The 72,089-nt window shown below is 32.2% G+C and overlaps 2 protein-coding genes across 8 annotated transcripts; one reads left to right on the top strand and one right to left on the bottom strand.

The window, feature by feature from the left end:
- Window positions 1–6,924: 6,924 nt before the first annotated feature.
- On the bottom strand, window positions 6,925–8,286 carry LOC139489933 (craniofacial development protein 2-like). The gene has a single exon (XM_071276779.1). The coding sequence runs from the start codon at window positions 8,284–8,286 to the stop codon at window positions 6,925–6,927; it is 1,362 nt and encodes a 453-aa protein (XP_071132880.1).
- A 23,793-nt stretch (window positions 8,287–32,079) lies between these two features.
- LOC139488210 (protein phosphatase 3 catalytic subunit alpha-like) lies at window positions 32,080–64,885 on the top strand. Of its 7 annotated transcripts, none has more exons than XM_071273670.1 (14): window positions 32,090–32,285; window positions 35,460–35,660; window positions 44,730–44,854; window positions 46,248–46,359; window positions 48,198–48,343; window positions 49,665–49,804; window positions 50,079–50,156; window positions 50,889–50,983; window positions 51,804–51,929; window positions 53,177–53,254; window positions 56,706–56,750; window positions 58,192–58,276; window positions 60,492–60,589; window positions 60,924–64,885. In XM_071273670.1, the coding sequence occupies exons 1-14, from the start codon at window positions 32,237–32,239 to the stop codon at window positions 61,046–61,048; spliced, it is 1,503 nt and encodes a 500-aa protein (XP_071129771.1). In that variant the 5' UTR covers window positions 32,090–32,236; the 3' UTR covers window positions 61,049–64,885. The 7 variants fall into 7 exon arrangements, with proteins under 7 accessions (XP_071129777.1, XP_071129771.1, XP_071129772.1 ...); XM_071273671.1 differs by lacking the exon at window positions 58,192–58,276 and adding an exon at window positions 58,053–58,137; XM_071273673.1 differs by lacking the exon at window positions 56,706–56,750 and adding an exon at window positions 56,530–56,541.
- Window positions 64,886–72,089: the final 7,204 nt, after the last annotated feature.

Genomic DNA, 72,089 nt, shown 5'->3' with positions numbered 1-72,089 from the left:
TGATTTAAACATTTCGTGACTACAAAAGAGCTGCTAGTTTATAAATATAGCATCAAATCGATATATGACATTGAAAATGGTTAAACTTAATGTTAATGGAAATTATAACAATAAAATGGGGGGGGGGGGGGGGGGGGGAAGATAGGAATTATCTAAAAGTCTACTTACTTTGGTCCAAGTCATTTTATCAGCACGAATCGACATATATAGAAGAGTTTTAAAAAGAAGCAAGGTTATAATGGTACATATAATATCGACTTTTTTATCTTTACTACAGATAAGATGTAAACTCATCAAATCAAGCTTTTCTTTTGATACATTGTAATATGAATATGACTTTTAGTTAATTCCTATATTTTTTTCTTCATTTCCATTAACATTGTGAGTGATAAATAAGTTTTAACATTGTAATATGCATAATTAGCTTTTACACCACCACTCAAACATTTCTACCGAGACATCTTACATGGTGGCAATCAAAATATTACTGCAATTTCTAATATGCACGGCCAAATAATCAGAAACGAAAATTACCATCAACATCAGATCCTAAAAAGGGTTAAAAGAAGCATCAATACCAACTGATATGTTTCAGAATGGTTAATGACACGATCGGGAGTCGAAAGGAAATATTCATGACGTGCTTACCGCAAGGATGATGTAAACGTCATCAATTGAAATCAAATATGTTCATATACAGAAAAATTCTGCTGTACACAAAGGTATCGGACAATCACCGAATACAAATGATAGAAGCTGTGTAATAGTCGGTTAAAAAAATTTCCGCACCACGTGGTAACATATAATTTCTTTACAATAATTTACCATCACATTTACAGATTTGTTAAGAAGTATATTTAATGAGTTTTAATATCAATATTTTAGTAATGGTTTTATTTCTCTAATCAGGTAATTGACATTTAAACTTCAGTTCCTATGTACCAATCGTATTTTAAATTTGAATAAATATATATACATATTATACAATTTAAGCCTTATATCTAGTTTCACTTCTTGCTGCTTAAATTACATATAAACAAGAACGATAGTGTGCCACTTTTTGCTGGTTAGGATAAAGGTTAATCAAATGTGTCCATATACAGAACAATTCTGCTGTACACTATCTATACTATCGAACGATCACCGAGTGCAAATGATAGAAAAACTTAAATCTGTGCAATAGTCGGTGACAAAGCTCCGCACCACGTGGTAACATGTAATTTTAATACAATCATTTTCCATCACGTTTACATATTTGTTAAGAGGTATATGTAATGAGATTTAATATCAATATTTTATTAATGATCTCATTACTCTAATCAGGTAATTGGCATTTAAACTTCAGTTCCTATGTACCAATCGTATTTCAATTTTCAATAAATATCTATACATATACTAGTACATTGTTTAAGCCTAATGCCTTAATTCCCTTCTGTTGGCTGAAATATATATACAAGAACGATACCGGTATGAGGTGTCATCTAGATGCATTTAAGACAAGAATTACCCCGTCCTCAGCCTAGTCGTGGTAAATAAAGGCAACAGTAGTATACCGCTGTTCAAACTCAAAAATCCATGGACAAAAAACAAAATCGGGGTAACAAACTAAAACTGAGGGAAACGCATAAATATAAGAGGAGAACAACGACACAACACTACAGTGTAACACACACAGAAACGGACCAAGCATCAGACAAAATTCCACGAGAATAACAAATATAACATCAAAACCAAATACATGAATTTGGGATAGACAAGTACCGTGACACGTCTTATCGCAATGTCAATTTACACTAAAAAATAAGAAAAAACAAACGACGCAACGTTAAATTGTAACACACACAAAAACGAACTATTATATAACAATGGCCATATTCCTGACTTGGAAAAAATGATGGGTTGAACCTGGTTTTGTGGCATGCCTTGTCATCACAGTGATATATTACCTTAAGTGTATTTGGCTAAACCTGTCGAAATTAAGGGTTCTCAGAGCTCTTCATCTTCGTTCTTGATTTGGCCTTCAACTTTTTTTATTTGAGCACACAAATGAGTCTGTTTTGTAAACGAAACGCTACGTATATGGTACACAATTATTTTCCAAGTAAATAAACTCATCATAGATACCAGGACTAAATTTAGTATATACGCCAGACGCGCGTTTCGTCTACAAAAGACTCATCAGTGACGCTCGAATCCAAAAAAGTTAAAAAAAAAAAAAAAAAAAAAAAAAAAAAAGCCAAATAAAGTACGAAGTTTAAGAGCATTGAGAACCAAAATTGCTAAAAGTTTTTCCAAATACAGCTAAGGTCATCTATGCCTGTATCCATTAGACAACAGAGGCAATAACCTAATTGTTTTCGAATAATGATGTAAACATTTCGTGACTACAAAAGAGTTTCCCATTTATAAATATAGCATCAAATCGATATATTACTTCAAATGGTTAAACTAAATGTCTATGAAAATGATAACAGTAAAAATAAAAAAAAGATATCTTCTACCAAAAGTCAACTATCTTTGGTCCAAGTAATTTTATCAGGATCATTGTTCCAAAGTATACATAGCTGAGAAAAAACAGATAAGCTTTAATGGAACATACATATATAAGATCTTTTATATTGCCTTTATAACAGGAAATGAAGTTGATAATGTAAAATATTTAATTGAATGTATCTTTTAAGTTTATCTTTTGACACATTGCAATTCAAATAATTAGCTATTAAACCACCTATTAGACTTTTCTACCGAGAAATAAGTCGAATTATATTTTTTTCAAGAGTATCCTTAAATCAATATATGAATAACACATAGCTGAGAGGGTGATAGAGCAAATGTTTACCCCGAAAAGACATAGTAAACTGAGGCCAAATTCGGTTTCAATTCCATCTAGCAAATTTGACCTCATGTGGATTTTGACTATTTTTTGCCCTTTCTTGTCATTTGGCTCTTCAACTGTTTTGGATCGTATATCGATGGCTTTCAAATATTTGTCTATGAGGCTTTATGCGGTTTGAATTCGTTCAAATTAATCAGACATGACGTAATTGAAAAACAATTCCGACATGTACCCTAACTGTTTGTTGTTCTGATTTTGTGAGAGAGACGAAGGAGTAAAATGTGAGCGGAAACTTAACTAAGATGGAGAATAATTGTGAATTACACCATATAACTGTAATTGATGATAGTATTATATAATCTTTGAACTGGCTAAGTATTTCTTAATTTAAGCCAACTTAATTCAATCATACAGAATTAGTAATATGTTATCACAAGACAATCTCTCCATTAAGACAATCGATTTACACAGTAGTGTATTCTGGAGGAATGTAGAAGTTAATGTCACAAGATGGAAATATTCTCTTTAAAGTTGTACGACGATCCTACTTTTACTGTATAAATCTTATAAATGAAAACTTAAATCTTTCTTAATATAAACGTTTTCTTAACAAATATTAAAAAACTTCAAATTTATTCAGTTTGGGTGGAACGATGCAGACAAAAAACACAAAAAATAATTATTTATCAAAATAGAATAATAAAAATTGTCAGAAATATAAATATTAAAATGAGCACAAATTAAAAGCTTTATTTAGATAAAGAACTTAATGACCCTTACATTAAATAAATATAACATTAACAGCAATAGTTGTTATTTTCTAGATTTGGATGTTTTTTCAACGCCAAAATAAATTTAACAAAAATACAACAGACAATTTTTGTTCCTGTTATTCTGTTTTGTAAGGGATTTCGTAGCAATAAATTACTTAAAACATTTACTAAGTGTTTTCATATCTTCAAAAGTTCAAAAACATGTTATCACACCCATTTGTAAAAAATGAGACGGTATTATGTTAAACTGCTCTAAAAGTATCACAATGAGATTTCTAAATAATACGGTATTGTATTGAACTCTACATTCAATTAAGTCATACATTTTGAGCAGTTTACCAAATAAATTGCTACATACATCTGCTGTTTGGTCGTATCTGAAAAAGAATGAGTGTGTTACTTAATATTTATTATTCATTTATGAAAAAGGTGAAATAAAAAAAAAAACCAGCTGCAATTCAAATTTAAAAAAAAAATGTCCCTTATCAAAACGGCATAATCAAAACTTCAAACTTTCTTGCATGTATGGAACAATCTAAAAACAAAAAAAGTGTTTGCAAATAATAGATTTCCCCTTTTTTAGCTTGATAATGATCTATTGTTTGATAGATTATTCCATACCTAGTTACCATGCCAATTAGTGAATATGAAAACCCTAATGAGATAGACATAATGAAAATCAGTCACTTGATTTAATTGTTTACGACATTAATCCATTTGTCGGCCTTGCAAATTCCACATTGGAAATCGTTATTATTTTCCATATTTTATATATTAAGAGCTTCCATGTGAAGTAAGCATGCTTAGTTAGATACACTAGAACACATTAATTTTATTGGCCGTCCTAGTTTATTAGTATAAGTGTTGCATAAAGTATATTGCAGCTAATAACTTGAGCACATTAATCTAATGGAACAAGATACAACATTATCATGCTATCGCTTGTCAGTTTTATATATCATATGGAAAACAATAAACTTTGTTTTCAAGGATAAAACATTCTATCGAGGTAATTGATCAATTGTAGATTTGTAAGAAAAAGCATGTTGGTGAAGTATATGCACCTGTATTCAAGTACATGCATTAGAAAGGAATATGTTTATAATACAAATGATCAGCTTTTCTGTAAAGTTATCATATCAGTATAAACACTGTGGATATTTTAATTCCGGTGGAACAAAACTTGCTTAAAATCGAAGAACCAATTTGAGCAAAAGAAAAAGAGTACAAATACATGCCTGCTCGTTTTGTATGCAGACTTGTTGTCAGTGAATGTGATGTTATGTGACTGTCATGCAAGTAAGGGGTGAAGCTAGATATAACAACAGGTTTAATGCGCCATTTCTTCATAAAGAAATGCCTGTACACCCCAAGTCATGAATATAATAGCTGTTTTCTATTCGTTTGATAAGTTTCTGCTTTTGATTTTGCTATTTCTGAAGGGACTTTCCAATTTGAATTTTCCATGGAGTTCAGTATTTCTGTAATCTAACTTTTCACATGCACTGGATTGATATTGATATTTTAAGGTTGAAATGAATACGATACAATTGACAATACTATCAACTGCTCAAAATGATAAATGAACAATGAGACAGACGACTTCGAGTTTTACAATTTTTAAAAACATAAAAAGACAGGTTTTTTTTTTAAGAAAACAGCCCTCAAAACTCAATATCAATTAAACGTCATACTTACTTACTTACTTAATCCTCTTCATGTTCTTGAACACATAAGGCATCAACAAGGGACCTCCAACTCGTTCTATCTTTCGCGATTTTTTCTATTTGATTCCAGGTGTAACCATGTCTTTTTATCTCTGCTGCTACATCTCTTCTCCATGTGCCTTTCGGTCTTCCAGGCTTTCTTGTCCCTTGTGGTGTCCATGTCAATACCTTTTTCACATGCCGGTTGTTATCCATTCGCAGTATATGTCCAATATATTTCCACCTCCTTCTGATGGTCTCGTTCACTATATTCTTCACACCTGTTCTTTCTGATAGTTCACTGTTTGAAATTACATTTGGCCATCTGATGTTAATTATTCGTCTCAAACAGCGTCCTTCGAATCCTCTAATTCGACTTTCTATTTTTTTGGTTGTTCTCCATGTTTCTGAACCGTACAACAGAACTGATCTAACATTGCTCACATACAATCTGATCTTTGTCTTCCTGGATATTTTGTTGTTTTTCCATATGTTATTCAGGTTTTTGAATGCAGAAGCTGCTTTGCCAATACGGATGTTAACTTCTTCAATATTTCCTTCTGCATTTACTCTACTACCAAGATATTTGAATGAGTTTACTTGTTCCAGTTCTTTTCCGTTCACTGTTATTGCTTTATTGTTCTTTGTACCTATCTTCATCACCTTACTTTTCTTTGCATTTATCTTCAGTCCTACTTCGCTGCCTCTGATGTAACTTTATCTGTCTTTTTCTGCATGTGTTCATGTGTATGAAAAAAGAGGCTGATATCATCAGCAAAGTCCATGTCCTCTAAAAATGTTGCTAGTCCCCACTGTATACCATGATTTTCAGTTGTTGTCTTCTTCATTACCCAGTCAACCATCAATATAAAGAGAAAAGGAGATATTGTGCATCCCTGTCTTACTCCAGATGTTATTAAAAACCAATCTGATAGTTTTCCATCATGTCTGACTGCACATCTAAAACCATCATACATTTCCATAATGATGTTAATTATTTTCTGTGGAATTCCATACATACTCATGATGTACCAAAGTGACCCTCTATGGACGCTATCAAAGACTTTTTCAAAATCCACATAATTTATATATATGGGTGACCTCCATCCTAGTGCCTGTTCTATAATATTTCTCAGTATGAGGATGTTATCTATACATGCACGGTTTGTTCTAAATCCACTTTGTTCTTCCCGTAGAATGGAATCGATTTTGTCTTTGATTCGTTCTTAAATTATTCTACAAAGTATCTTACCAGGCACTAATAGTAAAGTAATTCCACGCCAGTTGTTACAATCTGTAAGGTTACTTTCTTTGGTAGTTTTATGATGATACCATCTTTCCACTGAGTAGGTAGTATTTCTTTTTCCCATATTTCATTCAGCAAATCACATAGGATGTTCACATTGAGATTTATGTCTGATTTTAGTACTTCTGCTGGTATGCCATCTACCCCAGGAGCTTTGTTGTTTTTAAGTTTTTTAATGGCTGCTTTGATCTCATCATCTGTTATAGGTCCCATTTCTATTTCTATTGGTGGTGGAGCTTCCTCTGTCCTGTCAACTGAGATTTCTGGTTCAGGCCTATTCAACACCTTCTCAAAATGCTCTTTCTATCTTTCAAGTTGTTTCTCAAATTTGCATATTGTCTGACCATCTTTATCTTTGATGTTAGTACTGTTGGTATTTACTCTGCCACTAAGCTGTTTTGTAATATTATATAGCTTTCTCATATCTCCAACTTTAGATGCATTTTCAGCCTCTTCTGCAATCTTATCTATGTATGCCTTTTTGTCTGCCTTTGCATTCTTTTTCACTTCTTTTTCCTTACTATTATATAGATCTTTCATTACCTCTTGTTGTTCTCTTGTTGCTTGGTTGGTTTTTGATTTTAACACTTTTCTTTCCATAATTAGAGCCCAGGTTTTTTCAGATATCCATTCCTTTCTTTCTTTATTCATGTAACCTAAGATGTCTTCTCTTGTTTTTAAACAAATTTCACTCATATGTTGCCATTTAGAGTTTATGTCAAACTCATTTTCTTCAAGTTGTAAGACCTCAAATCTGTTCTTCAGTTCTATATTGAAGTTTTGTTGTATTTCAGGTTGTTTAAGTTTTCCACAGTCTATGATCTTGCTTGGTGTTTTGCATTTATTTTTTCTTAATTTTAGTCTGATAGGGTGATGATCGCTGTATACATCTGCACCTCTTTTCACTTTCACATCTAATAATGATGACCTCCATTTCTTATTAATCAGTATGTGATCGATCTGGTTTTTCACTTTCCCATTTGGAGACACCCATGTGGCTTTATGTATGTTTTTATGTTCAAAGATTGTTCCCCCAATTACCAGATTGTTCATTGTACACATCTCTACTAATCTTTCACCATTGTTGTTAATTTCTCCAAGCCCATGTTTTCCCATCACTTCTTCTGAACCTATGTTAGTTGAACCTACTTTTGTATTAAAATCTCCAATGATGGTAAGTACATCATGCTTTGGTGTATCCATTATGATCTGATTTAATTTATCATAAAAATTCTCTTTCTCATTATCTGTATAATCATTTGTTGGGGCATAGCATTGGATAACGGTCATGTGCCCATAACTGGTGGTCTTCATTCGTATTTGTATTATTCTTTCATGTATTGCTATCCATTCTACAACAGACTTGCTTGCTCTCTTACTCAATAGAATAGCTACTCCTTCCTGGTGTCTACCATCTGTACGTCCTGAATAATAAATGTCTGTACCTGAATTATATTTTCCTGAATCAGTCCATCTGCTTTCACTAACACCCAATATATCAAGCTTGAATCTCTTCATTTCCTTAATTGTCTGAGCAGTTCTGCTTGTTTCGTTCATAGTTCTAACATTCCAACAACCAAATTTTAACGTTTGTTTAGGAGACAGAATAGAGTTTCTCAGAGTCTTGTCGCTCGTCATAGGCTGCATTCCTGCAGAGGTTTCCATCTGTCTACACTAATTGATTTTCCTTTGTTCTGTTTCTGTAGCATAAGTTTCTTTCCGTGGCTGATTAGCTAGCCCAGCGCACAATCCCCTTACCAGGAGGGCCAGGGATTTATTCATCAAGGTTTCCTTCCTCTAGATGAGTTGCTAGCCAAAGCTTATGACTCCCATCTTGCCATTGGTTTTATATCAAGTTTTCCTTCTCTTAGATGAACTGCTTTAACAGAGCTATGATCTTCATCTGACCAACTATTTACCCATAGCTGGGGCAAGGTTGATGAGTGCTAGGGCATGTCCACACGCCGGTGGGCCTACACACTGCATCTCTGGGGCCCTTGCTGCTCCCAGATCCTCTGCAATAATGCCTAGGATGCTATATCCTAGTTACCGTGTGCTGTCGCTAGGAGGCATTGTAGAAGTCTTGAATAATGCAGAGGCTATGTACTGGCAAAAAGACTTACTCACTCGGGTTTCTCTTCACCTACAAAAACAGGCTAGCCAGCGGTGATAGAGAACCTATGGTTCTAACCACACTAGACGCATGCACAATCCTGTGGACAAACCACCAACACAATTAAAACGTCATAAGACACTCTTATTGTCAATTTTCGGTAATAATTGTATGCCTTCAAACGTCTTATGTATAATATACAATTTCGTGTTTCTCAAACTGAACTTTGAACGTTCCGAATTTAACTGAAGACAAGACCATTATCATAGTTTGTCAATGGTATTATTAGTTACATAGTGTGCTAGTGACCTAATACGGTATATATGGGGTCAGTAAATTCCATATGGGGTGAGAGCGAAGCTCGAATCCCCATATGGAATTTACTGACCCCATTTATACCGTATTACGTCACTAGCACACTATGTAACGAATTTATCTTACCGACTATCTTAACGTGTGAAATTAAGACTAGTGATTCTCAAAATTCTCAAATACTGTTAGCGCTAAGAAAATACTTCCATTGATCCTACAAAAACAGATGCCAACAATAACGACTTGTAGGGTTTAAATGTGTTTTATGAATTTGTTTCAATCTTAATGTCCTTGATCATCAATTTCTTCGTCTGTTGGAACTTTTAAGATTTTTTCTCAGTACCGTTTTGTTTTTTACAAAGGGACATAACACCATTACTAACCGTGTATGAAGTAAGCCCCGCCCCCTTTTTACCTAATAAGGAATATAAAGGGACGTAACTCCACTACTAACCGTGTATGAGATAAGCCCCGCCTCCCTACTAACCTAATATCAAATATACACGGTTTGCACGCGGACGCTTTTAACCAATCATATTCCTGGAAATGTATGGAGGTAAGATAAATATAATTATCTGAATGTATATTGTGCAAGTTCATATCAGAGGTTTGACATAGTGCATATACATATATAGGTAACAAGAAAAACCACAAAATTCCCAAAGACTGTGTTTGAAATGGACGAACAAAAAAATAAATAAATACCTAATCACAGTGATGTTAATATAAATTTCAAAATTAAAAAAGCAGAAGAAAAATTAAAATCACAGACATATATTAGATTAGATTGTCGGTCCTATGTGAGTTTGGTTGTGCTTCGCACCAATGCGATGAATCAAATCATTTCCAACCGGGTTTATATTACAGTATATTTTTAATTTTGTCATAACATTCATGTCGAGTATGGGTTGAGTCTCCACAAACATGTTTATCCTCGTAACATTTTCGTTGGTTTATGTCTCATACTTGTTAATCATGTCTTAACATAAACTGCTGTTTTTTTATCATTTGAATTCTTTCCCATTTTGTCTTCTCTATGACTTTTATTTTCAAATTTTCAAATTGTGTTGAAGACCCATTGGTAGCCGTATGCTGTTTTCTGCTCTTTGGTCATTTTTTTCTCTTTGACACATTCTCCGTTTTCATTCTCCATAATATATAAACTCAAGTTTAAAAAAAAAAATCAATTTTTAACTTATGCTTCCATTCGCACTTCTCATTATTGTCGTGTTGGCAGGTCTTATTTATTTGGGCGACCCATTTTGTCGATGCAATAATTGTCATTGTACATCAACTAGGCAACAATCAATTGATCATGATTTAACAATAATTTGTTTTTCGATACATGTTGTCTTTTTATAGTTTATACGGTTTTGGTTTTGCTCCTTGTTAAAGACACGCCTATATATATTGAATTGTTGCTTACATTCACGTTATGTTTGGACTCTGTTGGATAGTTGGCATTCAAACACCATTTTCTTTTATATATCTATATAGAAAAAGGAAGATGTGGTATGATTTCCAATGAAACAGCCCACATAAGAAACCCAATGACACAGAACTTAACAAATATATGTCACCGTACGGCCTTCAACAATGATCAAAGCACATGCCACATAGTCAAATATAAAAAGCCCCGAAATGACAAATGTAGAACAAGAACTAACGTATATATTGACATTAATAAGCAATGAATTGATACTCTATAATGCAACACTTTGTATCTGAATATTCCAGCTATAATCTACATGGTGAACTATCTTGTACATTTTTATTAACTTGACGTAATCAGTACCAAAAAGACACGCAAAAAACAACAAACGGACATTCAAGCTCATAAGTCGAAAATGAACCGGCAACGCCATGGCAAAAAAAATACCAGAAAGACAAAAAACCCAACTTCGAAACTAAAGACTTAGAAACACGATTCCCACCAAAAAAACGGGGTTGATCTCAGGCGCTCCAGAAAGGTAAGCAGATCTCGCTCCACAATCAATAATCTCTTCTCCCTCCTACTTCTTAATGATCAGTTTCACAAAAACCTTACAAGAACAAAATAATCTTAGTCATGAATATATCAGTTAGTCCATGGAGGTATTATATTGTCAATGTAATACTTTCATGGTCTAACTAGCGATCAAGTTTGTATTGTACATGCGTTTGTGAAACGAGCCGAAGGTTATTGGACAATTTACGTATTGCGGTACGAAATGTGTACGTTTAAACAGGTTTCGACAGAATCATGTTACATTTACTGAATAAACAGTTTTTGGATAATATTTTAAGGAAGCTTTTGACTGAGATATATACCATAAACACTGTTTGCATGAGAGATTTTATAAACATCAAATGAGAAATATTAACCTAAAACAATCAGAATTTACACATTTTTTTATTTTTTTTTAATGTTCGACAAATTTTCCTGCTTCCCGTTTTCAGAGAGTTCATGATAAAAATCTTAGTTTTTCCTCAATGTAGGAATTGTCTGATATTGAGATGTTGTCAGTTTCCGTAAAAATCAGGTTTATTATGTTTCAAATAGAGTTAAAAAAATATCCGGTTTTCTATTTTCTGAGAATTATGATAGAATCTAAGTTTTTGTCTCAAAGTACTAATTTCCGGTCATAAAATTTAGTCAGTTTCCTTATACAATCATGTTTGTGAGGTTTTGAATCAATTCGTATTGAAAAAATATATGTTACCCTTTTGACATAAACTTAGAAATATCCCTGTTTTTCACTAATTGCTTATTAATGATAATACAATTTTAACCCTAATAGTTATCAAAGGTACCAGGATTATAACTTAATACGCCAGACGCGCGTTTCGTCTACATAAGACTCATCAGTGACACTCAAATCAAAATAGTTGTAAAGCCAAACAAGTACAAAGTTGAAGAGCATCGAGGACCCAAAATATCAAAAAGTTTTTTCCAAATACGGCAAAGGTAATCTATTCCTGGGATAAGAAAATCCTTAGTTTTTCGAAAAATTCAGAGTTTTGTAACAGAAATTTATAAAAATGACCATAACTTACAAAACCTTTGAATAGACTTATTAAGAAGGGGTATAATTACGATACTGTTGTCAAGTCATTAAAGATTGCATATTTTGGCGTTAATATGGAGTCACTGATAAGGTCTTTGCATCGGAACTAAACACATTTATTCTAAAAACAGTTGTTGGCATGACACGGGTTATGTTCTTCTCATATATGTTATGATGGTATGAAACTAAACCCCTAACGGGAAGGATTGTGCCTGATGTTCATATGATGAAATCATAATCTTTCAGTCAGTTTAATTGAAGTCTGGAGCTGGCATGTCAGTTAACTGCTAGTAGTCTGTTGTTATTTATGTATTATTGTCATTTTGTTTATTTTCTTTGGTTACATCTTCTGACATCAGACTCGGACTTCTCTTGAACTGAATTTTAATGTGCGTATTGTTATGCGTTTACTTTTCTACATTGGTTAAAGGTATAGGGGGAGGGTTGTGATCTCACAAACATGTTTAACCCCGCCGCATTTTTGCGCCTGTCCCAAGTCAGGAGCCTCTGGCCTTTGTTAGTCTTGTATTATTTTAATTTTAGTTTCTTGTGTACAATTTGGAAATTAGTATGGCGTTCATTATCACTGGACTAGTATATATTTGTTATGGGACCAGCTGAAGGACGCCTTCGGGTGCGGGAATTTTTCGCTACATTGAAGACCTGTTGGTGACCCTCTGCTGTTGTTTTTTATTTGGTCGGGTTGTTGTCTCTTTGACACATTCCCCATTTCCATTCTCAATTTTATATAATTGATATTCATGTAAACACCGAATTGCTGACTTCTGGGCTGGTGATACCCTCGGGGACGAAACGTCCACCAGCAGTGGCATCTACCCAGTGGTGTACATTGTTATCAAAGGTACCAGGATTATAATTTAATACGCCAGACGCGTGTTTCGTCTACATAAGACTGATCAGTGACGCTCAGATCAAAATAGTTGTAAAGCCAAACAAGTACAAAGTTGAAGAGCATTGAGGCCCCAAAATTTCAAAAGGTTGTGCCAAATACGGCTAAGGTAATATCTATTCCTGGGATAAGAAAATCATTAGTTTTTCGAAAAATTTAGAGTTTTGTAACAGGAAATTTATAAAAATTACCATATAATTGATATTCATGTCAAGATCGAAGTGCTGACTACTAAATCATCAATTTCCCGCCACTGATTGATATAGAACCCCTTTAGTTTATCAAAAATGCTGAAATTCTCGACACAAAAGCACATAAGTAACCTAGTTTACCAACATTGAAAGATTAAAATCGGTGTTGCTTCCGTTGATGCAATATATTTGTTAACAATTAGTCTGTGTACTGTACTAAGCAGTCCATCTCTGAAATGAAAACACCTGACACACCAATAACGTAAAATTTGCATTTTTTAAATTTGGTTCACAGTTTATATGTTTCGGAGTTTAGAGTGACGTCCATTTTCGCGGTTTCCGGGTGCGGGATTTTCAAACTGTGTTGAAGACCCATTAGTGGCCGTGTTCTGTTTTCTGCTCTTTAGTCAGTTTTTTGTCTCTTTGACACACTCCCCGTTTCCATTTTCAATAATGTATATACTCAAACCTTGAAAAAAAGTCTTTTTTCAATTTTTAACAAATATACTCAAGCCTTGAAAAAAAGGTTTTTTTCAATTTTTTAACTAAATGCTCCCGTTCGCACTTCTCCTTTTCGACGTATTGGCAGGCCTTATTTATATGAGCGATAATTGTCATTGTACCTTAACAAGGCAACAATCAATTGATCATGATTTAACAATAATTTGTTTTCCTTGTATGTTCTTTTTGTCTGAACTTCCTAACGGCACCCTTGTCTACGAGAGAATGAAGAAAGGGAGATGTGGGGTTTTCGTCAATAAAACGGTATTTAATTAGAATTGTCATATAAGCGGGAGGTTTGTTTAGCCATAAAACAAGGTTAAAGTCACCATTCTTTCTTAAAATGTCCTGTACCAAGTCAAGAATATGGCAGTTGTTAACAAACTGTTCGTTTGGTTTTGTTTTTTTGCACTTCAGTGTTCTTGTTGTTTCTCGATTTTCCTCTTACAGTTGATGTGTGTCCTTCGGTTTAAGTTTATAACCCGGGTTGGTTTTCTCTCAATCGATTTATGAACACCGATTTACTACTTTTACCTTCATTTAATTAGATATGCAGTCTCAGTTTTAAAAAAAAACATTGCAAAAATCTATTTCTATTGTAATATTGTCAATATTCTTTTTACTCAGTACGTTAATTCTTTGGTGTGTTTTTTTCTTCTTGTCCTATGACGTAGTTTTACTGTATTATTGTTTCGTTTTGTGCTTTGTACTTTATTGTTTTGTTTTGCATATATTTCCCCAACCAATTATGCATCGATATATCAAGTTGTCAGTTCTATTTTTCTGAGGCTACTGCTTCATATGCACAGGTAAACGTATATCTTTGTTAATTTCTTATTTCCTCCCTTTAATCATATTTTTAAAGCATATTAATTTTATATTGATTTCCCGTCTGTCGCTTTTAGGTATGTAAATTCTCGTTTCTTTTTTTTTGTCGTAAACAAGTTTGCAATTTAAATTTAATGACACCACGTTATTGTACAACATTCCTCATTGTGTCAATACCAGCCAAATCAATACTAGAAATCGTTTACATTCACTTTCAAGTAAGTATCAACAATGCCCTAGAGGTTTACAAAAAGAAAGAGGGAATATTTTATGAGATTTCACATGAAATGCATACTTGCCACATAGTTATCGTGTTTACTTATTACTGAAAATTACATTTATATACGAAGTGTCATATTTACATGTTCCAGTTAATCCAGTTGTTTTCTTGATTGTCATCTTTATAAATGTATTTATAATGTATCTTTCATGTCATTCCCTCTATAATTTACCATCACGACATTCTCCTGAAGTCTAACAAATTCTTCATTACTTAACCCTCATCCGAAGCATAGAAATATGGTTGTGCAATTTTCGCAAATCCAACATCAAATCCTTGCAAAAGAATGACATCCTCTTGGCTTTGTGGGATATATAACTATTCGTCGCGATGTCCAGTGGCAATAGGGGCTTGATAAAGATGCCTTATGTGCTGCGGTATCTGCATGTTATGGAATATTTACAATAACTTTTTGAGGATTTTATATGTGACATGTTACCAGGCAAAATTTCTTACCATACACATGTGTATAGTAGCAGTCCTCAGTTTTTGAACGATCCTTTTTGTCTAACTTACATATTTTAGTAATTGTTCATTTGTCCAGCATTTGCATGAAATATTAACCATTGGACATTAAGTAGGCTACAATCAATTAATCATGATGTACCTTTTATTTGCTTTTATTATTGAGTGTTTTCTTTCTCTGAACATTACCAAAATATAAGTTTATATTCGTGTAATTATCTGTTCATAACGACACCGTTGTCTACAAGAGACCAGTATGAATACACAGGGTAGCGGCTAAAATTGAATTCTGATGAAGACCCAAACTGAAAGGAGGGGTTTCACATTATTTTAGTATAAAGTTTAAAACTCTTTGAAGTTCGGGCAAATATATGTTGAAAATATGCCGCTAAGCCCTATGTTTTGACTTTTGAATAAAATAGTAGTGCATATAAACTTTCCATTCTATAGCTAGGATGTATTTTTATATAAACTTCATAGTAAAAGTGGCACAGTTTTAGTGGTAAAGGGATTTCCTATGGGAAATGGCATTGTCTATATGTACAGAAGTGCAATCTCTTATATCCCATTTACGTATACAAAGGGGGTAAACGTAATTTACCAAATAATTATGATATTTAATTACAGTTATCTTACATTATATATAGGTCTTTTACATTAACTTATGTATGATATACCGGAAATATTAAATGTTTTATTTTAAAGGATTTTTTTTTGTATAAAAAAAAATGACGTTTAAAAGCCTTTTGGCATTTATAGATTTGAATGCTTAGATTAAGGATGCTACAATAATGAATTAACGAATAAATAAATAGATTTATAATGACGCCTGTCAGCTTGCAGAGCTTAAAGTAATCTGTTATATATGTGATCTTCACAAAAAAAGCTGCTAAAATATTGACTGTTGGTCTTGCAATTTCATAATATAGATCAATATGTTTGGAAATATTATCATCCAAATGGTTTCCTTGGGGATAACTAAACCGTCAAATTCCTATATTCGCGGTTTCCTAATCAGCTTTTGTCATTATATGCAATTTGATTCTAGCACGCTGATGTAACAGAAACGCTAAACAATAGTATAATGCTGTTGGTTTCACTCAACTCACTTGAGAGAAATTGTAAGCTACAACTTTACTAAACAGCTCTTTAAGGACATTTTGTCTCTCTTAACGTAGATTTATTAGATTTTCGTCAACTGCTATGAATTATATAATCAGATTACAGTAAGACAAAGTGCGAACATTAATCTGTCAAACCATATTTTGGAGGGCATTTCACCAATCTGTAAACTTGGTTTTAAGCACCTGGTTTGTTCGTATGTTCGAAGTTAAAATTGAGTTCACATTATGATGTATTGAGTACAATCAGGGAGCGTATCAGTTAAAAAAATTATGACCATGCATTGACACTAAATTTTGTTATCTATACAAAAATAAAATAATCATAATCAAAGATTTACATATTATTTATTCAATGGTACCATTAACCATGCTGCAAAGGAAACTCATTTTTCTTTGGTCAGTGATAACGTTAGACTGGGTATGTCTGGATTGTGTTTTACTTATTTCTATTAGACCTTTTTGTACTCTGAACCCTTCGTGTTTACCTTAATTAATAAAAACCGATGGAGTTCCGGGTGTTAACCAGTACTGTTCGAAATCCATGTAACAAATAGCGTGATATTTTTAATATGAATCTGATTTTTTTTTTTTCAATTTTATTTTATCCGTTCCAAATTAGTTTCTGTATTTTTTTTTACCATTATCAATAAACACATTGCCGTATACGTGATAAAACTTTTAATTGAATAATACGTTTTAAAAGGCTTTGTGATCGATTGTCGTATGCTTGAATTTAATTTTAAATGACAATCATGCAAATAGATCTCTAGCTATTTCGAAAACGGACGGAAAGAAACAAATTTAATTATCTAAACTTGTGTGCTCATTTTATATTTTTTCAAGATTGGAAATAAGACATCCGGTAAAACCCGGTCTATTCACTTTTAAGCACTGATCACGCTATTTCGCACGGATTTCATGCATACATGGTGACTGTCTTTCGTTTACAACAGTATTGACTGGTGAATTTGAGGCCGGTTACAGCAATCCTTCCTGTATCCCAGAACAATAATGAAAAGGGTACAACAACCACTGACAAACACTTCTGTCCTAACCAAAAAAATCGGCCCTGTTCAAAATCAATCTCTTTTAAAAGTTCTTATAATAGAAAATAAAAGTTATGGTGTTTCAATTCATGAAACAAATAACTACGTGCAAAAGCTTTAATTGCTATTCTCAATCTCAAAGTCACAACGAGGCCTCCAAAATGAGGTAAAAAATGTCCCCTTGCTGTAATTCGAAGCTGACCACTGTCACCAGTTTGAGTAGAGTTCTTCGCTTCATGCTACAACTGTGAATTGAGATCAAGGCTGCTGTGTTAATATCATCAATTCACAAATCTGGCAATGAAATTAAATAAATATTGTCATAGACTGTTCGACATTTTCACTGTAAAATTCAGAAAAAAAATACAAACATATTGGAAATCACGGGGCACATTAAAGTGTGTGTGATACTTGTTACATGCAGGGAATTTACGTATGAATAGTTCAAAGAATACAAGTGGACTACATGACAATGTCGATTAACACAATAACAAAAAGGATAAAATGAAGCCATAACTGTATCAAAATAAAATTTAAACTGGTAGGATCAATTTTCTATCATATCATTTCTTGAAAGAGCTGTATCAAACTAGTTTTTTTTTCAATATTCATTACTTGGTCTATGTTAGAACAATAATAACAATAATAAAGGCATCGTAAAATTCAATCAAGTAAAAGACTTATTCAATAAGGTAGGCCCAAGAGAAGAAGAAAGCGATAATCGGAAAAGACACTAGAAGGTACTGTTGATTGCTTGTGGTAATTCAAAGCTAACTTCAAATAACATGATGAAGAATACAAATGTCCGTAATCAAATGACAAAATCAAAAGCTCAAATACATCAAAAGAACTGTCAAATTCCTGACTTGGTACAGACATCTTATGTTGAAAATTGGGATAAAACCTGGTTTTATAGCTAGCTAAACATCTCACTTGTATGACAGTCGCTTACAATTCCTTTATATTAACACCGATGTGTGAACATAACAAACGGACATTATAGGCAAAAATGCAAATAATTGGGGGACAGCAGTCAATATTGTATTATTAACATAATTACTTCAAATACTAACAAATATGTAAGAAAGAAGCACAAAAAGGTATAGAGACATAAGCCAAAAGGAAAAGAAAAGAATACAAAAATTTACCATAGCACAATAATACAATGACGGGATGTATAAGTACAGAGCCACGTCATATGTAACAAAGAAACACAAAATGGTATATAGACAAAGTACATTAGCAAAAATAAAATAAAAGACTACAGAAATTTACCATAACACAATAACGATAGCAGTGGAATTTTCTAACTCTATTCTACATTAACAGACGAATTCATACATAAACATGTATATCTAATTAATCTGTACAGAAGTAAGACGTTTCCAATATACTCCCACACGTTATAACTAGAAGCCCTCTGGTTGTTTTTCTTTTTATTGTGAGCGTTAATGCAATTATCAATACTTTCGCATTAAAGATTTTACTTGTTTAAATTTAATAACATCAAGTTGCACAAGACTTGTATGTCGATGGCAGCCAGGCTTCAAAAATCAATAGAACTTAACGGGTCGTCTGTCTTTCAATAAATTACATATAAATGTCCCATAACACACCAGATACATTTTACAATATTAATGGAACATGTAAACTTTAGAACTATCTAATGTTCACATAAAATTTTTACTTGACATTATTAATTCTTTTCTTTAAAATTTTACTTTATGTATCGCAGAGTGTGCAGAAAACCATGACAAACCATAGTATGTGCAATATGAATCAAGGACATTGATTCACACTTTACTGCATGTTATTATTAACTGTGGGTTTTTTTTTCCAAACATTAAATCTAGTTGCAGTGTTATAGCATAATTTTACACAGCAGATTATAAACGTAAACCTATATCTCGCAGAACATCGTGAGACTTTCGCCCTGATGTCAAGACATTTAGATATAAAACAATCTATTCATAAACTAAGGAATTTTAATTTCGATGGCATGATTAAGGTTTGAACACTAACGACATTGTCAAGGTTTATGGATTAAAATTTAAACTAAATATTTCCTCCTCCGGTATCCGGAAAAAGGTTTAAACTAGTGATTTCCCACACTGATCTGATTTGAACTGATCCGGTGTTCGAAACAAGAAATCTTTGTTTGTCTTTCGTCTAGTTGTGGTTATAACAAAATACTATTCCATTATGCTTGTCGGTTGTAGAAACTGGAGCACTTTGCTTAAAATTGTATTTCCATATACTAGGGTTTTGAAATGGATATTTTGTTTGATGTTTTATTTACATTATCCATTCGTGCCATTAACAAAGCTACAAATAAAAAGGAGAAATGTTGGGGAAACCTATGGTAAGATCGACTATAAGGGAAAATGATGTATGTATACCGTGACGTCATAGACCATCTACACAAAAAGCCATCTAAAGATCAACAATGGTTTTGCAAGAGTAGAGTAGACTACTTGTATGTCACGCTCTCATTGTGAGATGATTAAACATGCATAGTAACTAAATTTAACATAAGAATTTAGTGCTATTGTAAAATTATGAAATGCAAGTGACAAAATTCTGATCTAACAGTTGATATAATAAAATTATAAACTGACTAAACATTAATATAACAGTTGAAAAAGATCTATCGTCGTAACGCCAAAATCATCATTTAAATTTTCAAATTGACCACCAACGAAAACTTTCCTTACTTTTTTTTTAGAAAGACTCATGAATATTCAGCGATGTTGAAATATATTGTTGGCCGAAATCGCTTCAGCTTATATGAACAAACAAGAAACACCACGTTAGAATAATAACAACGGCTTCAGTGTACGATTATACCAGGCAATGAGAAACACGCAAAAACAAGATTGATTATTTTTTATGTCGTGGCCGCAAGTTTTTATGGGTGGAGGAAGCCGAATTGTGTTTCCCTCGGTTTTAGTTTGTATCCTGAAATTTGTGTCTCTCAATCGATTTATGACATTCGAACAGTGGTATACTACTGTTGTCTTTATTTGTTACATTTTGAGTGCGTTTTCTTCGACAGACAATCTAAATTTCCAATGGACTCAATTTTGCTTTTCTTTTTTCTTTCTTTATGTAGCAGATTTCATATAAACATGAACTTTTAAACAAAATGAAAAGAAACCTATATTGATGATGTCCTTTCTTAGTTTGGTGACTTGGTTGATTGCATATAAACTACCACATGAAAAACAAATGATACATCAGATACAGTCATATCCGCATCTTATCTTCACAGTGAGTGTCGGTTGATACAGTCAAATCTGCATCTTATCTTCACAATGAGTGTCGGTTAATAACTCAACTCTACAAATAAGACACGATTTAAATTTTTCAAAAGTAATCTTCCATTTATGTGCAGTCATATTCCATCAGCGCCTGCATATGGGTTATAAAATTGAAAATGGAAATGGGAATGTGTCAAAGAGACAACAACCCGACCATTAAGAAGACAACAAACGAAGGCCACCAATGGGTCTTCAATGCAGCGAGAAACTCTCGCACCCGGAGGCTTCCTTCAGCTGGCCCCTACGTATTTTCATATATATCTTCTAGTTCTTACGATATTCAAAGAGTTGGTTTATACATTAGGATTTTCTTGATACGAGATTGCTGCAACAAGGAAGCAATTGAACCCAGAGTTGAAATCGGTAAATCTGAAATTACTGATGAAGTATTATAGGCTCGGACTGTGTATGGCTCTTGGTCAAAGTATTGTCGGATTTAAAGTTTAATTAGACTTGTGTTTGTTAGAATTTTCTTGCTGTTTATTTAACAGTTTTTCTGTGCAAGGCAAGAAAGTCTATCAATAACTGAGTCATTACTAATTCAGTCTCACACATTGGAGTAATCTAGAAACACGAGAAACAAAAATACATAAAAAATCTTAACAAAAGAGGACTTAAAACTCAACTAAGGTAAGCTTTGCGTGAGGTCGCTGAACTTAAGATATAAATTACATTTAACAGAACAACCGCATATCAAACGGAATATGTATAAAATCTCGTAGTTTCTTTCATGACTATATGGCATAGACACGGTACATAGTTAACAAGATAATCACTGAATAACATGGCGTAGTAAAGCCAATTTTATCAACTATTGCTTCCTATCGACACTAGGAACTTTTAAATCTTCTCTTACCTCGGAGCACAGTGTTATAATTTGTAAATATCATTAAATATTTTTACACACACATTTTATATTGAATGAGTTTCGTAAGCCAAATCTCGTATGGCCTAATTCTATAAGCAATATGTTACAATATCAGATATCTTATTCAATTCGCCTGTTGTTATTTTTCTTTTACCATAAATCGATGCGCTTATTACATTATTTAATTCAGTCAATGACCTTCGTGGACTTTCTATACAGCTCTAGAAATACTTAATCTTCCTTGGTTTTCAATCATGTCTCATCACACTTTTATTGCTGAATATGATTACGAATTAAAGGAGATATGTGCATAAGTCAATGAGATTGCTACCAAACGACACAAATAACCAAATGATATTAGCTATCTATAAAGTACGGGTTTTGTTCATTGTTGAAGGCCGTACGGTGACCTGTAGCAGCTATGGCTATAAAAAAAAAATTAAAAAAAAAGAGTCACCGTAGCAATCATAAATTTCAGGACTTTAAAAGTATTAGCCTATATTTAAGGCGAGATCAAGTTAATCAATTAAACAGTTTTGTGGATTTGAAAGAACTTGGATAAATGGTGAAAATATTGGAATTGTAAATGGTAGCGTCCGGAATGTCATCACATTCAGCATAAAAAACACCATGTTGAAGCCATGTAATGGGAGTAGACACATCAATAAAAAATCCTCGTGTTTAAGATCAACAACATTTCTTAAATCTTTAAAAACGCAAAATAAAGCATTAAATGATACTACAGGGACAAGGAGTATATATCAATATATAGACAGGTAACTAAAACCTAATGGGCTACTAGACATTCTGTGAAAAGAGCTAACGAAATCCTGTCCTGCTTACACCATTTGTATATTATAATAGATATATATGTTGTGCAATGAAAAACACCAAAATTCGTTATGGTAAAATACTGAAATGAGGATGCACAATGGCGTTCTGTAACAGAGATTGTTTGAATATTTCAATAAAAATATGCCGCATCTAAATTGTGCCAGTATAGAAAAACTCAAAACGGGTGTTTCAGTTGAAATGCAATGAACCTACTTTGAACAACGTGCTGATATATATATATATATATATATATACTCAGACGTACTTATGAATATAATTATTTTCTGTGACTGTATCTTACATTAACTTGTAGGATCCTTTACTATAGATAATTTAGCTGATCTGTAACCATAACATCTTCATGTCTTATATATCATGTACTGTAGTACGCCGCTAGATTAAAACTGACGTGGAAAGGTAACACATGCCCACCGAAAGCTCTTTATTTGAGAGCCCAGGTGGTCGTGTGGTCTAGCGGGACGGCTGCAGTGCAGGCGATTTGGTGTCACGATATCACAGTAGCATGGGTTCGAATCCCGGCGAGGGAAGAACCAAAAATTTGCGAAAGCAAATTTACAGATCTAACATTGTTGGGTTGATGTTTAGACGAGTTATATATATATATATATAGAAATAGAGCAAAATTATATTAACTGTTTAAAAATAAGAAGTTTACAAAGTTGGTAGCTAACCTTCTTCGATGTGTTTTAGGGTTGTCGTGTTACTAGTAGTTTAAGAAAATGTCTATAAATGAGGTTGCATGCGAGTATAACCAGTCAGCACCAATTTTATGTTATTTTTTTAAATAGAGAAAAAAAGGTATAAATCCCTATCATACTGCGATTTAAGAAGTCGAATGCTTTTATAAATTTTTACTGTGTTTGGTATTGTTTTATTTTTGCTTTTTAAATTGTTTTCTGTTTATAGCACCATTTCCAACACTTTAAACCCGATTCATATTAGTGGCACTAATGAAGTTTTTTTCAGGTTCACAAAAAATCGACCATTCTGTACCTAATGTTTCCTTAATACTTATGTTCCGATTGATTTTCTACGCCTTAGATATGTCAACTACGATTTATGTTTAGTAGTCCGTTAAATTCTTACTACAAGCTGTAGTAAAACCTTGTATACCTGACTAGAAATATCTGTTTCATTACTGCAACAGATGGTATAGTGATTTAAATATAAATGTCAAATATTTTTCATTTTTTTATGGAAAACAAACTTGTCAATAGGAAACAATTAATTGAATAACTATTATATATAACAGAATAAAAAACCGGTCGAACTTATTTTTTGTACTTTTCATACAAATTTAGAATTTAGAATTTAAAATATTAAAATCTCAAACATCGATACAGACTTGACGTTTTGAGACATTATATGTATTAATAGTTTTGTTATAAACAATGTGGATATATTCTTAACGTACATACATGAAACAGTTGTCAATAAAGACTCAAAGTTTTATTATTTGAAAATGACCTAGGTGCGTAAAAAAATCAGGCGAAATTTGCCTCAAACTCTTTTCCCCTAATTATTCCCTCACGCGGCAAAAAAATATACGAATAATAATGAAAAACATAGGAATTCAGATATTATAGATAGTCAACAATATTAATTTAACATTTTTGTTTTACAATTTTACAATCTAACGTATCATCAGTCTACAAAATAAAATTCATTTTGAATTTGGATCTAAATGCATCTATCACCTCGACTGATCTAATATGGCATCTCTCGGTTTGACTGTAAAACAATCTAATTAAAATATTGATCTCTGTAGTATAACGTAATCAGAGATCAATATTTTATTTAGATTGGACTGTAAAACCCATTCATAGAGGAGCCAAACTTTTGTTTGAATCATGAACCAGAAAGTTTACAACAATTTAAAAATAATTCATTGACATATACAGTTCAAGCTGCCGAAAATTTAATCTATTGACTTTGCACATGCATATAACTTTGATAAGTCATGCATTAGCTCTATGCATTGAGCAAAGGTAAAAAGCATAATACCAAAACGGTCCAGGCATAAAAAAGTTTTTACAAAAAAAGGGCGATTTAACAACTTTAAATAACTCCATTTTATATACTGTATAGCTTAACTCACTGTAAAATTGGATATAATGATATTGACTTCTATGAAGGTTGTTTATTTAGAATGTTGTTTTTCCCAAAATTAAACTCTTACGATAGAACCGTTCCCCTAACAAGTGTTGAATGCATAAATTAAGTCATCCAAAACTTTCTGGTGGCGACTTTAATTTGTTTTCACTTGTGAGTCTTAAGAGAAATAAACACTTTTTTTTTTACTTTGTTTACATTTGCACTGATTCAACCACGGACTCAACACCTAAATGTATCAAAAGTATAATAGACCCGTCTACATTGTCAATATTCCTATATAGAATTATAACAGAAATGGATAGGTACTTCCAGTATAATTGGTTCTATAATACAGCATTATGATAGCATCATGACATTTTACACATAACAATGTAGGCCGTGAAATGAAAGTCTATTAAACGTGTAAGTTATACCTTATCGTCTAGAACTTGTCAACCTGAATCATATCTACATGTCTCATTATAATTCTATTGAAACGTACACCAAATTGATCTAAGTTCCTGTAATTACACGTTAAAACATGCATTTATACCCAAAGGAGGCTATCTATCATTTTCACTGGATGCTTAATGCACATTTTCCAATATTTGATTAAAAAGCCTACAAACAAAATAACGGCAGTGAAACAGATGAAAGTGATATGTATAGTAACATTCTAAGGATCAATGCAGAATGCGTAATGCTACAGTGACAGTCGTAAATACGGCTGGTTAAATATAAAGACTAATATCGTGACACAGTAATTATCTTGTTAATATGTATTTTGATTCTGAAATAATTATGCCAGGCTGTTGTGTTGTACAAGAGATTCAATTTGGCAAATGTATTGTTACATACTTACACTGAACACGTATATATACAACTATGCTTGATGGTATATTGAAATCATAATTTTTAGTTTTAGCTAACTGAAAAAATCCAAAGTGATCAATCGAAGGCAAGATCTTAAAAAAGTAACCCTTTTAAAGGAGTTGTTTGGGTATGCGTCAATGAAACAGTACCAATCGACTAAAAAACATCTAGAAGATATATAGCAGGCAACATACAGTAGACGAAGGACATCTATAGAGAGCAACATATATAGAGTACACAAAAGACATCTAGCGGGCAACATACAGTAAATATAGGACATTTATAGAGGGCAACATAAAGTACACAAAATACATCTATAGAGGTCATCATTTAGTAAACGTAGGACATCTATAGAGGGCAACATAAAGAACAAAAAATACATCTCTAGCGGTCAACATACAGTCCACATAGGACATTTATAGAGGGCAACAAGGAGTAAGCAAAAGACATCTAGCGGGCAACATAGAGTGAACATAGGACATCTATAGAGGCCAACATAGAGTTAACAAAAGAAATCTAGTAGGCCATATATATTACTAAATACCATCACACAAGCTAATGCAACTTATCACCAGATTTTGATTTTTTATTAGCAACAAGACGTGTATCAATTTGGAGCATATTATATGCTTCTATTGTAGCGCACTTGCACGAGTCCACATTGTTCCTTATGGGTCAATGTAGAAAATATGTAGATATCATAGCTGTTTTGTTGACTTGTTCCGTTCAGATGATTCGTTTGCAGAGTTATGGTAATTGGACCTAGGAATACACGTATGTGCTTGATCATTTTGTTCCAGAACAACGAAATTTTAACCGCGGTAGGGGACGGTGAATTGCCATGCAATATTATCACATCAAGGTATATAGGGATGATTCTCATAAACAAGTATCTATTAGTATATGTTTGTCTTTTTTACGTAGCTTTAATACTTACCAGGGTATCTCTCGATCCTTACTAGTATAGGCAAATAATGCGTCCATCTCACGTTGTTTGGTGGGGTTCGTTTTGATAAATCTTTTGCTGTTGACAATTTGGTGTATTTTCTTCTACATTCTTTAACAGTGTATGTTTTACCTAGTTTTAATTTTGTCTTTTTTAGTTGATTTATTTGTGAATTAGACTATTTATTTATTTTGAGATATATATTATTTCAAATATATAGACTTCGAAGATACAAAAAAGTACAGATTTTAACTGAAGAAATTGTGTATAGAAATGGGGAATATGGCAAAGAGAACGCAACCCAACCAAAGAGCAGAAAACAGCCGAAGGCCACCAATTGATCTTCTACACAGCGAGAAGATCTCGCACCCGGAGCCGTGCTTCAGCTGGCCCCTAAACAAAAATGTGTACTAGTTCAGTGATAATGGACATCATACTAAACTCCGAAATATATAAATGACCTAAAGTTGAAAATCATACAAGACTTACAATGGCCAGTTATTGTTTGTTTTTATTATTACAGTGATTGGTCTTTTATCTAAACTGAAACCATTTTAATGTTACATGCATGAGGTATTCAGTAAAACATGTTGACATCGTTTAAAGAACAATTGCGTCTTGGTAAACCGATTTGAAGAGTAAAAGCAAATGCATACATGAATAATCATTTTACTAAAACTTCATCAAATATTAAAGATTATATTTTGCTAGCAGTAATGAAATTTCATTTGTTATCCTTGATGAAAAATCGATCAAATGTTACATTAACGGTAACTTCGTAAAAGGTTATCATTGATAAATTCATATAGCGTTTATAGAAACATAACATAAAATATCAAATGACATGGGGTTTAAGTATGTACAAGCTTTAAAGTTCTCATATATCGCTCTTTATTACAACACCTGCGAATTCAGAATGAATAGAAATATATACATGCGACACCATCTATTACTACACAAGAACAATAATGTATATCAACAAAAACTTGAACTTGCAGCCGCGATCTTCTATCTTCCGCAAATAGAGGGTATTGATATTAACACAAAAATTAAGATGAAAAAAATCGTCTATTACAGCAGAATGACCTGAGTGTGTAGGAACAGGTAATATCGTTGGTTTGTTTGCTTGCTAGCTGAACCTTGAATTCTTTATTAGGTTAGGTATACTACCCTCCCTTAAACGAAGACTATTCCAACAGATAACCAATATATTTGTCTGTAACACTAGACTCATACGAAAGGTGGGTAGTATACCTAACCTAATAATAATGTCACGGTTCAGCTAGCCAGCAAGCTAGTCAAAGATATGACCTTTACATACACGCTCAAGTCAGTTTGATGTAAATCTTTCCAGGACTGCATGCACTGCACGTGTATACGTATCATAACAGAAGTACTATATTGGATAAACAAATCCATCAGTTTTGAATTTTATCTTTGTGATACATGCATATGGACTTACACGTCATAATTATTAAATGCTACTAGATATAAACAAAATATGATTTTTGTATGTTCAATTATAAATAAAACAAAAACAAAGAGTGGCCATGGCCGTGTACTTGAACATCCCAACAACAAAAAGACACTATGAACAGATCTGAGAGTAGTCGAATTTAATAACAGCTAGTTCAAAGCCATACAATGGGCGATGGTTTCGGGCTACCGATCCATTTCGGCATGCATATTTTTTATATACAATCATGCATTAAAATTCAAAAATAGTGTATATATACTATACGGCAACCTCTAAATGAAATGTAATGTGAAGTTAACATCCATTTAATCGCTTATGAATTTTTACAAGGCTTTTTAAATTAGTTTAAAGAGAGAAAAAAATACAGACTATTTAAACTTTTTAGCTGCATTTTTGCGTAGTTCGGTGGATTAATTTAATGAAGTGGGCAAACAAAATGACACGTTGTAGACATGTCGTAGACCGGTAAAAATATAAATAAAAAGGTATCAGTCATAAATATTTTTTTTCAATCGAGTGTTTAATGTCAGGCATGTTTGCACATTTTTCCAATTCCAGGCGAAATATGTTTCTGATATATTCTGAATTTTCAATATCATAAATAATCTATAATAGATGTCTATGTACTATAGTATATTGCTGGATAATTTATTTAGCCAGGTTTCTCTATATCTTTGTAATTTATATCTATCAAATTGCATCATTATGTATATTAAGACTGTCTTCAAATAGTTGAAAAGAAGAATAAAAATAGTATGATATAAGGTTAGGTCCCACCTCTTCCATAAAAACAGACAATTCCATGAAGTGAAAGAACGACGAAAGGACCAACGATGATAACAAAACATAGCATTGACATTACATATATCAAACAATTGTAATTTAAGGCATTATTTTATAATAAATGAATTGAAAATTTGATAATAGCTAGGATCATAAAATTGAGAATGGAAATGGGGAATGTATGGCAATACATTAAAAAAAAAAGCACAGTGTCTTGCCATAAAAATTGAGAACTATTTATTACAAATTAAACAACCACAAAATACTGTGTTGAAAATAAGAAAGGTGTACAGTGATGTTCAAGGACAATGGACAACCTCCGCATACTGTAGAGACACAAGAATCGGTCACGTGGGTATAAAATTGTGTACACTTGGACATCCATAGTCTCAAAATAATACACAGATAAAGGAGGTGACTGTTTTGCAGTTTTTTACATAGTCATGTCTGATCGGATTGCGATCATTTCTTTGAATCCATTATCCAGTTTTCAGACAATGAACAACAACTTTCTTTCTTTTTTCAGTTGTCCTTTTCGACCTACTGTGTCCATATATAGAACCTACCAAGCAGTTTAACATGTTATCTATGATTCTTCCTAAATTTGGGTTGAATATTGTACACTGGACGTATAAAAGTAACTCCTTATTACGTTCTAGCAGTATAAATGGAGTTGGAAAATTTATTCAGTAGTCATTACATCTTTCGAATTAGCAATACTTTGATTAGACGGAGCAAGAGAGACTAAGAGAGAACGAAGTTATTTCGCAGTCTCTGCAAACAGTTTCATTATGGAAGTATTTTATAGGGAGGAAGATAAAGCCTTAATCATTTTCTAGGTATTCCAAGACTCATACTTCTTGTAATCAGAAAGGGTACAAACAAAATTATGTGTTCCGAAACTGTCAAATTCGTCATATTTTATTAGTGTTTATGGCATCTGTACACTACATCTAATTTCTTAAAGCTTTTAGAGTAAAACTTTGGTTGGCTTGCTTACTTTGTTTGCATAAACGTTGGCCTGCGCTTTATACTTAAGATTGACATCTTCAAACAATTAGATAGTATAGTTAAATTTAATTGGACGTTACATTACTATTGTACAATATTCAAACAAGGCAAGAAAGCTAACCAAAGTCTTGCTCTACATGCAATGTGAAATTAGCTATAAATCCATTGGAAGTTGGGTGTGTAATGATTGATAACTTAGTTTTAGATGCAGGACTATTTTTCCTATTTGTTATTGGCTTAATTTTAACTGCGAGAACTTTTAAATCTGAACTAATTGTCTTTTTGTTGTTAGCATGTATGAGAACCAGTCTACGTCCACTCTGTGTTTTTTAATTGATGTATTTCTATTTGTAGATAAATATAAAAAGATGTGGTATCAGTTCCTATGAGACAACTCTCCATCCAAGTCACAATTTGTAAAAGAAAAACCATTAAAGGTCAAAGCAAGGTCTTCAACACGAAGCCTTGGCTCACACCGAATAGTAATTAAGCTATTATGAAGGGCCCCCGAAAAAGACTAGTGCATTTGATGAGTTTAGCCCTTTTCTACTGATGCCTTCAAACTAGTTTAACTCCGAAACGTTTTGTTTATATGTGCATGTCCCGAGTCAGAGGCTTGCAATTCAGTGGTTGTCGTTTGTTGCTGTGATACATTTTTTTCATTCATTATTTTGTACATGAATTACTAGCCGTTAGTTTTCTCGTTTGAATTGGTTTACATTTGTCATTTCGAAGTCTTGTATAGCTGACTATGCGGTACGGGCTTTGTTCATTGTTGAAGGCTGTACGGTATTTTTTTCAGGTAAAGGCAATATGTACAAATACAAATCAGTTTTGGAAACTTAGCTATAAATACTGACACCTTAGAAAAAAGTAAAATAACAATAATACTGAACTCCAAGGAAAAATCAAAACGGAAAGTCCCCGATCCAATGGCAAAATCAAATGATAACACACATCAAACGAAAATATAGCAATGGTTGTGATTATAAGTACCTCTAATGCCTTAACCAAGGTTAGGATGACCCATGAAAGCAAACAAGCTTATTTCCAATTGGGTCCTTATAGTCTTGACAATAAAATAAATAGTTTATCATTCAATTTTACAGCAATAAATAGTATTTATGAATTCGCATCTTAAAACATTTATATAACAAGAATGTGTCCAAAGTACACGGATGTCCCATCCGCACTATCATTTTCTAAGTTCAATGGACCGTGAAAATGTTGCAAAATCTCTAATTTGGCATTAAAATTAGAAAGATCATATCATAGGGAACATGTGTACTAAATTTCAAGTAGATTGGACTACAACTTCATCAAAAACTACCTCGACCAAAAACTTTAACCTGAAGCAGGACAGACGGACGGAATAACGAACAGACGAGCGGACAAACGAACGGACGCACAGACCATAAAACATAATGCCCATAAATGGGGCATAAAAAGAGATCTAATAAAATATCTAAAATGCATCTGACATTGATCTGAGTTTACTCATTAGGTGTTTTTTTAACTTCAAACTTGTTAACATGAATACCTTTTACGTCGTCTGTCTGAAATCATTCCACCTTTTTATACCATCAGCATAAAAAGAAGAATTAAGATTCTACACCTTTGACATTTGGAACATAACTTGAAATTGTAATCAGTTGTTTAATATTCCTATTTGAGTAAGTTCTTGAAAGTCAATTTTTACAGTATTCAGAACATTTGTAGTGAAAAAAAACCCATTCAAATGATATACACTAAAGAAATACTTTTCGTTAAGCACCACACATAATCCATGGGGCGGGAGTGTCTCTTCCTCTTTGGCTCGGAAGGCTCGTTTCCTTAAACCGCGTGCCGCTTTATATAATCGGTGTCTCTTTTTTGAGACTGCTATTGTGTGATAGTAGTCTCAGCTCTTTTTGATAAGTCAATTTAATATGTCAATGGGTTGCCGTGAATTTCACCAAAGTAAAACTATGATAGATCCAGTCAGTAATTTTCATCTCAGTTTTAAAGATGTATTTTTTTTAATCAAATCAAGGATTTGTATAGTGAGACACTATACAAATCCTTGATCAAATTAAGATGTCAAAGTAAGTATAGCTAGTACTGAGGGCTAGTATCGCATACTTAGTTTAGTTTAAATAGCATTTATCAATGAAAAATTACAAGAATAAAGTATTATTTAATATACAATCATGTTACATGAAATTCAACTTGGTCAACTATGGGATTCGGAAACAAGGTTGGAAAAGTTTATATAAATCCGTCTCTAGCATCGCATACTTATTCAGTGTCTGTCGTTTAAATACACATTTTATTAATATGAATCGGTTAAAAACATATTCTATCTAAATAAATAGATTTGTTAATCCAGCTCGCCATACTTTTGCAACATTGACACCGGGCGTTGGCAAGGTTGCGCAAATAAATGCGCAGCATAGTATTTTGTATGCAAATAAGATGTCGTTAACGCCATCTTGATAAGAATTGTTTACTATTATTGAATCGGGGCATATCGACAAAAATAAGTGCCATCTAAGGCACATTTTAAAGTTATCACCTCTATAAAGCCCCAGGATGGCTTCCACAGATCCTAAGTTGTCTACAAAGGAAAGAATAGTAAAGGGTAAGTCAATGGCTATCTCCGTTCAATACACAACAATATTTATGTCCGCCATATTGCCTGTCGGCCATGACTGCAAGTGATACTTTTCCGTTTATTGATGGTATTTTTGGCAGTCCTGACTCTTTAACAATTCATTATACTAAATTTTCTATGTGCTTACATATTTTGGTTATCAAGCGTTTCTGCATATACACTGCACGTCAATGTATCTGAATACTGACGTCTGCAGAGATTCTGCTACCGTTGCTGCATAAATTTAAAGGGAGACATTTTCATAATACCCTTCCTTTCTGGTCATATTTGAGCGACTTACGTTAAGGACTTTACTAAAGTTTTCTTTACTATACATTTGAAGTTCAGATATTTTTCTAAACAGTATATAAGGTCATTCATTGTTGCTATTTATAGTATTTCATTTTTGGTCAGCTGAGGATTGTTTACACTACATGAAAAAGTCCTCCTTATTGTTCTCCTTGCATTCCTACATGTACACACACACACATATTGTAGATGACAAGTAGCAACTGTAGTTATTGTGTTGTATGTTGTATATATACAGTATTTTTTATGAATAAGGGGATGTGCAGTTATGATTGTCAAATGCACCTTTATAGCTATTCACCTTATCGCTTATCCCAGGCTGACCCAGCCGCTTGAACTTTTGACGCATCCAACAATTACTTTTCCATTGTGGCGTCAGATATTTTGTTTTATGACATCAAAATTTTACGGAACCTGTGTGATATCCCGTAATGGCAGACAAATCGGATAAGGTGTGTTAGGAAATAAACCTTATCGGTAATCCCGGCTGACCCAGCCACTTGAACTTTTGACGCATACAACAATCACATTTCCATTGTGATGTCAGATATTTTGTTTTATGACGTCAAAATTTTACGGGAACTTGTGTGATATCCAGTAATGGCGGACAAATAGCGTTAAGATGTATCTGTCCCTGTTGACAAGATAAAATGTCCCCCTTGAACTATTGACATCATACATGTACATCACAGTGCATTGTGTCAACATGTATTATATAAATATCACATAGCTGAGAGGGTGATAGAGCAGATTGGTTTGACAATGTTTTATCGGGGTACCAATCTGCTCTATCACCCTCTCAGCTATTTATTATTTAATTTTATTATACTGAATGCCTATCATTTTAGTCTTTTTAATCGATTAATTTTATTATAACCCTTTCAACGCTATACACAGCATATGCAGCGATGACATACCCCCTCCGCCACTGCTATTCGATGACAATGGATTTTTCATCAGGACTTAAACCATTCGGTTTTCATTCGGGTCCTCTCAGATTTTTCCTTGTATGAATCAAGGATATACAAGGTCTCATTTGCGCTTGAAATCCCGGCAATTTTTATAGTAAAATCATGCAGTTGAAGGAAAATAAAAACAAATATTTTGACAAATGCAAATGGCGGAAATCAGAAACGAAGCTGTAAATATGGAAACATTTAAGCATTTCTATGGCGTAACTGACAACATGGATTAGTTAAAAGGTTTCTTGTTATCTCAATCTTTATTACATTTAATTCTTGTGGGAAATATGATTTGATCGATAATTACGAGACGTAGAAAAAGGGGGGAAAACAGAGGTTGACTGAAAATTTTGAGGAAGGAGCCATGATTACGTAATATGTTGTGTATGGTGCAATACGCTACGGAATCGAGTAATTGGTGTCTTCTTTATTATATGGCAGATAAAACAACAAAATAGATGAAGACTAAAAGTAGTTTTTATTCAAAATTCTTAAATTACACCTTTTACCTGTTATTTACCTGAAAATGCAGGTAATCTGATAAAAATTTTACTCAAATAACTGCCTAACATTACAGTTCATACTCTCCTGAGCATTTTTCATGCAATAACTTTCTCTGTATCTCTTATAATAAAAAAATACAGCAGTCTGAAAAGAAATATATTGTTCTTATGAATGAACACAAAAAAAATGCAGCAGCAGCAGGTCAAATAATAAAATCTGAGCCAAAACCTAGAACTTAAGCATTGTATTTAATTATTTGATGTACATTCAATCCATTGTCCTTTAAACTATCTATTTTGATTGGTCTAGACGAGGGGGTTACATTAAAAAAAATGGTCACCCTCTCAGCTATGTGATAGAGTAAATTAACACCCTTGTATCAGCCAATCAAAATATGGCATTTTTACGTGAAGTATAATAATTTGTATTGATACGTCAAATTTTTAAGGGAACTTTTGTGATGCCCAGTAATACACCTTATCGTATTAAACACAAGTTTGATTGGTTTAAGTTTTTGTTACAACTGTCATCTAGCCAATCAGAACTCGTGTAACATAATATGTATCATCTGGGTCCCTGTTTAAACAGAAGAAACAGAAGTCAAGGATAACAGTATATATTTTGCGGGGGAAATGTTTTTGCTACTATCTTTTTTGATGGCTTGATTCAAAGTTGCCACAGAAGGACTACTTGCACAAAGGGAGAGTTCTATTGAACCTGGTCTCGCTAAATACGACTCTAACTCGCATTTGGTGAGTCGGTGAGCAGAGGTTTTACACACTGAGTCATCCCAAATGTAATGAAACTTATACACAATGCTTAATATCACAAAACATGGATCAAATTTGAAATTTGGTCGCGTCACTTTTAATGTTATAGAGTAATGCTCCTTTACAATACATCTTATCCCTATATGTCTGCCATTTATACTTGACTTTAAAAAATTATGCCACAAATTAAACCAAATGTTACTTTGTTGGCAAAGCCTGTGATCCTAGTTCATTATTTGAGTGCCAGTGCAAACTTGGAAATGTTTTGTCTGATACATGAAACCTGAAGTTATATTTGTCTCAGATGTCTCCCTAATAATCTCTCAAAAATCATGGTGATAAAGAATTCTACCCTTAGGTATAACCTGTGGGAAACACCATTTTAGGAGGGACTAGCCAGAGTTTCTTTTACCTTACACAACATCAATAAGAGTGAAACAGCATGTTTATTTATCACCTGATAGAACCAATGAATACTGACTGGTATAATTTATAAGGGAAGGGATAAGTCCTCAACTATTTTTGCTTTCATTCCTCATATATATGATAGAAAGTTGTGTACATGTTCTATACATTGTCAACTTGGATTTGATTTATTTTGATATTATGATTTTTAGGTGTTCCCTTTCCACCAAGTCACAGATTGTCAGATAGTGAAGTGTTCGACAGTAAAGATAAACCAAGACCAGATGTTCTCAAACAGCATTTTATTTTGGAAGGAAGATTACAGGAAGAGGTTGCACTTAAATTAATCAACAGGGGAGCTTCCTTGTTGAGGCAGGAAAAAACAATGATAGACATAGAAGCACCAGTCACAGGTAACTACAATATTTATGTTTATTAATAGTTAAGATGCTTGTTGTATCCGTGCATGGTTTAAAAAAAATAAATCCCTAGCAGCAATCTATTATTGACAACACCATTGGCACAAAAGGAGTAGGTCCAGTAAGACCCCTTTTCGGCCCCAAAATATAGCACAAAATTGTTAAAATATAAACTTTTGGTAGTTTATTGGACCGTAGAATGCTTCTGCTACATAAATATGGGCTCTTTTTGACAAGACAAAGCACATATATCGGGTACTAGCACCATTAAGTCATGCTAAATTACTGAAGTCTTCACAATTCTAGCATTTTAGTTAAATTTTAGACAGTTTTCGTGTAAAACGAAAGTGGCCGCATTCGTGTTCATCCTTACAGCTTTTACATTAATGCTAGCAAGACAAATCTTTGTTCGGCTTGCTTGCTTTGTTTGTATCAATGTTTGCTCAAGCATGGTAATTAAGATAGGCGGGGCTTCAGCTTGTATACATCATTCTTAAATTTTATTGGACGTTATGTTGGAGGTTAAGGACACTAAATTTTAAAACATCACATGACACGTATTCTCTCATGTTTCCTTATTTGTAAATATACAATACAGACAGGATTCTACTTCGTCGAAATTATTTTCCTATTTCGCCAGTTCATTTTCACAATCGTAGAAACGGAAGACAATTTTTTTTTCAGAGATCCAAGACTGTCGTCAAGCACTTTTAGTCAAATAGCTATTCGAACACACCTACTCTGAATTTGTGATCCAATTAGATAGATATTTCACTTGACCCCTATATTTCATCTTTTAGTACTGTGATTTTTTTTATGTTATAAAGTCAACCTGTAGCTTTGCTATATAAAATGATAGAGTCTGAAGCGAGATGATGTAACAAATACTCTTGTTTTGTACATTTTCAAGACAAAATATTTTTCTCAAACACACCCTAACATAAAAAAAGGTGCACTCGATTTTCTCTTCGATACAATTGTTTCCCATTTTTTGGAATATTTTCTCGAGTAGCATAATCGAAGGACAGACATGGAAATAACTGACTGAACTAATAGATTGATATGTTATAAAAACAATATTAGGTCATTTAATGTTGAAGGCCAGTTTCTCAGCCTCATACAAGTAAAAAGTTTATATTTTTCTTTCATTGACAAATTATTGTATTTTTACAGGTGAGAATATTTGTCATGTGATGTTTTAAAATTAAGTGTCCTTAACCTCAGACATAACGTCCAATGATTTAAAGTATGATGTATACAAGCTGAAGCCCCGCCTATCTTAATTACCATGCTTGAGCAAACACTGATACAAACAAAGCAAGCAAGCCAAACAAAGATTTGTCTTGCTAGCATTAATGTAAAAGCTGTAATATTGAAATGTAAGTTGTATTTTATGATAATACATAACATATATAAAGGTTGAGGATGAACACGGATGCGGCCACTTTCATTTTTGACAAAAAACATCTGAAAAGTGACATTTTTTTGCATATTTGGTAGATTTTTCATATTTGAGCTTGAATCGGATCGTTTTTACTGGCTAAATCAGTTGAAATCTTTCACATAAACTAATTGATTCAAAAGAAATAGACACTTAAGTATTTAAAAAGTGGTCAAAATCTTTCGTCAGTTGAACCTGAAATTTGAGGCCAAAATCGGTCCTTAAATGGACCTACTCCTTTATTGAAATCCCCCATTCTTATTTTCTAAAAGGGTTGAAACAACGCCACAGACTATTAGTTGGCACATACTTGATTTTTCTTGTTGTCCGGTCTTAACCCTTTCAACGCTATACACGGCATATGCCGCGATGACATACACCGTCCACCACTGCTATTCGCGGCATATGCCGCGATGACAACGGATTTTTCCTAAGGACTCTTAACACTTTCACTACTGAATTTATTTTTTTCGCGGGATTCCCTGGCCGAAATTTATTTGCACGAGCCGTTTACCTGACCGGGATTAATTTCACATGTGCTTCAGCAAAAACGACCTCGTAGTTTTGGTCATTGAAAACTCGGGAACCGTAGCGAGTTGTGCGGTCAAATTTTGATAAAATGTAGATAAATATCATAGGTTGAGCGTCCGTAACCTTTTCATAGAGTGAGAAGCAGTTTACCTTAAAAACGCGTGTCGAAAGCGTAAATTGATTGAGTCGGAAGATAATTTTTGGATTTGCCTACCGTATATCACTTTCACTTCCATTCGGCAACATTTCTAAAGCACACGTGTGTTTCAAAATTCTATTTCTATAAGCTACTGAATTATTTTCTTTCAAAACCCGTTTCCGTTTCCTTGGCAATAATACTTGTAAATCGAGACTGTCGTTCACGTAGATTTTGGCCGCCATTTGTTTACGGTTTCGAAAGAAGAAAGATAACTCGGGCTCGATAACGGACAATAACTCTTCGAGACGAGTTATATAATACCCCCAGCGTTGATGTGCGATTACTGAACTAATTAAAAATAATTGTTAACTGCAATAATAATCGATGGGACTTCATTACTTTATGACTTAACCCCAGTAATGCCTTAATTCTTCCACATGTGAATGAGATAAAGCTTTCCAATAGATAAAAGTAATTGAACCCAAAAAGTGATTTTTTTTTAAAGTTCTAAATCCATGAAATTTCCAATAAATTTGATTTGGGTCATGGGGGTTGTATAATAAAAAAAAATATTTAAGCATTAATAAATGTACTACAAATAAGCAAATATTCAGCTGTATCTCAAGATAAAGAGCCTAGTGATTTTTTTTTTTTTGAAAATTGTTGAAATTAAATTTGAACTATGTAGTCAAAATTTAGGATGTATAAGATAACATAAAATTGACAAATACATCAACTGATGTTTGTTAAAGCAGCACAAATAAATACCAAAAGCTGGCAATTAATATTTTATAAATTTATTTTCATCATAGTTAAATTTATTAATCACATGCAGTAGAGGTAAAGAAGATAATATATATATGCAGACAACTACTGGGTACTGTTTTATTTAAACTCATGATATGTACACACAGATGCAAGTCCTTGAAAACTATTGCCAAAAAGGGATTAAAATACATCATGTACATGTTTTACTGCAAAATGCAGTTTTAAAATTCATTGATGGAAAGCTACACCAGGGAGCTGCATGATATAGTTTGTAATAACATTTGGAAGCTATGAAATTTGTTTTTGTTTATAATGCTGCATACTCATTGAATAGGAGGATTCATATCATAAATTTTGATTTTAAAATTGAGTGAGGACAATGGAAACTATTTTTTTTATTTTCTGTTTATATTTTTGGGTTATTTAATGGAATGGTTTGTCAAAAAGTGAATAAAAATTACTTGAGTGAGGTTGTTATACTATAACCATTGTTACCAGTCTATCAATTAATCTTTTACATCCAGCAGCAAGTGTTACTTACATATAAGCCTATATATTAATGTGGTATGAAGATACCTGCTTATGTGTACTAGTCCCATAAACAGTGTTAATTTAAGAAGCTGACTTACACGGTGACAGCTACAAGACCCTAATGTGGTCCCATTATCCCATTTCCAATTTGATCAGTTTTTTCTCTTACTCCTTACTACTACATGTATATGACTTGGCATCTGAGAGAAGAAGCAATTTATATACCATTTGAAGTCCCTTTTTGAACACAAAAAAGATGTTTCCTAGTGTTAAAAATGGTTGCTTATATTGGCATTACAAATTGTAATAAACTTTAGGCACTGCCGCACTGGTCATTCATCTTTTGTGTTAGTGTGCAACATGAGGGGGAGTTCTTCCTCATAATTTCCAAAACAAAAAATTGAACCCCTTTATTGTTTTCAGAAACATACAGGAACAGTATTATTTTACAATAATAAATGATGCCATCTCAAGATTAATCAGAAGCAACAGACAACACCTTATGTTATTTCACTTTGGGGGGGGAAAAAATCACTTCTCTTCAGCAAAAAAAATTTTTTTTTTCCCCTTTCCAATTCTGAAAAAAATAATTTTCCCTTCCCTTCTAAAACAAATATAATTTTTTTCACTTCCCTTCTTTGACAATGTTTTTTTTTTTTAAATGAGAAAGAAAACAATTTGTTACATAAAAATAATCATCTTGGCATCTTTCAGGATTTGTTTACTCTCTGTCAACATTATTTGTTTTTCAAAACAACTTTTAAAATTTTTGTATGCTGAACAAGGGTACCCTGAACAAGACTTTTAAAAACCTGTCACAAGACGAGATACATCACGGAAAATAATTTACACTCGATTAAAATACGAATAAGATTGCAGAATATTGTCTCATCTTTCGAAACCACTTTTATGTAAAATAATAAAGCTATGAGATGTAACAACACATGTTTTTAATGAACCGCACTATTTATAGAATCAGCTGTCAATTTTGTCAATATCCGGTTCTATTTTAAATGAAAATGGACTTTCGTTTTGTCGACCTACATACTGCAGTACAGCCTTTCAATGAAAAGAAATAAAACCCGTAGCACTACAGACTCCTGAGAGTGTCTAAAACGATGATAAAAGACTCTGACTCAATCGGTAATGAAAGGTTGACTGTCAAACGGCAACGAGAAATAATTATTTACAGTCGTGCACCTGATGGCGACAATCAAAGTCTCGATTTCAGGTTGTTTTACAAATATCCTTCTCACAACTCCAAAATATATGTACAATCACTACTTTTGTTCAAGTTAAACGACTTTCATGACCGCAGGTTAAGTTTTCTCAATGTTTCAACTCGAAATGAAACTCCTGACCACAATTGTTTATGATTCCGCCATTTTGTTTTTCACGAGGTTTTTTTTTCTCAACAATCTTTGAAAAAACATATTTTAACAGTGTTTTTACGCCCGATACTATAATATCGAATGCATTTGGTGTTTATCATAACATCCATGGAGCAACGGGGCCAAGAAACATGTTTAAACGTTATTTTTACTGTTTGCACTGTGACCGTCTAAAAATAGAAATCTATGTATCCTTAAGGATACATTCGGCATCTACACGGGGGTGCCAAAAGGATACATTCGGCATGCGCGCGGGTGTGCCAAAAGGATACATTCCGCATGAAAGGGTTAAACCATTCGGTTTTCATTCGGGTCCTCTCTAATTTTTCCTTGTATGAATCAAGGATATACAAGGTCTCATTTGCACTTGAAATCCCGGCAATTTTTATTGTAAAATCATGCAGTAGAAGGAAAATAAAAACAAATATTTTGACAAAATGCAAATGGCGGAAATCGAAAACGAAGCTGTAAATACGGAAATATTTCAGCATTTCTATGGCGAAACTGACAACGAGGATTAGTTAAATGGTTTCTTGTTATCTCAATGTGTTTATTACATTCAATTCGTGTGGGAAATATAATTTGATCGATCATTACGAGACGAAGAAAAAGGGGGGAAAACGGAGGTTGACTGAAAATTTTGAGGACGGAGCCACTGATTTGTGCCTCGATAACATAATACGTTGTGTATGGTGCAATATGCTACGGAATCGAACAATTGGTGTCTTCTTTATTATATGGCAGCTAAAACAACAAAATAGATGAAGACTAAAAGTAGTTTTTATTCAAAATTCAACACAAATGTAATAAATTACACCTTTTACCTGTTAATTACCTGAAAATGCAGGTAACCTGATAAAAATTTTACTGAAATAACTGCCTAACATTATAGTTCATACTCTCCTAAGCATTTTTCATGCAATAACTTTCTCTGTATCTCTTGTAATAAAAAAGATACAGCAGTCTGAAAAGGAATATACTGTACGAATGAATGAACACAAAAAAAAATGCAGCAGCAGCAGCCATTTTTCTATTTTTTTGTGTAGCGTTGAAAGGGTTAAAAAGACTTGGTGACCTATAAGTTGAATTGCAAAGTTTGAGTTACCTGACACAATTTGAAGTCAACTTTGATACAGACTAGGTTCTCACTAAGCTATTTATTTCTAGTGACTCTTCATTTAAAAAATTTATTATGTCAATAAGGTTTTGGAAGTGTTTTAAAGAAGAGTTATGCTCTTTGGAAATAGAAATGATATGGTAAACAACAATGATTTGCAAATTCATGTCTACATTTCTTGTAGGTAATTTATGAAAGCTTTTAAGAATAATAAACTAAACAAAAAGTCATTGCTGATGGACCAATACAATCTGAGAGGGGCATTGGCACACCCTTTACATATAGATAGGTTGGGATATCTAAAGCTAAAATTTAAAATGAATTTAAAAAAAAAATGGATTGATAAATCTTCTTTCAATCTTTTTATGTCCCACTTTATAGTGGCATTATGTTTTTCAGTGTGTTAGTTAAATTAGAGTTTTTACCCCAATTTCATGGTCACTAAACATAGAAAATGATTTCCCACTTCAGGTTAAAGTTTTGTTCTAGCGTAGTTTTTGATGAAGTTAAAGTCCAATAAAATTGAAACTTAGTAAACATATTCCCTATGATTTTAAATTTGCAGCATTGTTACTACATGTTCATAAATTCATATTTATATATGTTTAAACACCTAGATTCTGTTGATATGATGATCAGCATTTAGGGTTAGTCAATGGTTCACTTTTACTAGACATCAATAACTTCATCAAGCCTTCATGGAATTTTATGAAATTTTAACCAAAAAATAGAGTATTCATACTGATAGCAAAGTTCTGAAAATATTTATTTTCATTTTTCCCATATTCTACTCACTGATAAATGGACTTCATTGAATTTGATGAGAATTTGGACAGGAGCTATTCTTATGACCAAAATACAGTACCCAGAGCTAAATTTTAAGTTTAAAGTTTAAACTTCAAAATATTTTATGAAATAATTGATAAGCTTAACACCATTATTATTACTGGTACCTTTTTGTAATCAGCTGATTATTGATTTTCTGTCAAAATCATAATGCATGACAAGTTCATGGTAAAATGAAGGATTGAGTGAAAATGTCAAATGATCATCAAAGAAAGATTTAAGAGGTCACATTCTTATATGAAATACCTTATGACAGTAATTAGATAATGACAACTGCCAGCAGAAACTCTCCTTCAGTGTGTTACCAAATGTAAAACATTTAATTAATTTAATCTGCTATACTACAAATGTACATGTAACCTTCAAAAGTTGCCTTCTGTAATTAGAAAGCTCAAGCAATTTTATACGAATTACTAAAGGAAGCTTAATAATGTAACCTTATTTGAATATATATATATCCTGCAGTATGTTGAAGACAGTGTTGTTGCTTATTTCTTACAGTAAAGATTAATGTAATGAAACTGAAGGGAACATTTATAAATAATCATGTCATATTACTAAGTACATTTCTAATGTATTAAAATCCTATTTTATATGTCTGTCAGCATTACCTGTAACAGATAATAGGTGAATAACATTTGGCAAGTGATTGGAAGTTATTGATAAGCTTAATTCTGTCCGATGGTAATTAAGTGAAAATTGATCTGATTTTGACCTTGATATTGGAATATCTATAAAGTCTGCAGTCTTCTTGCTCTAACAAATAGATGGAATTGATACTGACAACATACTTGTTTCTGTAATAGAAGTGTGATTACTTTAGCAGACATCTTCACCATGCTCCACTGAACTAACTTGGGATGCCAATCAAGAATAACCTTGTGTTGATAGATTTAGTGTAAAACTAGTAGGACCAAAATTATTCTCTCACTCTATTAGTATTAACATTTGGCAATAAGGTTTATACAAAGTTAATCAAATGCAGCAAAAAGGGACATTTGGATTTTTTACCCAAGTAGCTAAGTCTTGAAAGGGTTGTATTGCTTTGCATACATGTACAATGTACAAAATACAGTTGAAAGACGATTATGGCATACTGACAAGAAATTCATAACTTTGTTAATGTGCTTACTTCTGATGAACATGAAAGTAATTGTTTTAATACCTCATTAGCATATTTTACAGATTGAAGTAATATGCTTGTTTGTTACAAATCATATACATCCAAAGAAACAAAAAGGAATAAATCTGAATGTAATTTTCTTTCTCTTTTATATTCATGTTATTCTAATTTTTAACCAAAAAAAAGTAGAAATTTTTTACATTTAATTTGGCTCCAACTGTTATCAGGGTTATAGAAACAGCATGCTAGTTTTTAAGATCAAATTTTTATACACCAGTGCTTTTATATGTTTTCGTCAATATAAAAGATTGGGAAATATTTTTGCTATTTCATTCAATAAAAATGACACCAACAATAATTTGCAATGCTGTGAACTTTTTTTCATGGTAAGGTTAAACACTGAAATATCAGCCAAAAAAATAGGATATCAATATATATATTGATAACTGCACTCTGCAGGTGTGTTTCAATGTTATCATTGAAGTCTTTTCGAAATCTTAATATATTAGTTATCAGAGCAATATTTTAAAAGAAAAAAAATACAAAAATGATAACCAGTCCATCCAGTCACTAAGTATAAACTTTTTTGGTGTAACAAATGTTCTACAGTTTTAAAATAAGGGCTTTGAATTCAATGCAATTCATAAGAGTAGACAGTCAGAACTGAAAGGGATAATATAATCAGGATAATCATTGATTGAATTAGAAAATATAGTTGAAGTTTTCTTAATTAGTTAATCAAAATTGTTTGTTTCACCTAAGTTTTGAAATCAAGACTTGTGCACCAACTTATAAATCTTATATTGTCATGCTGTATGTACATGATGTATCTGTCTCTTATTTCAAGAAGACGGGAAAGATTGAACACTTCATCATTAAATATGTATAGTGTACAACTGCTCGCCTTCTGAACACTTCATATTATCATTACATCATTCTAAAAAAGATGTATCAATTTGTTAAAACAGATGTACATGTACTAAGTTGTAGGATCATTCATATTTATATCAGATATCCATTTTTTTTAATCTGATTAAAAAGCAGCAATATGACCATGACATTGTTATTTCACTGACATTGGGGTATATAACTGAAATTGTCTAGTCACTACTAGTGTGTAACAAATTAATTTTAACTGATACAACATATGTATATATATATTCTTTCTACTTTTAGTTTGTGGTGATATACATGGTCAGTTTTATGACTTGATGAAACTTTTTGAAGTGGGTGGTCCTCCTGCTACAACTCGCTACCTCTTCCTGGGAGATTATGTAGACAGAGGATATTTTAGTATAGAGGTAAGTGGAGTGAAAATTTGTTTATGAATGTATTCTCATCAGCATGAAAATTAATTCCTATATTGAATAGCAGACATTTTTAGGTACTAGCTAGTATTAATATGGACTTGTACATGTAGTACATTTTTGTAAGTGATGTCCTTCCTCCTAAATATCCTACTGCAATGGGTGCATTGGATATCTCTCTTGCAACAAGTTTTTATTTTCTCAACATTGATTGCTTTCAAGGTCTTTTACCATTGCTAATAATATCTAACGGGAGAGAACTAGCTGTTAAAAAGTAACTGAAAATGCCATTAATCATCCTGGCTGAATTGGATTAAAAGATTTTATAAATTCTGGGGGAAATATGCTAATATTTTATTGAACTGAAAGTGAAAAAGATGTTAATGTCAGGATCATGAAATTTCTGGTGGTAAGTTTAAAAAAAATCAATAGTTTGAAGGCAGTCTCCCACTATGTTGTCAGGAAGATGCAAATGGTTTGATCTAATTGGCTAATCAAGTTGTCTAATCTGATTTCATTCAAAGCTTTGACATGTTGCTGTTCACTTGTGGCTTTTTCTTTGTATTTGAATAGTAAACTGAAAGTGTGGTAATTTATACAAGATTTTTCAAGGTCCTACCTAATTACTGTCTTATGATTCATTTGGTGTTGACCACTGAACCGTGAAGCAGAAGCGACACATACTGACTTATGGATCACTTGTTGTATTGCTTGGTCCTCTTGTAGTGTTTGTGTCAAATATGTGGAAAATGTAACTGTTTATAATAGCTTGACACCAAACACACACTCCTGGCAAACTTGGCTACTAAGTCTAATTTTAACCATGGTATTCAGAAGTTGAACTTTAGGGTCATCTGGATTCACCTGTGCAATCATGCTGTGATACTAAATAGAAAATATAAAACATGAAAAATGTGGATAAATATGTTATTTCACCTTCAAAGACATTTTCTAGCAACAGATTGACTTGCTGTTAATAGAAATGTAAATGGATGGAAAAATTGAACAACTTATAGTCAATATATAGTAGTTTGATGAGAGAAAGTGTTTGGTAATACTGTATCTGCACTTATTTATTGTTTATCATTATAAATGAATGCATATGCTTTCTTGTGAATTTCACACTAAAAACGTTACACTCCTGATAAATGTTTTTGCACATACTGGTAGTAAGAAGTAAAGAACCAACTTATAATACATAACCTTACATAAAAAACATCATGTATAATATTAAACAAGAGACTGCAAAGGTTAAAGGAAAGTAATCATTCAAAAAATAAAAGCCCCCCAAAAAAAAGTCTAAAGATATGAATATATTTACTGTGGCTGAAAATTGAAACCTACCAGACATCTTTTTAAACAATTTTCACCTGATTTCTATTTTCAGTGTGTATTGTACTTATGGGCTTTAAAGATCTTATATCCAAGCACATTTTTCCTGCTACGAGGAAATCATGAGTGTCGGCACCTTACTGAATACTTCACATTTAAACAAGAATGTAAGTATATACAGAATATTGTTAGATTCCTCATAATACATATTACATCAGTATACATGTACATAATATTCATTTAATAACCAATCAAATCTCAACTTTTGATCAACATGCATTTAAGTGAATAGATCAGTGTTCATCACACATTTTCTGGAGTGTTGCATCTGTACATTACATTCCATGTTGTACTGGAAATTATTAGCAAAAGCTTTACAATGAATATACACTTAATATAACAGAAACTTAAATTTGGTATCATTCATTTCCAAAAGTCTTTTATAAAATCACTGGGTCTGCTGAAATCAAATTAGAATGAAATTCAAAACAGTGTGGCTGTGGCCATTGATTGACACATTAAATTCATCCATTGACTGGAACAATTTAGGTGAACGTTTGTATGTAACGTCCACTGCTCGCTATGTACTTTTTAAAGGCACTTAAACTAAGGGGTCACCAAAGGTTCTCAACACCTTAATAAAGTAATTCGAAAAATTAATCAGAAATAACACGATGTTTTGATTTATATCAATTATATAAATCAAAACATAAAGGTTATTCCTGATTAATTTTTCGAATTATTTTATAATTAAAGGCGTTAAGAAACCTTTGGTGACCCCACAGTTTAAATGTCTATCGTAGGTACGTCGTGAACAGTGGTCGTTACAGACAAACGTTCACGCAAATTGTCCCAGTCAATGGATGAATTTAATGTGTCAATCAATGGCCACAGCCACACTGTTTTGAATTTCATTCTAAGTCTTTTAAGGGAGTTAACTTAAATTTTATATCTGATGACCCTGTAAAGAAACCCTTTTGGCTGTCTACTCTTGACCAAAATAACATGTGTGCTTAGTAATAAAATGTTTTAAAAATTAGAAATAACTTGGCTTCTAGGAGCCTCTAATGAAAATTGACACGTTTTCAATGTGTGATTTATCTGCAAAGTAAATACGGCATATATCTTTGCATTAGGTTTTATTGTTTACAAGAGTGAGACTATATTTCAGATTCAGCTAATTACATCACATGGTAAAAATACCTAGCTTTATTGAATTGATTAAGTGGATCTGAACTTGTTTAGTTATAATCATAAGTGTGAACAATTGATCATCAGACATGACCTGTCTGTATATGATACATATTGATATAGTATCTGACAGAACTTAGTCTCAATACACTGTACAGCAAAACAAACATGTATTGATTTTGTCTCTGTTTAAATGTCAATTGTTCCAGGTGAAAAGAGTATTAATTACAACCACACATAAAGTATATGTTATATAGAAGGTGTTAATAGATCTATTGATAAAGCTACATTCATTATATTGCAATGGGGACATCTATTGTTGATAACTTGTATAGAACTGATCATGAAAAAGCTACTTACAAACATACATCGGAATGTTTCAGGATAAGACATATAACTTGTTAATCTTCCAATTGTACATATAAATATCCCCTGCAGTATTGTGATTGAGAGAAATAGGCTATGGAAGTAATGTCAGATTATCTATCAGTTGTTCAATTGTAAACATGTTTGTTTGGGAGGTTTCTTTAACACTACTGAATTGTTGTTTATGAATTATAGTATATAAAACTCGTGTTGATCGTTCAAAATATCCCCCGTTTTACTTTAATATTTTGTGTCATTTATTCACCTAATCAACAACAAAAAAATTACATATTTAAGCTTTAGACAAAGGGCTTGCTATTTTGTAACAGAAATTTAAATTGTATACTTGAAAGGAAAGTCTTGATAGCTGAAATATGTCTGGCAATACTCAAATACTTGATTTACATTTCAGTTAGTTATTGATTTTCTTATTTTTTTTCTTTTTTAGGTAAAATAAAGTATACCGAAAAAATATATGATGCATGTATGGAAGCCTTTGATTGTTTACCATTATCAGCTTTAATGAATCAACAGTTTTTATGTGTGCATGGTGGATTATCACCAGAAGTTCATACATTGGATGATATCAGAAAAGTAGGCATTTAATTTATCTTCAGTAGTGGTTCTAAAGGGATGTCCATGGCCAAACATAGACAGGCAGCAAATGATGAAATATACTTTGGTTCAGTCCAAAATAAAATTAAAATCTTTTAGTTTTTGGTCCTATTATACATTTTTTGTCGCTACTTACAAAGAAGTCCTTCTTTATTTACCTGTTCCTTTTTCTGCTTTTACAAAACACAACAACAACTTTATTGTCTACATTTCACTAAGAAGTCGTTGATGATATAGCTCTTACCATTTGTGTCATACAATCAATGATGTCCTTGTTCATATTTAAGAGTTTCTGAAGGATGCTGGTTCCATTAGGCCAATTAAAATTAATTGATAGATTTTCATCCCCGCCTGCCTCGATTTTTTTTATTTTTGAAAAATTAACGATTTCCGGATTTTGTTCATCTCCGTTTCCGGTAACCGTCAAGAATTTTGTTTCCTTTCAAATTTCCGTTGTCGTATTTCTTCGGGTAATTAAAAAAAATTCTGTAGCTCTATGATGACAAAATCGTCTACAGAGAATAGAGATTGATTTCGAGAAGGGCATGAAATAATTATGATACAAGTAAAACGCTGTGTCCATGATGGCAAATCGCGGCATGACACAAATTTCTGTGATTAGAAAACGTTGATTTTTTTATTGATAAAATGACTTTGTGGCTGGAATTTTGGACTGTGAATTATACCCAAAGAGCAAGAATTGTGAAACACAGTGGTACAAAAACATCACTGTATAAACAAAATGACACAAGCACGAACTTGTTAGAATTATGACAGTATATTGAGTTCAAAAAGTCGGCAAACATACACTTAGATTTACCCATGCGGCTATTTTTTGGTTGACAATCAGCAAACACCTTCTGTCCCAATACCCTAAATAGAGCCATTAAACAACTTCTCCTTTTTGGTTTAGTTCATGTTTTACATATTAAATATATTTACATCTATAAGAAGAATCATAAAAGCACCAACTCTATTGTTTTCATAAATGTTTCATTTTATTCTGTACTCGTAATTCTTTAGTTGCATATTTGTTTCATTTAATGGAGACGGGGAAAAAAACGTCGATTAGAAAGTCACATAAATTTGGTGAAGGTAGTCCAACTGAAGAGAGCATTCTTTTTTTGGTTTTTGCTGTTAAGGTTTCTAAAGGCGCAATTACATGTAGAACAGTAAAAAAAGTTATTAGGTGGAGGAAATATTTTCATGTCTAAATGAAAGCGTTTTAGATATTTTCATGATCTTTGCGCTGAGAGTTATTTATTTTACCAATTTATCAGTTAATGTTTTACATTTTCAGTTGGATAGATTTAAAGAACCTCCAGCATTTGGTCCAATGTGTGATCTTTTATGGTCAGATCCATTAGAAGATTTCGGAACAGAAAAGACAACAGAGCACTTTACTCATAATAGTGTCAGGGGTTGCTCATATTTTTACAGGTGAATGTTTGAAATTGGAGCAAAAAAGATCATAGATTCCTTGAAAATTGTAAACATAAGTGACAACTTTTTTGTCTTTTAGCCAAATCAGCAAGTTAAAAGGTAATCCAAATAATTTTGATGTTGATATATATTTATTTGTTAATTCACAAGAAAACCTTTTTCAAAAAACTAGATTAAACATGTAAAATTTTGATGAGTTTATCTATCTAAAAGGTTTGGTACAGGTAAAATTCAATAACGAATATCATAAAGAATTAATTTTGTTTTTCAGCTATGCAGCATGTTGTGATTTTTTACAGCAGAATAATCTATTATCAATTATACGAGCTCATGAAGCGCAAGATGCTGGGTGAGTTTACAAACTATAAGGATTCTAAATTAAACATTCAAAGAGCTGAATTCAATTTTATAATGCAAACTACATAACTGATGAACCCAAAATAACAAGACAAAATCCTTTGATGGTTCAAATACAGATTCGGTAAAAGACGGTTCATTTGCTATTCTTCAATAGGTAAATTCAATAAGTGTCTCTAAATTTAATATTTTACCAAGGCCAAGCTTTTAAGATGTCTCTTTTATATCTGTAAATGACAATAGATAAAATCATAAATTGTAAGACATTGAGAACCATTGGCACCTAGCTTTAGGAAAGTACATGTCTTATTTGACAGAGAAATGTGTTTGTGCACTCTCGACACTGTCCTATATAAACATTTTGGTAGTAAGCACTTCTGGAGTATTTTGTTTTCCTACCTTTCTTGACTGAATAAAAATTATTGGTCACAATACTGTTATTTTGGGGAAAATCAATAGATCTTAAAACCAATCTTAAATTCATAAAAGAGCTGTCTTTTACAATGTACTAACACTTGGTAAGAATTGGGTCAGTCCCAAAACATCCATATCTTGGCAAAAGGTCAGCTTTACAAATGTTCTTCAAATATTTAAGACGATTATCAATAATAATTATAAAAAAAATATGAAAAAATGTATGTTTTCCTGTGTATAAGCTTGTAATTGACAAATTGGTCATTAATATTATCAGCTATCATTAAATCATCCTTCTAATCTATTACAGGTACAGAATGTATAGAAAAAGTCAAACCACAGGCTTTCCTTCATTAATTACGATATTTTCAGCACCTAATTATTTAGATGTTTATAATAATAAAGGTAAGAATTGTTTATTGGATGTACCAGATGCTTATATATAGAAACAGATGTAACATATTCTCTGCAGTAGAAAATGCATACTTCTATTTATAAAATAAAATGAAAATTTGTGTGTTGGGTACAGAAGCACTGCATTACGATGTTGAATTCTAACATGTGAAAACTAACACTGTGATATAAGATCTGAATATTCATAATTGGACACAATGCCATTCTGATATTTGTGTACACCAGGAGAAATACAATAAGATAACCATTAAGTAAATATTTGCTATTATTGAACGCACTTTTAATATTGATGTTAAAAGAACAAAGAAAACAGAATGAATGACATGCTTAAACCATTTACAATAATATACTATGACACGTTTGAAAAAGTTTAATGATTATCTTGTCTTAATTAAGAAGAATTGGCTTTCAATAAATTCTTATTGTTTGCTTATGTTTTCAAGATTTTAAGATGTCTAGTCTGCACTTTCATGCATTTTCCTGTATAAGGCTTACATTCTTGCATCATTTTTTAATGATTGTCATTTACACCATCTAAACCAGGGTAATTCATTTTAAAATAGCATGCAACATAGGAGTAGGATTTGATCGACCCAAACAAATCGGGACATTGTCTTCCAGCTGATGTACCAATATATTCCTTTATTTATCAAGGGTGTGTTCACAAAAACATTTGAAGGTCATACACATTAGAATAAAGCATTTTTGATGCCAAGAACAGCATAATTTTAAACTGTATGTTTATCAAATATTTATAATGATTGATATTTATTATACAAAACATTTAAATATTTCTTCTGATTTTTTCCAGCTGCCATATTGAAATATGAAAATAATGTGATGAACATCAGGCAATTTAATTGTTCCCCACATCCATACTGGTTACCTAATTTTATGGATGTATTTACCTGGTCATTACCATTCGTAGGAGAAAAAGGTTTGTACAAGACAAGAGGATGCAGACAAATTTATTTATTTTGTCACGGAATAGTAGTTCCTTCATAATATTAGTTCAAAAAGGAAAATATATTGTGGAATATTATTTCCACAGGAATAAATATTACAGTATATGTTCCTAACGGAATAAATGGTATAGAATATTTGTTCCAACAGGAAGAGATATTATGACAATGTTTATAACTTTTATAGTCTAGGCGGAAATATACGTTGACAATTTTATAGTCTACAGTATAGACATCATATACCTGTTTGTCAGTTATAAAAAGAAGTCTACAGTATAGACATCATATACCTTAAAATTGAGAATGGAAATGGGGAATGTGTCAAAGAGACAACAACCCGACAAAATAAAAAACAACAGCAGAGGGTCACCAACAGGTCTTCAATGTAGCGAGAAATTCCCGCACCCGGAGGCGTCCTTCAGCTGGCCCCTAAACAAATATATACTAGTCCAGTGATAATGAACCCCTTACTAATTTCCAAATTGTACACAAGAAACAAATTAAAATAATACAAGACTAACAAAGGCCAGAGGCTCCTGACTTGGGACAGGCGCAAAAATGCGGCGGGGTTAAACATGTTTGTGAGATCTCAACCCTCCACATCATATACCTGTTTGTCAGTTATAAAAAGAAGTCACTTTTTAGTGATTGATTCTAAAGTACTTTAAAAGTCTTTTGCCACTGAAATTTGGTATGGTATTGCATTAGCATCTGTACATTTTGAAAGCTTAATGAATTTGTTGAATTTCATCTATTTTAATGTGGAAAGAAGGTAAATTTGATATTTTTTTCTGGCAAATAAATATGATAAAACTATAGCTAACAAAGCTATGTTCATGGTGTAAGTGGATAAAAATATAGACATAAATTACTTCAGACAAGATTTAATTGATATAAGATAAGAAGTTCTACGTGTGTGACAATTGGCAGGGAAGCCATTTCTTAAAGTAGCTTCTGTCAGGGCGTCTATTAATAAAGGGTTAAATCAGAATAACACATTTATATGAATAAAAATGGTGGTAAACATTAATGACAGCAACCCAACAACACAAACCAAACTACATCATAGGGTAACATACAGTTTTCTACAAAATTAGAAAAGTGTTTGTACAATGTTTCAACCTCTAACTAACCTGAGTAAAATTTTGTAAACAAATGAAGAATATTATATAAATCAAACAAGTCACAAATCAATTCTAATTAGAAAACTTTTGTTTTACAGTTACAGAAATGTTAGTGAATGTATTGAACATTTGCTCAGATGATGAGCTTATAATGGCAGGCGATGAAATCTTAGATGGTAAGTTTAAACACTCCTACATGTTTTATTTACTGTTCTTTTGTACATGACATAAAGTCGATATGTATATAAATGTTTTAAATTGCACCAGAAAATGAAATGTACAATACATGAGTTTATTGAAAATCCAATATAAATCTATTTATATGGAGCTCTGTGCTTTAAATAACCTGCTGTATCAATTTATTCACATGTATACATGAAACTTGACCAGTGTTCTCCCCAGGCCGGTTTAGCGTCGCGGTACCGCGACGCCATATTTTCTTCCCGCGATGCTATAATTTTGAGGATGTTATTTTTCTCAATTCTATATGGCAAAGCCATGTGTCCTAAATTTAGAACTTTCATCTAATTACTGCTTATGATCATAAAAAATACATCACCTTTAATCCCTTCAAGTCAGACAATAGACAATTAAGAGTGATCAAATAGGTGTTAATTGCCCTTTGGGGGATAACTGTTTGGATAGGAATACCCCAAGCTGTCACTTGTCACATAATTAATACCACATGGTTTGCAAAATATTACAGTAGTATTACTTTCTTTCTCATGCTATCACTTTTTGTAAATCGAGAGTGAAAAGTTTGATTATGAGCTAAATAAGTTTTGGTCTTTCTTGAGAAAGTGATCAAAATTGGCTTTAGTTTATGTTTCATCCATTTAATGCATTAAAATCGCCATATTCATTCCAAATGTCTTGTCAAACATTGTTTATTTTTCGTATTTTTCATTGCTTTCGGCGGCCATTTAATATTTTAGTGTAAACTACTGGTCGGAACCGGACCAGATATGACAAAAATCCGTATTTTACGATAATGACTACATTTGCACAAATGGCACAGTAAACAGAAAACAATGATACCTAAAGAGAAAACTTATAAGTATTAACAGACTTTTTGTTAGATAACTTTGTTAAGAATATATATCATTTTGATAAAAAGAAACAACTGGGACTGATTCATTGAATACTATAAACCAATATATTTCATAGACATGATAAAGATTTTTTTTTATGGTAGGTAGGGTAACTGAAACCACACATATATTTTTATTTGGCCAAAGAGGAAAAAATAATTCTGGAACTATAAATGAATATAGAAAACATAAACTGAGAATACTGTTATCATGGTTATAGTTTAATTGTATTCTCAGTCATGAATTCAACAATATTGTCACAAAGAAAAGGGTTGACAAGAATATTTTATTCACCAAATAAGGACCTATAGCATACAAAAAATATAATACATTTTGTAATAAACAAAAACGCATATATCATAATGGAAATAGAGCATTGCCATGACGCAACAAATTACATTGAAAAAAATACTCTTTTTTTATGCCAAATGTGATGCTATCCAAAATTTCTGGGGAGAACACTGCTGACTATAATAAAATAGCAGTACATAATAATTAACTAGTCAATTCATTATGTTCAGAGGACATGCTTCTGTCATTTGAAGTATCTTGTTCTATGGATGTTGTAAATGAACTAATTATGTCAGCGAATAGTATACTAATGAATTTAACTTGTAAGTAAACACTTGCTCCTGAAAAAAAGTTGAGTGAGAAAATCTGAAACAAGAAAAGTTTATTTCAGTGCCAATATTATTACAAGGTATTGTTGATTGTTTGAGCTAGTGTTTTAGGAGTGAAGGGGCCTGCTCATATAATAGGGTCAGTGTTAAAGGTTTCACATCATTGTCACTTACTGCACTGTTTTACATATTAACTTCATTTGATTGGCAATGTCTAATCCTCTCAAATTTATCTGAATTCATCAGAAATTAAATAGACAATTTTGTTTAAGTCTGGAGTCAAGAAATTAAATCTATTCTGGCATATTAATGTTTTTTTGTCAATTGACTATTGGATTTCCCAGGAACATTTAATGTGCTTATGTTGAACCTCAAGTCTTCAAATTGAGATATAATTTGGTGCTTATATACTCTGAGAATGTGAGTGGAATACTAGTTAAAGTAAGACTTAATTTTAAAATGGTTCCTGGAAGTGATACCCATGTTTGCATGTATTACATGTTCCTTTTAGAAAACAATCTTTTGAAACTTGTATTATCCCTACTCTAGGAGTGCGGGCTATATGACATTCAAGGGTTGGTTAATTGTTTGTTCTGGTGTTTTAGGAGTGAAGGAGAAATTCCTTTGTATCTTTACTGGTCTCTTTATGAAACACACTTTTCTCTCTGCTACTGAACTGATTAAACACACTTGATCAGGATCTTATTAGTGATAAGTTTTGAAATTGAAACACTCTGAAGGATCTGCCAGACACCTTTTCCTGTTTACTTATACTTTGATCATGTATACAAACCTTTCTTAGGTACAAATGCACAGAATGACTTCATATTTGGTAAACTGTGTGACGAAATATGAGACATTGTCAGACACCTACTTCTGGTTTTAGATTTTAGAAACCAGCTGCATGATTTTAGTTTCTGAATATTTGAGTGAATACATTTCAGGTATGATACAGACTTGGCATCAATCTTTATAAATGTTCTTGAATATTTCTTGATATTTGCTAAAAATTGTGGTCATAAGGTCTTTAAAAAATGAAAATGCTGAATTTCATCTAAATGTGTTTGGTATTGGTAGAACTTTCTTCTATTTGTCAATGTGTGTATTTTAGTTTTTGTTGTGACAAAGGATTTTGATTTGTATGACGTGGCATGGTGTTTTGAATTTTGAATTGAAAGTTAACTTGCTTAAGTTTAGTAGACACTAGAAAATCACCAGTATACTGTAATTGTTATATTTAATCCAGTTAATAAATGATTTAAAATTGAGTGTGCAGATTGCTTTAATGTTCATATAATGTTTGTTTGTTTTTGTGATGTCACAAAAGTAATCTGTTCTTAAAAGTTAAAAAAAAATTATTAGAATAATCAAGAAATGGTTCATTATTGGAAAACCTTTAAAATTGTTTGCAAGCTTGAAGTAACATCACAAAAATAAATTAAAAAGCTGTTCCATTAGAAAACCTTCTTGCAATTTTGATCAGATAATTGAAGGGAAAAAAAACCTATTCAAAATTTCATTAACATTTTTTCTCTCATTTTGAATTTGTGTCCAAATTTTAACTATGTTGTAGTGGGACAGTCTTGTTTATATATATGCATATCAGCCACATATTTATTTTGCAAGCTGTGCTACACAAATTTTTGTTATGTTTTTGATGAATGTTTGTAAATGTGTTTTGTTTTCTTCTTTTTCTTTTCTTGTTGGGTTCCTTGAAAATCCCTGCATGTGCTCAATTAGGGCAGCGTAATGGTAAGTGCACAGCCCAAGCTTTATATATCAATAACTATATTACCTTTTAAAAAAAGCTAGTTTGCATATTTTAATTGTGTTACAGTGTATAATCTTCAATTTGTAGAAATTTTCTGCATTTCTGTTTGCATCTTTCTCAACTCTCTCAACTCTTTAAATTCTAGAACAGGCGAGAAAAATAACACTTAAAGAGGTAGACAGAGAGACAAGTAAGTCTAAAGTCCTGAAAAAATAATCTGACATGGCTAAAGATCGGTTTTATATATTGTGTTCCTGGTTTTATAAGTACAACTCACACAGCATTCTGTGATGTCAAGTTTGATCTATGTTTTACATAATTATGTGTACCGACAGATATATAACATTGTAGTAGTTCAATAACCTTTATATAAATGAATGTTTTATGTATAATAATAACAATAGTGATGATCATAACAATATCTCCCTAACGATTTACCTTTCTGTGTGTAACTTGTTTTAGGGGTTGAACTAGTTTAGGAAAATAAGTTGATACTTGTGTGAGCAAAGAAATGAGGAACACATAATAAAACCAAGAACACTTTTTAATCAAGTAATCACTCATACAAAAAGAAAATAACATTTACAGTGGAAATGTTGCCAGTCCTATTTTCTAAGGACTTTACCAAGCTTGCATGTTTGACATGTTTGACCATGTTAACATTGATGCATTGTTAAATACTGGTCATGTGAGGCCACTAACAAGTCAGGCAGCTTAGTTGCTTGACTCTCTGTCTGACGTATATAACCAAATAATCAGAATAATGCCTTATCTTTCAGATCTTTCCACGCTTTATACTTTGCTCTAATTCACCTACTTTATTTTTTTTCTGTTTTAGTCATTTGTTTGCTTTTTGTAGTAGTCCTGTGCTAGTTAGTATGTTGCAAACACCAGGGTTCAGTCAGTTGAACTAACAATTACACTGGTAACAAGTAGAATTTGTTTGTCAATAGTGAACCCTGGGCTCCATTTTTCTGCTGTACAATATCTGTTACTGTTAGCCCACCAATTTTACTGTGAGCTATGCTAGAACATGTTAATTTATAAAAAATATAATTTTATGAATCTAGCTAGTGCTTTGTTGTAAATTGTTAACTGCAGCTCTGCAGCAAGAATTGGCTATTTTACTACATAAATATTAAATGCTGCTGAAGATTATCATCAAAAGCTGCAAATCTGAATGGAGTAATAGCACAAGTAGGATTAGCTTTGCATTTGCCTTGCTGAGTTATTACATAGATAAGATTTATTTATAATTCTTAATTTTATTTTTATGATTTAACACTTTAGTTGTATCATTTCCCTTATGGACATTTTCTGCTTTTTGAAATTGTATTGTTTTGAAAATGATTTTTTGACAGAAACAATGATATAAACTAATTTAAAAATTAAGTTCATTTAAAACAGCACAAGACGGCACTAGAATGAATGTCAGTTCATGTGTTTTAACTGTTCTATAGCAGGGTAAAATGCAGTTGTGCTTTGATTCCAGGGACTACAGTAGCAGCTAGGAAAAAAGTGATTAAAAACAAGATCAGAGCCATAGGCAAAATGGCTAGGGTCTTCTCAGTGCTCAGGTATGTTAGTTTGACAACTAATTTCTCAGTGTGTGTTTGTTAATTACATTACAGATGGTGCAGTGGCAGCAAGAAAAGAGGTGATTAGGAACAAAATCAGAGCCATTGGAAAAATGGCTAGGGTCTTCACAGTTCTCAGGTATGTCAGCTGACTTCATCATGGATACTTACTTTCTTCCTGGAGTAGTTTAGTTTTTTCCATGCTAAATATTGAAGCCTACATGTTGGATTCAAAAGGAAAAAAGTTTATTAATATGACAAATATGATCATGAATTTGCTTTAAAATCACCAGTAAACATGACTGGAACTGTACATGACTTCAGCTTTTCAGTTTAAGCGAGGAAAATATTGAATATTTGTTACTGATTTCAACTGAATGAATGACAAGTGAAGTGATTTCAATTTATTTAGCATGGGAAAAGTTTTTTCTTTGATTTTTACAGGATTTTGCAAACCTTTTTGTTTATATTTGTAGATTTTCACTATATAAAATAACAGTTTTATAATAAATATATACACATTCTCTTATGCTTCCTTACCTATATGTGTACCCAGTGTTGTATTTATTTTCCTTTCTCTTGGTACTGGTGATACCACACATATTGAGTAAGTAGGTCAAAGTAAAATTCACTTCCTATTAATAGAGCTATTTGGATAAATATAATTCCAGACAATATTTGAGCCATAAATTATATACTTACAAATGTTTGATAGTTAACTGCCTTGTGGGGGATAAATTCTCTTCTGATTTTGTGGTCACATGGTTTAAAATCTACGGTCAAAGAAACTGTTTAGGCAAATCTTTTGTTTTCCATCATTTGATTGACACCAACCTGTTTTTATGCAACATAATTTGTAAGGAGCAAATTTTGGACCAACAATATTTTAAGTAATCCCCAATATTTTTAACTACCTTTTTCTTTACTGGAGTCGGCATTATATACCCTTTTCAAACTCTTTCTATTAAATGGCAAGTTAAAAGCATTATTAGTTAGAATTTCGTGTTGGAATATAACTGTTGTTTATGTTATTGAGGTTACATGTAAAACCAGTACCAAGAGAAGTATTATCCCATTTTCATTTGAGACATTTCATATTTAGCATTTGGTAAAAGATTTCTGAAGATAACTTGTTAGATGTGGATATTTTCTCATTTACTATTTAGATGCATGAAATATATAAGTGCATGTACTACACCAATCTGATTAAAATCAGACTTATTGCTCCCATTTACTGTCAGATTTACTGCATGAAGATCTGTTTAAACAAAGTTGTTTGTAGTCCTATCATTGTGAAAACAAGAATAGGTCAAAATTGGTAAAAAAGATTTACGAAATGAAGAAATAAATCAACATATTGGGAAAATCTTTTTTGAAACAGATTTAAGTTTATCATGATTAGTATTGGTTATTTGTCCAACTTTTATTACAGTTTGGTTGATGTATAAAAAGTAGACCCAAAAAATTTATGAAAGATTCCTAAGATATAAAATTAGCAGAACATGTATAGTCAGGAAATTGAATTAATCTTTTCCTTTACTTGCATTAAATTTATCACGCTTTTGGATTAGTCTGATTTTAACATTTAAAGATAACTCTATCATCATGAAACATACTGTAAATTCAGAAATTATTGCGAGGTTTTTATTATTGCGAAAAATATTTAATATGAATTTAACAAGATTTTTCTCAAAATCGCATTAAAGTCTCAAATGACAAAATCGCAATAATATCTGAATTTACAGTATTTGTAATCTGAAGTTTGGTTTTAATCAGATAAGTATGTATAGTATCTGCTTGAAAGGAATGGGACTGAAATTTATATTCACTCTACTTATTAACTAGTACACACACTAGAGTTATTGTTATAAAACACAATTTGATGTAACATATTCACTTTATACACTTGCCTTAATTATTCAATCAACTAATATGTTACTCACTACATTGAATAGCTTACATTTATGAGGTAACTTAGTATGGCAATTTGACCAGGGATAATTAAAAACAAAAATGTGCATCAATTAATAAAAGTAGCTACAGTAATGAAAGAAAAAGCTTGATATTTAACAGAATAACAAAGTGCACATTCTTCTTATCAATTCAATTGTATCTGTAGTCTTTATCAATTGTAACAAATCTCTCTCCAGACCATTTAGCAGCTTGGATACAAATTTACCTAATTCGTCAGTTCATATCACTCTTAACTGAGGTTTAGGTATTAAAAAATTAAGATATGATACATTTCATACAAATGACTTGCTTTTTACTGCTGATTCAACAGAGTATTGTTATATTACAAATGTGATTTTTGAAAAATGAAGAAAACTAATTTTATAATTTTCATATTACAGAGAAGAAAGTGAAAGTGTGTTACAGCTCAAGGGACTTACTCCAAATGGTCTTCTTCCAATGGGAGCATTATCAGGAGGGAAAGATACACTTTCTAATGGTATGTTATTTATAACACTTGCAGATTTAGAGAATTAAAAATTAATGCATAATAGTAAAGGTTAGATTCTATAATTTCAATTTACATGAGATGCCATTAAACTATAATTTCAATTTAAATGAGATGCCATTAAAGTAATTTGAATTAAAGATCATATCACTGGCACAGCCTTCAATGAAATACTTGACCGTTAAAAATAATTCAATGCTGTAAAAGATATGTTAACATGAATGGAACTTAGGTATTTCATTCATATCAGGACATATTTATAAAATTATATATTAACTATGCTGAAGATTTCATGACCTGACAATATACATCTTTATATTTGTAGCTCTCAGTGGTTTTTCACCTACACACAAAATCAGTGGATTTGAAGAGGCAAAATGTTTAGATAAGATGAATGAACGAATGCCACCTAGGCGAGAACAGTTAAATAATACCCACAATAGTAGTTAAAATCTTATCAAGTGACATGAATGAGCTGGTCTCCTTACGTGATAATTTTAACCATGTCCAATGGGTCTGTCCCAAGACATTCCTGACTAAAAGCTGGCCTATGTATGCATGATGATTCAACTGGAAAAAGATTGAACATTTTGATCTCTAGTTTGTATATTATTGAATGCAGTATTTATAGACTAAAAGCAATTCAGAAACATAACTTAAATATTTTATTACTTGAAATTTCTGCTGAAATGTCTACACAATTCATAATTTGAATGCTCACAAACTGTATAAATGTTCTGTAAGTTGTTCCTTTCAAGATCTAGTCAATCCGTTATATGAATGTTAGTGTGTGTGTGTGTGTGTGTTTGTTAGGCCAGCTTTTTCTTAGTATGTCACTTTATGGACAGCTTAACGAGAGTTCTCCACAATGCTCAGTCCAACGCAGCTTAAAACAGAAGGCAGAAGGAAACAGCCAGTTATTGGCATTTGTGGACCGGCTTATCACAGCAAGGACCTAGTAAGAAGAGACATACTCTTGGCAAACCATCTTATCTCTGCCTAATATTGGTTGTGCTGCAAGTGATGAGTACGCAGAATGTTACATTAGAACAAATAACTTTTTTTCTGAGATTCAAATATTTATTATTATAATTAATCAACTTTTTTATTATCCATGGCTGTAGATGTCCACATCGACACTGCTTCATAAGGAATGTTTTAAATCTGTTTGTTATATTTCCCCCTGAAGTGGATGTCAAGTAGGAACTTGCCAGATGAATGTTTTGTTTTAAATCCTCTTTAGTCATAGTGCTAGTCCCAGTTTATTTTCATACTAAGTGTAATTGTCATCATCTTTTTTCTGTGGCATCTTTGTGTGCTGGGGAATAATTATGTTCCAGATATTAATGGAAAGATTTTTAGACCTATGTGTTTATAGTTGATGTGATACTAAGAACATTCAAGTTTGAATTTTTTCCTTTGTAAGTGTATGTTTGAATTTTGATCAAAGTTTGTTCTATTATACATGATTTCAACATCGTTTTTCCCTCTGAAGCTTTACATTTATAAGCAGTTACAAACAACTGCAAGAAAACAATTCTAAATAACTGTTCACTCCTTGGAAATATTAAAAAAAAATATATATATATATATAGAAGTATTGAATTACTTTCAGGAATCAATTCAACATATATTTTCCGTTATTAATTGCAACATCTTTCGCATATTTATCTATCGGAAAATTAATAACAAAATAAGTAATCAAATAGTGCTAATTGAATGTTCTTGGTACTAAAGAACCTATTGTACTACATACATTTTCAAATGGGTAAATGTTATTATCTATTGTATGTCTACAAAATTTCTGTGATAATATCTAATGAAAAACATCTCAGGATTGTAAAATATAAAATATCCTGCAGTTGTTAATGTCTAGAGTTTTATTGTTGCTTTTGCTTTCATATGTTATATCAGAAGTTTAGTTAGAAATGAAACTTGAATGTTTAGCCAACAGAGTAATGCTGTAACTGTTTAACATAATTCTTGCAATACAAGTTCTTACCCTCCCATGTAGATTAAGCCAACATTCCTTTCAATTGTAAATAAGAATAACAAGGTTCGGGCTTGTGATACAGAATTATCATTTTGAGTTTCTTCAGTTCAGATATAGCTAGGAAGATACAGTATCTGATATTAGAATCTCATACTTTAGATGTCTGTGTTTATATTTGTGATGAGAATAGGAGTGTTATATGTTATAAAGATAAGTTAGATATTTCCTTGTGCATAATGAGTTCAGAGAATGAGATGAGTATTACATAGATATAACTAAAAACAATGCTACATGAAGCTTTTAAAGGAAGTACAATTACATCGAGGTTTGAATTACATCACCGATAAAACTCAAAATCCATCAGTGAACAAATACACTTAAGAATTTCTATTGAACAAATAAGTGATGAATGGCTTCTAAAGCCTCCAAAGCCCAAACTTGGAAATTTTCCCGCAGCAATGAGTAACAACAATTCTTCATGTGAGGGACAATGTGTAATTTGATGGAGTATTCAGGTCAATATTAACCATGCACAAATGTACATATCTCTTATATTTAAAGCTGATACAAATCTAATATATAAGAGAAAAAAATTATATTTAGGGGCAAGTGCAAGATAGATATAGAAGATTGTTCTTTAAACTTTTTATGTTGTGTACAGTATGTTGGTTCCTTTTTGTTTGTGTTGTTCATAGGTTTATTTTCCAGGGTTAAATGTCTTGTTCTAGCAGACTTTTTTGTTTCTTTATCTTATGAATGGCTATATTGTAAGTGTATCATACAACGTTATAAATTATATTTTCAATTTATTGAAATCCAAATGCAAGTTGATACGTTTTATCATTTGTGTATACATGATGGTTGTTTGAGTTTTAATTGTGAGAGATTTTGTGTTATGAATCTATACCTATTCCTTATATTTGCAGAATCTGTTAAAAGTTGCATTCCATATATTTATATTTATGTATAATCTTATATTTTCTGACGCAAAAACAGACATAATAATCCTTAGTATTTATTAACAACTGATACAAGTAGTGGATTTTTATTTGCTCCTTCAATTTGTGATATGGATGCTGGTCAGTTTATATTATATATATAATATATCTTAATATGAGAGTAGGTTTCGTATGCTGTACTGACAACACAAATACATGTTCTTAGCAGAAATTGCCTAACTGTCCAACAGTGTGATTCTGTAGGCAAAAACTGATCAGTTGATTGAAAAAAATATTAAACATTTTATTTGCATATCAGGTAGTTTCATTTGTTAAGACTGAAATTTTTTTTGATAAATAGATTTAAGACTATAGATGAGACCTTTGATAGCTAACTGAAATATTGGTTTATCCAAGCTTTAATTGGCTGAAAACAAAATTATATATAAACCTTTTTTAACAGATTTAAAAAAAATCCCTGTTGGACAGATCATCAACTGCTTTCTTGAAATCCTCAAAACATTTTTGACAGTTAACGAGACAAATTCAATAGGCTAAAACAGAATACAAGACTACATGATATCAATAAGATGCAGACTTTTTTCTTGAGAAGATAATTTCTTCAATAGTTTTTTCTGCATAATTATTGCTTATATTAGAACAAAATATAACTTTTTGATCCATATTTTAGGATGCCAATTATAGTGTGATATTATTTTTCATTGTAACACCATAAAAGATGCTGAATCTGCATAATTGTACAAAAGCATTCTTTTGCAGTAAAATTGTCATATTTTGATAATCTTGAACATTTTCTTGGTCTAGTTGTTCAAATTTTGTCTTTTGATATGTCTGTTTAAAGATTTGAACAAATTATAGTGTGTATAACTATGATAATTACAAGTAACGTTAGGGCAGTCATATTATAGTTATCTAGCATTTATCATTTGAGCTAGTAGTAAACAACTATAGCAGGAAGAATGTCTTCCATTGAAGCAGATGAAGAAGAATCCACTACATTTTATCAGTGGTGATATTTCAGTACAGTTGGTGCACTTGTGGTCGTACAGTTTATTTCCTGATGTATAAATGGTATTATTATTATTGATGTTCATTCGGAACAGTTAATGTTCCTTTTTCATTAAAATGATTTTCAAGATTCAAATATGTTAAGAAGTTATCTGTTGTTACATGCATTTAAATTTTTTTCATAAAATTTAAATTTTTGGAAATTTTAGGTGTTGTTCCCTATTAATAGTCTTTTGCTTGAATTTGAAAGCATATTGTTCCTTCACACCATTTTCTCTACCACCAAAATCTTTTTTTATACTTAATAAAAATAATTGCAATAATTTATGAACAAATCTTGTTGTCAATATCACTATTAAGGAGTTCTGGAATCTATGATTCAGTTCTAAGAAGAAGTTGTGATGGTATTAACTGTTTGCTGAAATCTACATTTTTCATACTGATGCTTTATCATCTGGTATGCATCCCATTGTCTTGACTTCATGTTCATTGTTAAATGACAGAATAATTTACAGAAACCTTGATTTGATCATTTATCCAGTTGTTAATAGTAGATCAAATATATATGGTCTTGCATTTCCATCTGAGAAAGAATGTCTGAAATTTCAAGTTTTATAATTGCTAAGAAATATCAATAAAATTGAGAATAGAAATGGGGAATATGTCAAAGAGACAACAATACGTCAAAAGAGCAGAAAACAGCTGACCATCACCAAAGGGTCTTCAATGCAGCGAGAAAATCCAGTACCAGAAGGTGGGCCTCAGACAACCCTTAAATAAAAATGTGTACTAGTTGAGTGAAAATGGAGGTCTTACTAAACTCCAAAACCTATAACTGAACTAAAATTTAAAAAAACATACAGGACTAACAACTATATTAGATATAAAGAATCAGTATGGGAATTGCAGGTCTGTGTGATAAGATCATCCAACTGAACTCATTTTCTCTGTTCATTGATAGACGCCAAGTTTTCATGATACAGTAGACTCCGGCCAATCGGATACCCAAAATGTCAGCTAAAAATATCCGATTACCCGATATATTCAATTAGACGATGAATGTATATTCATTGAATATTCTGCAATTATAAGTAGGTCTAATCCTGAGATGTTACTAACCCTGACAATTGCTTAATATGTGAAAGGGCTAGAGGAAGCTTGAGATGATTTTTATACACCGCAAAAATTAAAAAAATTTTGGTCCTATATTGGTATCACGTTGGCGTTGGCGGTGTCGTCGTCCGAATACTTTCAGTTTTCGCACTGTAACTTTGGTAAAAGTGAATAGAAATCTATGAAATTTTAACACAAGGTTTATGACCACAAAAGGGGGGTTGGGATTGATTATGGGAGTTTTTATGACCACAAAAAGAAGGTTGGGATTGATTATGGGAGTTTTGGTCCCAATATTTTAGGAATAAGGGGGCCAAAAAGGGCCCAATTAAGCAATTTCTTGGTTTTCGCACTCTAACTTTAGTTTAAGTAAATAGAAATCTATGAAATTTTGACAAGGTTTATGAACACAAAAGGAAGGTTGGGATTGATTTTGGGAGTTTTAGTTCAAACAGTTTAGAAATTAGGGGCCAAATAAGCATTATTCTTGGTTTTCGCACAAAAACTTTAGTAAAAGTAAATAGAAATCAATGAAATTTAAACACAAGGTTTATGACCACAAAAGGAAGGTTGGGATTGATTTTGGGAGTTGAAGTCTGAAAATAAAACCGACCAGTCAACAATCATTGAATAGTAGGCTCGCAAATATCGTCAAATATTTTGTTCCTCCCCTAACCTGGGATTGGTCTCACAACAAACACAAGAACAAACTTAATCTATGTTAAAAGGGTCTTGACTTACCGATCTATACAAAGCATATAAAAAAACACATTTTGACACAACTAGAACACGGAGTACTTTCAGTTACTAAAAGCTAGTTCAAAGCTTATTTCAATAAATAAATAAACATATATCCCAGCATAAATAAATTTGCACATTGAATGAATTTAGTGTCGACGGACGGGTATCAAACAAAACCATTAAACCCATGCTAAACATGAAGAGTTTTTTACCTGAAGCACAGACATCTTTCTAATATTATCCAAAGATCCAATAATGCATATTGGATATCAACTTTACTTTAATATACTTTCATATGAGTTCCTCTTGATTTAATGGTTATGGTTAATGTCATAACACTAAAGTCGACAATAATATATATAACTCAGAAATCATTGCCTTGGATACATTTCAATGTGGGATAACTTCAGCCAAGATTCAATGTTGAATATTCGGATTTTGGTCTAGCCTTCCATAAAAGTTTAAAAAACGAAGGTATTGGCATAATTGATTTATTTTCTAACGATTAAGCAACAACAATATGGTGGTTTTAATTAGGGACAATGTCAGACGATCGTTGTCAGGCATTAACCCACGTTTTACACTCCCGTGGTCATACTGTTAATTGACCACTTATGATGTGATATAACGTATATAGTTTAATCAACACGTAACATGCATCTGAAATAATATCAACAGCACATTTCATTGAAACATCAGTATCGCGTATATCGTCTTCTTTGTTTCCTCAATAGAATAACCTTTCGTTTTGAAAGGGAATAGATCCATAGGTATACATTTAAAAAGATGTATTAAAGATATCACACAGTCATATAAGACCAAACATTTGCTTGCCAAAGTACTACATATACTTTACAATCATTATTAGTGTCTCGGACTGCCAAATGATCACTTTGCAAGTATCGCCCATCAAAAAGACAACAATTTAGTTTCCATAACCTGGAAGATTTCCAAAACGATGCATCACTGAACAATATAAATATGCTGTCAAGATTATGAAAGTGCATTGAAGCAGAATCATATTACATCTTCCTTATACAGAATGTGGCGGGGTTGACCATGTAAGTGGGATCCCAACCCTTTCCTAACCTGGAACAGTGGTATCATAGTATAACATAAGAACAAACTATAAAAAATCAGATGAAAAAGGCTTTACAAATCAGATGAATACAAATAGACATTTGTAAACACTTGGCCATCTCCTTGGGATTGAGAAATAACAGAACACAAGAACTAACTTATTTTAGGTTAAAAAGGGCTTGACTAACAGATTTGCAATAAGCATAACAAAAAACCGGCTTGACAAGAAAACGAAAACATGAGTACTAGCATGAAATAAGCTTAATACTAAGCGTATTTCAACTAATGAATAAACCTTTATTTCCCAGCAGAAATAAATCAATGCACTTTGAATGGATTTAGTGTTTACGGATAAGGATCAATCACAATTATCATAAACCACGCACCAAATATCTAGTTTCTGATCTGACTTTCAGTCATTTTGTAATCTATATGATGATTCAATACTTCATAGTGGTTTGCAATCTTACTTAAATAATTGATGCAAGCTATACTTTATTGTAGTTTTAACATGGGTAGGCATTAAATTTGTGGTTATTTTTGCCCGAGCAACAGTGCGGGCTAAAATATCACGAATATAATGCCTACCCATGTTAAAACTACAATAAAGTATAGCTTGCATCAATTATTTCAATTCTTATTAGGACAATTAAGGTAATTTCTATGTCCGCTCGGGCAAAAATAATCACGAATGTAATGCCTACCCATGTTAAAACTACAATAAAGTAAAGCTTGTATCAATTATTTCTTATAGTAACAACATGTGCATCATTTAAGAGTTTAGAAGTGTTTTAAGTAAATGAAACAAATTAAATGCATGCCAGTTTGATAAAATTTATTATTCTGCAGTGGTCATTATACGCATGTGCAAACACATTTTTTTTGGATTTAGAGCATGGGTTAAGCGAAAGGAGCACGTCATATTAGAATTTAATATACTGTCACGTATGAGATGAAGATCCCTATTAATTTTGAGGTAGCTGTGATTACGGTCAATGTCATACCCCCATCGTCTTGTTGGATAACCTGGTCCGGGTCAAAAGTAACTGAAATAGACGAATATGTGCGGAACCTTGCATGGTATTAAAATCGTAAAATAAAGAGAAGTGTAATGATTCATTAAGTGGAAGCATTATCTCGACTTGCAACAAATTATTCAATTATTATCAATTTTGTAAGTAACATATTAAATTGGCGTCAAATCTTGTAAGTCTGTTTCCACTTATTGTCCTTTTCCATTTACCTCAACATTCAATGTTTAATATTCGGAATTTGGTCTAGCCTTCGATAAAAGTTAAAAGCACTAATTGATAAATTTTCTAACGATTAAGCCAACAACGAATGTGGTGCCAATGTCAAACAATAGTTGTCAGACAATGATCTACGTAAATTAAAACTGTCGTTTTACAATCCCGTGGTCAACCGTTTATTGACTACTTATGGCCTTAGCTTATTATAACGTATATAGTTAAAATCTATAACAAAAATCCAACAAGTAAAATGAACCTGAAAGTGATATCAACAGCACATTTCGATGAAACACATCGGTATCGTCTGGTCTGTTTCTTGAAGAAAAAAAATACGTTTCGTTTTGAAAAGGGAATGATTCCATAGATATTTAATTAAAAAGAACTATTAGAGATATTACAAGTCACAATCCATTACCTACGACCAAAGCTTAAATCATTCGCACTGTATTAGACTGTCAAGTAATTTGGTCCACTTTTCAATGATCGTCTATCAAAAAGACAACGAATTGGCTTCAGCATTCTGAAAGATTTCAACACGAGGCATCACCGAACAATATGCATTAGTCAAATATAACATTTCAATACTGGTATCTATGATTAGTTTATTTCCATATGTTGTATAAGATAATGAAAGTGCATTGACACACGATCATGTTGCATCTTCCTTTCTATCTTATTGACTTTAACATTATCAACTATGCTTGTCTTATGGAACAGCAGCAACATCAAAAGCAATATCTGGAAATGTTTGTATGTCTTACCATAGTAATTGTCCTATTTGGACCTCAATAAAGTCTGGTCTGGCGGCTCTTATCCTGTCCTTAACTATTAATAATGTCTTCAACATTCTGACATAGTAATTCTGGATTAGAAAAAAACTATCATTGTCTTAGTTTATAGTCTCAAATATTTGAAAGATGTACAAGACTATTTACCAACCTATGACAGAACACTAATCAAGGATACAACACCATTTTGTTCTTCGAAAAACTGGATCCTTTCCAAAGAAAACCAGCTACGTTAAGTGCTTAGACACAAGTCAAGCCTTTGTCATCATGTCAACTGAATACTGCTAAATCAATTGTTGATACTGTTCCTCCACAGTCTAACAGTGTTGTTTTACACAGTTGCAGCAAGATCATATACACGTTAATTTCGGCGCAAGACTTTACCATTTTCGTTAGCTTATTTGGATGTCTCGAGTAGACTTCTCTTCGTATCTTTTTTTCCTTTGACGGAAACCAGTTTTAACGTCCACTGAATTGATTGAACATTTTGTACTGGCAATAATTGACAATATCAGTCCTAGAGATTGTTTTCACACATTTGAGAACTCTTCTATTTCTCATCTAAAAAGTAAAACAAACAAAAAATGAACTCCGATGAAATTCAAAACGGAAAGTCCCTGATCAAAAGGCAAAATCAAAAGCTCAAACACATCAAGTCTTAAAAACTGAGCAGTCTTAAAAACTTTTTTCTACCAATCTAGCTCTTCTATGCAATTCAATCTCCAATTCTTTCATAACATTATACCTCAGTTCTAATTTACAGTTTTGACCTTTGTCCTCAACTTCTTCATTGTGTATTCTCCAGTGTCTAGTTGTGCATCTTCATCATCTGTAAATCCATATGATTAAACAGTGTATCTCCACTCTCAACATCTGACTTGTTTATAACTGTTAAATCATTGGCTCTTCTTATATAGCTGATCACCTCTTGCATTTTCTGGCTTACTGTATTCTAGTGTGTACGTGCAACATCAAAATCAATGTCTAGACATGTTTGTTTATCATAGTAATTGTCCTATTTGGACCCCAATAAAGTCTGCTCTGGCGGCTCTTACCCTGTCCTTATCTATTAAAACTGTCTTCAGCATTATGACATAGTCATCAGTAATTCTGGCTTAAAACAAATCTATCATTGTCTTGGTTTTGGATCTAGTCTCAAATATTTGAAAAATGTACAGCACTATTTCAAAATCCTCGAACAGACCACTAATCATGGAATGGATACAACACCTTTTTTCTCGAAAAACTGGATCCTGTCCAAAGAAAATCATCTACATTAAACTGCTTAGACACAAGTCAAGCCTTTGACATGTCAATTGAACACTGTTAAATCATTTTTTGATACTGTTGCTTAACAATATAACAGTGTTGTTTTACACAATTTCAGCAAGCTCATATACACGTTAATTTAGGCGCCAGACCTTACCTTCTTTGGAGGTCTCAAGTAGCTAGACTTCTTTTTGAAACGCGCATCTGGCGTAAATACAAAATTTAATACTGGTATCTATGATGAGTTTATTTGAAACCACTGGGTCGATACCACTGCTGGTGGAGTTTTAATTCCCCGAAGGTATCACCAGTCCAGTAGTCAGTACTTCTGTGCTGACATGAATTATCATTGATATGGTCATATTTATAAATTAATTGTTTGCCAAACTTTTGAATTTTTGATAGAGTAAGGCTTTTCTACTTCAGGAATAGATTACCTTAGCTGTATTTGGCAAAACGATTAGGAATTTTAATCACGATGCTCTTCAACTTCGTATTTTATGTGGCCTATTTATTTTTTTTTGGATTCGAGTGTCACTGATGAGTCTTTTGTAGATCAAACGCGCGTCTGGTGTAATACAAAATTTAATCCTGGTATCTATGATGAGTTTATTTGTATCTTTTCTCGTTGACGGAAACCAGTTTTAATGTTCACTGATTTAATTTTTTTACTGGCAATTGTTGACAATATCAGTCATAGAGATTGTTTTTACACGTTTGAGAATTTTTCTGGATCTCATCTAAAAAGTAAAACAAAAAAATACTGAACTCCGAGGAAAATTCAAAACGGAAAGTCCCTTATCAAATGGCAAAATAAAAAGCTCAAACACATCAAGTCTTAAAAACTTTTTTCTACCAGTCTAGATCATTTATGCAATTCATTCTTCCATAACATTATCCCACAGTTCTAATTTACAGTTTTTACCATTGTCCTCAACTTTTTCATTATGTGTTCTCCAGTTGTCTAGTAATGCCTCATCATCTGTAAATCCATATGACTAAACAGTGTATCTCCACTCTCACCATCTGACTTGTTTATAACTGTTAAATCATTGGCTGTTCTTATATTAATAGATAGATAGCTGATCACCTCTTTTATTTTCTGGCTTAATGAATTCTATTTTGTACGTGTTCACATTGCCTTTCAAGTAGCCGAGCATCTCTTGTTTTATTTTCACCAGAAATTCTTAAATTCATCATCTGATTCTTCTTTTAAAATTCCATAATTTCCTCCTATATATCTTTATCTGTCTGAATTTCAAGATCAAGGTTGTCTCCATCATCAGTATC

Source organism: Mytilus edulis, chromosome 9 (assembly GCF_963676685.1).
Source record: "Mytilus edulis chromosome 9, xbMytEdul2.2, whole genome shotgun sequence".
Classification (NCBI taxonomy): Eukaryota; Metazoa; Mollusca; class Bivalvia; order Mytilida; family Mytilidae; genus Mytilus; species Mytilus edulis.
The sequence above is the reverse complement of the archived record's forward strand: the minus strand, read 5'-3'. Positions and strand labels throughout refer to the sequence as shown.

Excerpts from the sequence above, each read along its gene's own strand:
- LOC139489933 (XM_071276779.1), bottom strand. The coding sequence starts at position 8,286 with ATGGAAACCTCTGCAGGAATGCAGCCTATGACGAGCGACAAGACTCTG.
- LOC139488210 (XM_071273670.1), top strand. The coding sequence starts at position 32,237 with ATGGCTTCCACAGATCCTAAGTTGTCTACAAAGGAAAGAATAGTAAAG. Across the intron at positions 53,255-56,705 it reads AGGCGATGAAATCTTAGATG|AACAGGCGAGAAAAATAACA; the intron begins GTAAGTTTAAAC and ends TTTAAATTCTAG. Across the intron at positions 56,751-58,191 it reads AGAGGTAGACAGAGAGACAA|ATGGTGCAGTGGCAGCAAGA; the intron begins GTAAGTCTAAAG and ends ATTACATTACAG.